At 35.1% G+C, this 72089-nt stretch overlaps 3 protein-coding genes across 5 annotated transcripts; 1 reads left to right on the forward strand and 2 right to left on the reverse strand.

The window, feature by feature from the left end:
- Window positions 1-4130: 4130 nt before the first annotated feature.
- On the reverse strand, window positions 4131-26962 carry LOC105206803 (protein phosphatase PP2A 55 kDa regulatory subunit). 2 transcript variants are annotated; one of them, XM_039458366.1, is made up of 9 exons: window positions 26518-26962; window positions 25056-25121; window positions 22818-22915; window positions 21603-21881; window positions 20756-20933; window positions 20295-20629; window positions 9622-9837; window positions 9363-9530; window positions 4131-5644 (listed from the first exon to the last, which is right to left on the reverse strand). In XM_039458366.1, the coding sequence occupies exons 1-8, from the start codon at window positions 26522-26524 to the stop codon at window positions 9378-9380; spliced, it is 1332 nt and encodes a 443-aa protein (XP_039314300.1). In that variant the 5' UTR covers window positions 26525-26962; the 3' UTR covers window positions 4131-5644; window positions 9363-9377. The 2 variants fall into 2 exon arrangements, with proteins under 2 accessions (XP_039314300.1, XP_039314299.1); XM_039458365.1 differs by having other exon boundaries at window positions 26095-26961.
- A 20914-nt stretch (window positions 26963-47876) lies between these two features.
- Window positions 47877-51336, forward strand: LOC105204903. Of its 2 annotated transcripts, none has more exons than XM_039458635.1 (5): window positions 47877-48103; window positions 48790-49588; window positions 49925-50037; window positions 50197-50377; window positions 50848-51336. In XM_039458635.1, exons 1-5 carry the CDS (start codon window positions 48086-48088, stop codon window positions 50940-50942), a joined length of 1206 nt encoding a protein of 401 aa, XP_039314569.1. In that variant the 5' UTR covers window positions 47877-48085; the 3' UTR covers window positions 50943-51336. The 2 variants fall into 2 exon arrangements, with proteins under 2 accessions (XP_039314569.1, XP_039314568.1); XM_039458634.1 differs by having other exon boundaries at window positions 47881-48103; window positions 49817-50037.
- Window positions 51337-52161: 825 nt separating this feature from the next.
- On the reverse strand, window positions 52162-54211 carry LOC105206835 (mucin-2-like). The gene is made up of 2 exons (XM_039458326.1): window positions 53333-54211; window positions 52162-52311 (listed from the first exon to the last, which is right to left on the reverse strand). The coding sequence occupies exons 1-2, from the start codon at window positions 54209-54211 to the stop codon at window positions 52162-52164; spliced, it is 1029 nt and encodes a 342-aa protein (XP_039314260.1).
- Between the last annotated feature and the right edge of the window lie 17878 nt (window positions 54212-72089).

The following is a 72089-nucleotide window of genomic DNA, read 5'->3' on the forward strand; positions in this document are numbered from 1 at the left end:
TATTGCAATGTAAAAGTGATATTGCTGTGATATCACTGCAATATTACGTGCTATGTGGGAAGTTACGAGTTAGTACGCGTATCAAGTGCTCGGTGTAAACTAAGTCATAGTCGAGTTTGTGAGGTTAGCTCGAGTTAGCTATTGAACTTTATATTTTTTTATATTGTATTGTGACAAAGGTTATAAAAATTACAATTTTCGATTGTCTAACGTCACATTAACCAACATTCATCAACTATTTATAAAAAAATAGTTGACTACTATGAATTGAATCTAGTAACTAGTACAAAAAAATGGGACGAGATGCATTTTTCTGTTCAAGATTTCTATTCGAGATTTTCATCCGAGTTGCTTGTGTCCACGATTCGAGTTTTAGAAATTTTTTCTTGGATCGAGAACTCGGACCGATTTTTAGTATCGTGTACACCCATGGAATTTGATTCTGTCCATGGAGAAATTTTCTAAATTGAGAAGTCGCTATCTTTCTACATACTTACAGTTTATGATTAATGTAACGAACAATAAAATCTAGTCGTTACATTAATCATAAACTGTGAGTATGTAAAAAGTAGTGACTTCTCAGTTTAGAAAGTTTCCCCATGGACAGAATGGGAGGGTCCCAGATGCGCACGGACCCAATCGGACACCACCAATCACGTAATCTAATCTAACCCAATCAACGGAAATACTCTAGGCATCGGCCGCTATAATTGGTGGTGTCCAATTGGATCTGTGCGCATCTGGGACCCTCCCGACAGAATCAAATTTCGTGGGCGTACAGTCGTGAGCTAAAAGGTTGCAACACATTTTCTTCGATGGTTTTTGGAATGTAGACTTGTTCATCGAACGGCGAACGTAATTGGATATTACCTATGGATCCAACTAATTACGTTCGCCAATCGATGAGCAAGTCTACATTCCAAAAACCGTCGAAGAAAATGTGTTGCAACCTTTTAGCTTACGGCTGTACAGTCGTGTTCATTATAGTTGCAACACTTTTTCTTCGATGGTTTTTGGAATGTAACCTTTCTCATCGAGCGCCGTAATTGGTTAGATCCACAAGTAAGAACCAATCACGTTCTCAACTCTCGTTATAGTTGCGCGTTCAGAAACGCATCGAAAGAAAAGTGTCGCAACTATAACGCAGGCGACTGTACAGTCATGCTCATTATAGTTGCGACACTTTTCTTTGATGGTTTTTGGAATGTAGCCTTGCTCATCGAGCGGCGAAAGTAATTGATTGAATCTACAAGTAAGAACCAATCATGTTCTCAGCTCTTGTTATAGTTGCGTGTTCAGAGACGCATCGAGAAAAAGTGTCGCAACTATAATGAACACGACTGTACACCCATGGAATTTGATTCTGTCCATGGAGAAATTTTCCAAACTAAGAAATCCCTATCTTTTTACATACTTACAGTTCATGATTAACGTAACGACCAATAAGCTGTAGTCGTTACATTAATCATAAACTGCGAGAATGTAGAAAGATAGCGACTTCTTAGTTTGGAAAATTTCCCTATGGACAGAATCAAATTCCATGGGTGTACAATCTAAAAATAAAAACAAAGCATTTTATACACTTACAATTTACAATATTAAATCATAATAAGTTAAAGAAAAAAAGGAGCCTATGTATCATGTGATGACAGATAACTTCCTTGTTGCGCCTTCAAACAGCAATGTTACCATGGGAAGGTTCCGATAGCGTACACCCAAGGACTTTGATTCTGTCCATGGGGAAATTTTCCAAACTGAGAAGTCGCTATCTTTCTACATACTTACAGTTCATGATTAACGTAACGACCAATAAGCTCTAGTTGTTTTATTAATCATGAACTGCGAGTATGTAGAAAGTGGTGATTTCTCAGTTTGGAAAATTTCCCCATGGACAGAATCAAAGTCCTTGGGTGTACACCCATGGAATTTGATTCTGTCCATGGGAAAATTTTCTAAACTGAGAAGTCACTATTTTCTATATAATCGCAGTTTATGGTTAACGTAATGACTAGAGCTTATTGGTCGTTACGTTAATCATAAACTGTAAGTATGTAGAAAGATAGCGACTTCTTAGTTTGGAAAATTTCCCCATGGACAGAATCAAATTCCGTGGGTGTATATCCCGATAGCCCACCAACCAATCATCTTGACTTATCTAACCAAACCTACGGAAAATCTCTAGGCATCTGCCATTGTGAGTGGTTCGTGTGCTATCGGGACCCGCTGTGTTACCATATATACTTCCTCAATTCTGGGGATTTATAAAATCAAAATTTTTATTGACTCAAACTTCTATGTCATATAAATATTTTCTATTTTGCACAGATATCTATACTAAACTAGATCGCTAACCTGTGGCATTAGCATATGACAGTATTAAGGCAGGAAGGATATCCGGTTTCAGCCATGTTATCTACAACAAAATGGCCGCTATAATGCCGCTCTTTCTTGGCATTATGGCATGATATCAAAAAAACACACTCGATAATCACAATATGCTCAATGGTGCTCAGCGATCAAACGGCTCAGTTGTCAAACCTGTCAAACTAAAGTCCTATATAAAAAGAGAAGCGACATTGATGTCCGAAGCTCTGATTGGTAATCTGATTGATACTTGATTGGCTAAGCGAGCAGCCATATTATGACTACGATGTTGCTTCTCTCTTTAGGCCTGTTCGTGTTGCTGCCCTTTTTGAATTAAATTCTTTGTCGTCTCTCTCTTTCTTACATCAAATATGTATTTATCTCATCTCGAGTGCAAAAATTTTTGGGGATTTCAAGCAACTCGAACAAACCTTTTATATAGGACTCTAATGCTCAATGCACACAGCACGCGTCAACGCGTGGCGAGGTAGCCAATCATTTTTTCGCTTTTATGGAAAGAAATAAAAAAGCAAAAGAATGATTGGCTATCCGCCACGCGTAGACGCCATTTTCTTGTTGGGTTAGAGGGAGTGTCTCGGTTGCGCACAGACCCGATTGGACACCACCAATCATAGCGTTGGTTGGGTTAGATAAGTCAAGATGATTGGTGGTGTCCGATCGGGTCTGTGCGCAACTGGGCCTCATCCGAGTTAGATGGCTGAAACCGGATATCCTGCCGAACACAGCTATTCAGTCGAAGGTAGCGATCTAGTTGTTAGATGGATATCTGTGCGATTTTGTTATATATGCTTTCTCATGAATTCAGCTACTTGAGATCAGGGGGTCGATCATGAAACTTTTTCCCTAAGGCGGAAACGTGAAAAGTGAAAAATTTCTTCATTAACTTCAAGGGTAAAAATGTTCACTTTTCACGTTTCAGCCCTAGGGAAAAAGTTTCATTATTGACCCCCAGTGATGAGAGATGGAAAGATATTCCCCATAAAGGGGATTTTTGTACGCATGCGTGAGATGACGTAGTTAGTAAGTTTCAGTGACGGATTTTGGTGCAACATGAGGTGCCTCTGCACCCCAGACCGCTCACTACGATGTTTATGAGTTTTCTCCTATTGAATCCTGCACATCTTGAAGCCTGGAGTACGGGCTTCAGGGCGTCTTATTCTTTTTTTGAGTGAGAATCGGAAGATTATCGCTTTTAAAGAGACCTAGCGAAGAGATTTTCCTCCTCCGTAAAAAAAAATTGTCGCGATATATTTATATTATGTATTGTATTTATACACATTATTTTTTCTAAGCAGCATTCTATTTAAATAACAAAATTTAATAGAAACTTTTCCCCTACAATTTTCTTAACATTTCTTTCTTTAACCAATATAAGGGCTCTTGTAGTACCACTAAAACTATGCGTTGATGAGGCTATGTAGCATTGCTCGAATGTGCGTGCGCGAGAAAGATCTTTCCATCTCCCATCACTGCTTGAGATTCGTTTTTCATCAACTTTTTGAATATGGTTTTAATGCTACATGGAAATTTATGGCATGTTGCATCACGGTAAAAATGGCTATAATATGATTAAATATGGAAAATCTGTAATGTTTGAACGGTTATATATTAGGAACTGTAATTTGAATTAATATTTTTCAGACATGTGTATTAATATTTAAATTACTTGAGATAAAAATTTTAAAATATTCTTAAATGTGTTGTGGGGTCTATCTTATAAAAAAGATTGTAGAAAAAACCGTGAATGAGTTTCAACACGAATATTGTTTTATGATTTGGATATTTATCAAAGTTACATTATGTTGGTGTACATTATTCAGCAAATATTTTATTTATATAAACTCTGCAAGCCCAGCTTACCATCGTCACAAATGCACTTTTAGGTTTATTTTAGCCATGTACGAAATTGCCGCTTATATCTGTAGAAGTATAAGAGTGTATCAATATGTTAAGAAAGATTAGAAAATCTGTATTTCATATCTATGCGATTTCCGCATATCTCTCGATCAGGGCATACGGTATTTAAAAAAAATGATAATTGATATTTTATTATACACTGTTTTAAATCGGCGCCACTTATTGCTTGTATTTAGTGCAGCAACATTTGGTTTTTTTCAGATATATATATATATATATATATATATATATATATATATATATATAATATAATATACAGAAAGATACCAACTTATTGTATTTTCTATCATCATTTTGACTCGTATTGGCGACTGAGAGAAACAATTAGTTGGCGACAATAATAAACTAATAAGAAAATAGGCCTATGCGCACGCGCGCTTAACAAAGTTACCAAATTTGTAAATAGTAGACAAATAATGTAGACACACAGGTTATTTCCAAATATCTAACTCTTCATAGTGGTCAATTGTCATTATTTATTCGTAAATTTCATTTACTTACTCTGTATTCTTCTGTCGAGGTCAGCAATACTCTGATCGATCATTAATTTTAAAGTGATTTGTAGGAAGAAAATTTGCTCTGACAATTATCGCGTATTTCCTTTAGTTCATAATTTAAATGCCACAATAAGTAAAATTACGTTATTATAATAATTACATATTGATCTCATTGGCACGATTGATCCCTTTCGCATTTTGGTTTTTTCTTTTTCATGCTAATTAGGCATATTAATTAAGAAAAACTTAAAGTTTGTAGCACGTATTTATATGAATTGTACATAAATCGCAAGACGAACGGCTCATGATCCGTATCGTAATCCCAGCTCTACTCTGCCGCCTGTTTCATCAACGCATTTAATCAAACACTCTGATAGTCTGTAGCGAAGTCACATATAGACTACACTGCGCAATGGCACAATTTTTATAATACAAGCAAATGATTACTAACCATATTTATAAGTCGTAACTGCCAACACGAGTCTGCGAATTGAATCACATATTCTGCCGAATGCGTACGTCTCTTTCTACAAGTTTGCGAATATATTTGAGTTAGCAAATTCATTGATATCTTGGAAAGTTATGTGTTTCATGTTTGCACATCTCTTTTTTTCAAACATATGCACACGACAAAGTATGAGGTGCACAATTCTGGTATGTCTATGTATATATAGCATGTATGAATATGAGCTGCGTGGACGGCGCTACGTACACCACTCCTCGGTCAGTCAACTACTGACAAACTAGTAGTTGACTATCGTCACTATTATTCGGACACCCGTGGTTTCACTGGGAATTTTCAGTTCAACGTGCTTAACTCACGTCAATATATACCGTTGTATAATCTATGAACAAGAGACAATTAATTTGTTACCAGTGTCATGAACAATTGTACAAGCATGGAAATTTTTATGATAACAATATAATAAAAAAAATAACACCAGAATGGGCTTAGCCATTGCGATTTTTTGGACGCTAAATATGAATCTAGAATCTTTCAAAGTGCTTCATCACGTCACAATTTTGAAAAATAAACAGTTGCAAAAATGATTTTCACATATTTTATTATATTAAGACTATTAGATGACCGAGAATTTCTACGTTGACGGTGGCAGTAGTATTGTGGAAAAAAATTAGAATAGGCATGAAACGTGACTAGTGATTCGGTCTCGTCGAAACGAAAAAATTTCGTCTCGATTTGATATTGAAATTTTCGGTCTCGTCTTGATATCGACTTAATTTCGACAATCTCATCTTGGTCTTAGTCTCAATAATTATAATAAGTGTTTATTTTTTCAATTGTATAGTCTATGCGATCAAATCGATGAAGCGATTACCGGCTGCTTCTTTTTCTATTAAACTTATGTTAATTTAACACAAGATGTATATATTAGAAAGTAACAAATATTATGCAAAAAATTAACCTAAAAAATATAACACTGACACTATTTGGAAACTCATAAATTATGTTATATTAATGTTAAGAAATGTTAAATATCAATTTGTTGTAACAAGTTCTTGTTACAACAAATGTTATTATATTAAATTAACAAATTTTTAAAAATCTAACACAAATGTTATACCCGGACCGGTTTTAACATAAAATATCAAATGTATAAAATGTTTTCTGCTGTGTAGTATTGTATTAAATTATATTTAAAAAAATGAAAAATTAATAAAAATTTGTAAATGTAGAAATATGTTACAGAAACAAGTTATATCTTACATATCAAAATCGAGTTTCGGTAAGACTCGGTATCAATGAGATTTTCGACACAAAAAAATCTTGTTTCGGCTTGAATTCGGACTTTAAATCTCATCCAAAATACTAAACGTGACATGTTGATGATAAAAGGAAGATGTTAAAAAGAAGCCATTTTTCGTCTTGCCACTTAAATTATTTATTGAAAACTGTTTGTGGGATTTATTAAAAGCAGAAAATAATAATTATCTATCTACTACATCCAGGAAAAGCTATGAAAAATTGGGATTTATTATTGATTGCTGAATTAGTCATATGAGTGTTTTTAAGCTTCAAACTATTAAAATAAAATTAAATTACATATTTACATACCAAAAAAGATGAATAGTAAATGTAGACAATATGAATTTTTGATTCTCATATATACAAGGTGTCCGAAAAGGTCTTATCCCTTAAATATTTGAAGCGTTTACATACTATTTTTCAATTTATGAAGTCTTGAAATGTATAACCAGCTTTAGCATTACCTAAAAGTACCACGCGGAGATTGTCCGGTCATATTTACATCTCTTTTGTGTGTGCGTATGTATCACATCAGACACAAAGATAGAGATACAAAGGCTTTGTTTACACCGAATACTTGATACGCGTAATATTTAGTAACTTTCTGTTCAATTATCTTAATTTCAGTAATAAATTTAATGAATAGTATATTAAGCTGGTACAATATGAATCAAGATAATTAATTAAATATAGATATCACGTATACATTTACACATATTGTCGAAATTAAAACAATTTAATAGAAAGTTACTTGTTAGTATGCGTGTCAAGTGTTCGGTGTAAACTAGGTCAAAGATTCCACGGTTCGTCACTCCAGTAGTATGAATCATCTCTGTGTGTACGTGCATGTGAGTGTGCACACACATTCTCTTTCTTTATATTTTTTAATTCTTCGTTTGTTTTTTGTTTCATCTATTTCTTTTCATCTTCGTCTCTTTTTTTATAGCGAATTCGGTTGGACGCACTGTACGCACTGGTGCACATTAAAACCATCGTAAAGATACATATTTAATATAAATATATAAACAGATTAAATTGTGAAAACCCTTAATCGATATTTTATTATACTATTTAGTAAAATACAAATTTCATCATTTAAGATTTTTATTTTCTATTTTTAAACAAAGTTAGATCAGTGTACAGCGGCTTTAATTTGCACCAGTGCGTACTAGTGTAGTCCAACCGAATTCGTTATTACTCTCTTATTTTCTACAGCACTGTACAGCAGATATCAGTACTGTACATTTCAAGCCTCAACACTTGGAAAATATTTACTGAAGAAACAGTATTCACACTTTAAATATTTTGGGTTTTCTTAAATGAAGTGTGAATAATGTTCCAGGAATTTTCTAATATTATGTATATTACGTGAATCAAAAAACGCATATTCTCTACATTTACTACTCATTTATTTTAGCATGTAAATACATAATTAATTTTATTTTAATAGTATAAAGCTTAAGCTTTAAACACATATTGAAAATTCTCCTAGATTTTCGATCGCGTACTATGTGAAGACGGAATCAGAAAAAAGATTCGAGTTAGGTGGAAAAAAAATTTGAAGTCTCCTTTATCGACTGCTAAGATTAACCAACTTCATTGCTTAACTAAAATAAAATGGCACAAAAGTAAAGTTTTTTCGGGAACGTCTCCCACTTATGTGTTTAAGGGTTAAAAAATATTCATATGACTATTTCAGCAATCAATAATAAATCTCGATTTTTCATAACTTCTCCTGGATTTGATGAACAAATAATTATTATTTTTAGTTTTTAGAAGATCCCTCAAACAGTGGGATTTTCTAAATTCTTCCAATAAATAATTTAGATGTCGCATCAAGGCGAAAAATGGCTTATTTTTAACATTCTTCTTTTGTCTTGTATGTCACTTCGTTTGTGTTTCACTGTGAAAATGTGACTTTTCTCGGATTTACCAACTTCATAGAAATGGGCCGCAAATAAAATTATCTTTGAATTTTATTTGTAAAAATATATTTTTCATTTTTTTCAACAGTTCGTGTATTTTCCTGCCTAAATAGGCTTCACTTCATGTACTTTTTACAACTATTTACTGATTATCAGGAAAAAGATAGTTGAGGCCCATTTTTACAAGTGTGTTAAAACGATCCCATTATTTCGTTTTATTCACAAGTGGCACGCAACAAATTTTTACGTGTGATTTCTCGCTTATAATATCACGATTTCAATATGGCCGCGGCAACTACTCAAGAACCTCAAAATTGCGATTTTAACTATATTTTTTAAGCATAATGTTTTTTAGACCATTGAATATGGATTTAATGTCAAATTTGACATATTTAAAATGGATTCAATATAAAGTATGTTAAATTAAGAAAAAAAGTTCAAATTTTTGTAAAAATTTATGTCGCTCATGATATTAAATAAATGTCAAATTCGTGTTTAAATTTAAGACAAAAAATCATATATAAATTTTTTTAATTTTTCATTAATCATATTTATTTTTTATTAATTACCATAGCCGACATAAAAAAATTCTGTTAAATGGTTGAAAATCCTAACAAAATACTTAAGTTCAATTATAATAAAATATTTCCGGTACATCACATATAATTATAATAAAAATGTAATAATGTAAAAATACCCTTTTTTGCCACTTCGGTCTCAAAATTGTAACATGAAGCAATTTGGAAACAAAATTCGTACACAGCATCCAAAAATTATTAATTTTATTCTGGTATTAAGTTTTTTTTTAATTGTGTATGTAATCTGCTTTGACTAATTTCTAATTAATATTTAATTAAAATTTCATTCACATACTTGCATACAGATATGCTAGAGCTTGTCTTGGAATAGGAAGAGATTGTTCGTAGCAGCAACAGCCACCACATTTTCAGATGGGTGCCATGCAGTGTGAAGTATTTTCTTATTAAAATCTAGACAATCGACGCTAATCTCATCCTTCTTGCGTTTTCCACCGGTGCATACCTATGTAATCACATGCAAACATAAGTATTTGAACTTCGAGCTGATGTACAATGAATAAAATTCTTATGAATAAAACATAAATGTAGCTAACCTTTCTTGGCTTCAGAAGTGTTTTTGGTTTGGCAATGTCGCGTGCTGCTTCTAAAGTAAGATCGCGTTTAGTTGTACGATCAAATACTCTGAAGAAATTGTTGTAAGAGCCCGTCATAATAGCAGAGTCATTACCACTCCAACAACATTCAAATTTGTCAAAGATACAGTCATTTTCATACAATGAACATAATTTTGATCTCAAATATTCATGCACCTGTTGTAATAAAAAGTTATATCAACAATTATAAGAGCATACATATATTTTTTGTAATAAAGTAGGAACCGTTTATCGAATAACAAAAAAGCTTGTTACACAGACAACAGTGTTTTACAAATATTAACAGTATATTAACATATTAATAGTTCCGTCTTTAAGAATATATATAGAGTGTCGTATTTTTATCAATCTAGTATATATAAATTTTTCTCAGAAATTATTGCTGATACAAAAATGCGTCAGATAGAAATGGACGGTTTTGAGCAGAACATATTTTGTTCATGTTTTATTTTAAATGAAAGCACCAATAAGATATAAAAGTTACCATTTTGAAAAATAAAATTATGATTTTCTACATTTATATAATTTCCCTGCATGAATTATTTTGCATATAAAATATAAAAGTAAAATTTTCGAAAAATTAATAAATTTTCGAGATATTTTATACTTTATTCTGATATGTTTTGTCATAAACTACAAAATAAACTTGATAGATGACTATTAATTTTTTAAAAATTTGTATCTTAATAATTTTATGTGCAGAGTAATAAGATGAATCAATTAGTCAAAAATTGAATAAAAAAGAAAACATGGTTATTTTTCAAAAAAATATACCGATTGAATATCGCAAGTTGAACATTTTTTTAAAGCGTGTTTTTTACACCAACTGATTTATCTCATTATTCTGTGCATAAAAGTATTAAGATACAAATTATCAAAAAATTAATGGTTTGTTTTGTATTTTATGAATACAGTATAAAATATTTCGTAAACAATAAACATTTCCCTTTACAAACGACTTCCGACTGATCTTGGTACTATTTTTGATCTTCAAAAAGATCAAGATTACTGACTTTTCTCGTCGTTCGTTGTTTAGTAAAAAGTTATGAACAAAACATTTTTTTATAAGTAGAACGTAATTTTTGGACAAAAAGACATATTTAACAATATAAAGTGAACTTCATTTCGGGTAGAGAGCAAAAAATCCATGTGGAATAGTACAATTGCAGACCTCATTTCGCTCCGTAAGCAGATGGAGGTGTGGGGGTGAACTTCGCTTCACGTTGAAAGTCGAAAACCCATGTGGAACAGTACAATTGTAGACCTCATTTCGCTCTGTAAGCAGGGGGAGTTTTGCAATTTTACCAAAACAACTGATACAATTTATTTATTAATAATACAACATTAGTTAATGGATATTATACCCTATAGCGCTGAAATATATACTCTGAGTCCAAAAATTACATTCAACTTATAAAAAATGTGTATAACTTTTTTAATAAATAATGAGCGACAGGAAAGGTTCAATAACATTGATTTTCTCTTGAAGATCAAGGTCGAAATCAAAATTAATTGGAAGTCATTTGAGGATTGAGTGTATAAAGGGAAATATTTACCAAAAAATATAATTTTATACATATAAATAAATAATTTCATTAAAAAAAATAACGATGACCTTCATATTTTTGATGCCTCCACCTAAAAAAAAAGAAAAAAAAACCGTAATAAAAATATGTCACCCTCAAAACCGTTCCATTTTCATCTAAAATATTTTTTTGTGTCATCAATAATTCATAAAAAATTTATTGAATTGATGAAAATAAAATACTCTGAATATATATCAAGGTTAAACAGATTGATATTGTTTCTAAATAATTAAGTTAAAGTTAACAGCTGAAAATTAATTTAGTTATATTAAAAATTACTTGAATGAAAAATTAACCTAGTTAAAAGTTCGAAAAATTAAATTTAGGTTGCGTTTATTTTGGACGCTTATGCGTGGAAGCGCTCACTGATGCTGTTCGCTTTGCTTAGCCAATTATAATCATTCCATTCTTCAAAGGAATACTTGTGATTGGTCAGATTTACAACTGATGTTATTAAACCCGATTAAAAGTGTAAATGTAGTAATTATGACTTGTAACTTCTTTATTGGTATTTGTCCTCAACTGTAGTGAATAGAGATGATACAACCATTCCTCATATATAGATTTAATCCTACAAGTATTTTGAGTAAGAAATATAAAATTGAATATAGGGAAATGCAGACTATCGATTGCGCCAGCAATCTTGCAAACAATTTTTGACGGACAAATCACGTTCGAACACACGCGGTCTCAACGAGTCAATGGGTGCATCCAGATGTGCAACCGCTCACTGAGAACGTAAATAGCAATTAAAAATCATTAGTTGGATCCAAAGGTAAAAACCAATCGTCTTTAATTTCTACTTACGCTCTCAGTGAGCGGTCGTGCAACTGGATGCGTTCAGCAGAAGAAGCAGCTTTGCCACTGTTGTAAAATTCTTAGATGCGACTGGTTCTTATCCTTGGTTCCTGCTGGATCTAAATGCACAAACTAATCATATTAAAGAATTTTACAACAGTTGCAAAGCTGCTTTTTCTGCTGAACGCAGCCATTGGCTGCATTTAGCAGACTCAACCTGTTGATGTACAGTAAGGTATATGAATGAGTTCCTTTTTCAGTATGGAAACTTTAGCAATTTAATTAATCATGTGTTGTCATTGTGCTTAGTGAGTTCGTCTAGCTAAGATTGCTGTGACTTTTGCACTAGAGCTACATCAAAAAAGATACTTATTCATGCACCTCACTAAATTCTTCTAGATTATTCAATCAGACCTTTAAATCTAGAAGAATACAACAGTGGTTGCGTTCAGCAGAAGAAGCAGCTTTGCAACTGTTATAAAATTCTTGGATGCGATTGGTTCTTGCCCTTAGTTCTTGCCAGATCTAAATGCACAAACCAATCATATTGAAGAATTTTACAACAGTTGCAAAGCTGCTTTTTCTGCTGAACGCAGCCAATAACAGCGAGCACTCACTCAACTGATGAGTCTGCTAAACATGCTCATTGTGACGTCATAAACTCGTGCTCATAAATGCTTATTTCATCGAGATAGGAGAGAGAACGTAAACGCTTACAGCATGAAAGTGTCCAAAGCGATACGTGGCGAATGCTGTGTTGCTATCCGTGTAAGAATCTAACCAACAAATTTCTAGTTACAATTTACAATAAACTGCGTTGCATAACTGCAATTTCGGCTAAGTTGAAGATGCGTGTGATAATGAGACACAAACCCCAAAAAAGTTACAATAAACATATGTACACAATTAGGTAATTTTTATTATGCATATGATTATTTTAGCTATGCTTTTGTTTGAATAGGCTTTAACGAATATAAAAATAATTACAAATGTATAAATAATGTAAAAATAAAATAATAAATATAAAAGTAATTATAATTAATTACATATTATTACTTATAACAATCAATATAACACTATTAATTTCTTTGATACACATAACTATCAAAACATAACTATATGAATCATTTTTGTTATTTTTATAACGCTCGCAAATGCCAAAGGAAATATGACTTCATTAGTAGATGTATAAGCACTTAGCCGCCAAAAGAAATGGTGAAAAATAGCGTTTACAGCGAGTGAGTGTCCAAACCAAATGCACTCTTAGTTAAATTAATTAAAATTAAGGTTAATCTTGATAAGCATTATTAAATTAGAATGTCGTAATTTTTAAAAATTAGACTATTTTAAATAATAAAACAATTACAAATTGGATTAAATAAATATATAATATTGTATCTGTTTTTATTAATTAAATTAAATTTATATAATATTTAAAATATATTCAAATAAGGCAAGACGAGCTTAAGAGCCGTGCTGGGTGTTGTGCGCCAAAAACAAATACCAAATTAAATAAGTAAATGTTTTTAAGTTTTGTACTGAGGAAGACCGTTGATTAAAGGTTGAAACGTTTACTTATTTAATTTGGCATTTGTTTTTGTTTTTTGCGCACAACACCCAGCACAACTCTTAAGCTCGTCTTGCCTAACTTGAATTGTTATTCATAGGAACCTCGAACTTTGAATTTGTTTTTAATTTTTGTTTAAATATTATTATATAGAAATATATTTTTTTAATAATTTTTTCTTTTACATAAAGTGTAAAATTGTGGCAAAAACGTATTTTTTCGGTTATTTTGTTGCCTTTATTTTCAGAAACTATTTTTAGATATGGTTTCCATGCAGAATTTTAAGACACACAATTTTTATTTAAAACATTTTCTCGGATTTACATTTGTTTTTGTAAAATTAGGTAAAAACTATTTTTTGATAGTAGTTTATCATTAAAAAAAAAATTGAACAAGGGTGGAAGAGCTTTTTAATATGGTGTAGATAAAAAACTATTCTAATTCTAATCAAAATCCCACTGTTATCAAAAAGTTTTAACTTTCTTTTCGTATCTATTGCGCTCAGACAATATTGAAAATTTGGCTATCTCAATTTCCCAAATTTCTAAACCTATTCCTATATTCAACTTAAAAATTTTTCTGAGATTAATGACCATATAGCATCGTGGAGCATACAATTCAATTCGGATTTTGAAGACCACAAAATAGCCGAAATTTTCCATCACTCTTTTTAACTTAGGGAAAAAAGTTAAGAAGTTTTTGTGTTTTAAAAGTAACTGATATTAAAAATATTTATTTGAAATTAACTAGGAAAAACTCCCAACTAGGAAAAACTTATGCAATTTTGGTAATATGTGAGGGATATTCTGACATGTAATAAGTTTATTTTACTGTTCAAGTTCACACTGAATTAGTAAAATCAATCTTTGAAGATTATAGCCTATTTTTAATTTTTGTTTAATTATTTACCAACAAAAAGAGATAGAACAAAAGTTTAGAAAGAAAATTTATTTCTATTAATAAGATTGATTAGAAAACTTAACATTGTTTAAAAAATTATAAAAAAATGTAAACAAAAGAGGAACAATATATCCACAATATTCTGATATTTTCATGACATTTTTATTATATAATTAATGTAAGTTTCATAATCTTATTTACAATTAATTGAAATTGCTTTTGATATTCTATATAAAATACATTATAAAAAGCTGGAACATAGCTCAATTTGGAGTGAGAAGCCATTATTACAGTCTTCTGTACATGTTACAATAAGTTTATTCTTCATTTATACTTCGATATCTTAAATTGTTCATGTATATAAAATGTTAATACAGTGAACATAATTCATATGCTTATGACAACATTCAATATCATAAATAATATTCATACTCGTAAATCATTGGAAACTGAAATTATATGATATATTAAAAAATGTGCTTATTGGAACTTAAAAAAGAACATTATTTTCGGTAGATGTTAAATTAGAGTTTACTGAATGGTACTTGTCATATTCTATAAATATTCTTATTACATAGTATATTATTGTAATAAAAATAGATAATAGCCAGTCAATGGTGGCACTAATGGCTTCCTACTTAAAGTGAAATACATTCCGGATTTTCTATATTTTATCTACAATATCAAAAACAATTAACTTCAACTAATTCTAGATAAACAAATAAAAATTAACTCTTTGCGTCACTTTTTTTTAGTGAATATAATTTTGTGAAATTTGATATTTGATGGTTTTTGGGGTCGCTGATTACGAATCCAATGTCAAAAATTCAAAATTCAAAATGGTGGATCTAATACGAGGGACAAAATTATCAAAAGCAATCAAATTTGCATGAACTTGTTATTCGAGTGTTTTTGATGTCTCTGATTAAAAATCCAACGTCTAAAATACAAAATTTGAAATCCTAGATGTAATATTGCAGATCACTGTGACGTAATTTTTAAAGTTTCAAGCAAATTTGGTTAATTAAAAAAAATTCCGTCCGCTATATTGATATCAGATTTGTAATCAGGCGTGTGTAAAGTTAGCACCTTAACTTTAGTTCTCGAGAGTTCTGATTAGTTCCCGATTCATTTCGAAAAAACTAAGAGTTCCCTATAGTTTATATTAAGAGTTCTGCTCACTAACAATTTCAAAATTAAATTAAAAAAAAAATGGGGTGCTAACTTTTTTTCAAAATTAAAGACCTAATAGTTCTGAGGGACTTAATAGCTTTATTTTACGAATGTCTAGAGTTCTTGATATATAAAAATAATTTTTGATAGATCCAAAAAAATTAATTTTTGAAAAAAAAGAAAAAATGTTTAGATATAATAGTTTTGTGATATTTCGATTATTATTTTACTTATTTTGAAGAGTTCTTGATGATTAAAAAAAATCTAGATCGAAAAATAAAAAAGTTCTTGCTAATAACAAAGTTTTAAAAACCGACACAAAATTATATGTATCTTATGTAAACATCCTATCGCGTTGCGTCATAAGACTTTTTATTAGAACTCGTCGAGAACTGTTAAGAACTCTAATCAGAACTACCCGGAACTCTCAAAAAATTTCCATCCTGGAACTTAGAAAATTTTCGACCACCGTTCAAATGTCAGATATCTTGCAAAGCGTTGATCCAAGTGCGTTGAATCATAAGATTTTTCGTCACAGATAACAAGATAGGAAAGATACACATAGATTCACTTCCTCAATCAAATTCAGTATTTTAGAACTTGATTTAATTGATGATACGATAGAGATAAAATAAAAAAAAAGATAATATAGACAATTCACTCAATCAATAAAAAAATTCATTATATCAAATCACTTAATTCGAGCGAATTAAATAATGAACCAAAAAAAGGCGGAAACCTCCATATTTCAATGCTTGTCCTGTTGTTCAATCATATGAAACAATAACCGTATCTCTTAAGGAATGGTAGTCTATGTAATTGGAATAGTGCGAATGAATGATAAATACCTATCGGTCTTATGCATTTAATGCACTTGTGCAATTAATTATGCCTGCGCGAAAATAGTGACGCTACATGTAACTATGTATGTTATAAAATCATGAAAACACAATCATTATAAGAAAAATATGTAATAAAATAGTAAAGTAAAATATATAGTTATGTAACGCAAATGATGTAGTGTGTAAGAAACACACTTGCAATTGCATATGATACTATTATATGTACATAACATTATACAAGGTGTATAAAAAAAGTGTGGAAACCCTTAAATATTTCCATTGCCTTGCATTTTACAAAAAAATATTTCAAACAAAAATTGTAGAGTTTCAAAAGATCTATTTACTGATCTTATCAGTTTGACCTTGGATGGCGTCACATCAAAGGCGTCATATCGCCAAGGTCACATTAACTTTTTTAAATGGAGACCCTATTTTTGATTCCACAATCTAATAACTGGTGTCAAGACCTTTCCAAAACCCTACAAGAAAGTTTATTTTTGTTGAGTACTTTCCGAGTTGTGAGACTTGAAAATTAAGTGTACTCTAACTTGTAAGCGTCATAGCTCGGAAAGTCCTCAACGACAATAAACTTATTTATAGTGTTTTGGAAAGCTCTCAAAGTCGACTACAAGAAAATGCAATAAAAAATATAGAATGTTAGAAAAGTACCGATACCCTTTAATTAGGGAACTACCGATACCCTAACATTATATTTTTTATTGCATTTTTTTATAGTCAATTTTGAAAGTTTTCTAAAACACAATAAATGAGTTTATTTTTGTTAAGTGCTTTCCGAGTTGTGACGCTTGAAAGTTACAGTACACTGTAGCTTTCAAGCCTTACAACTCGGAAAGTACTTAACAGAAATAAACTTTCTTGTAGGGCTTTGGAAAAGTCTTGACAACAGCTATTAGATTCTGGAAGCAAAAATAAGGTGCTCCATTTAAAAAAGTTAATGTGATTTCGATGTGACCTTGGCGACGTCATCCCTGATCTTATCAAACTGAAAAGATCAGTAAATAGATCTTTTGAAACCCTACAACTTTTGTCTGAAACATTTTCTTGTAAAATGCAAGGGAATGGAAATATTTAGGGGTTTCCACACTTTTTATACATTCTGTATATTCAATACATATTTACTTAAGTCGTACAAAATATTGCTTCTACTTTTTATTTTAAGTCTACTTAATATTTTTTAGAGCAGGTTCCTTATTTCATGAAGATAAAAATTTCTTAAACTTCGAACAGTTCTGGGGGTCGATTGTGTATCTTTGTCGACTTTTCTCACTTCTCGTATTTTCATCTCACATGAAAAAATACGCGCGATTGGCTATGAGCATAGTGAAAATGCATATCCTTATGCTCACGTGAGTGAAAATCACAAATGCGAGTGCGAGCAATGGTAGAATACTTCACATAACCTTTAAAAAACGGTGCATCGCCTCCGAGTTAAATAATCTCCAATAATCTCAAAGTCCCTGCTGTTGACGATTGACGACGCGTGTCTCGAGAAAGATACCAATTTAAAAAAAACGGTGCGTAAATATTGCATAATTTATTTATAATATATACTTATATTATTTATATCTTATTATTTATTTATTGTTATTTATTATTTATATACTTATATAATTATTAATTTATTTATATACTTTATACAATTTTACAATGTATTATCTAGAATATTGAAAGGATCCTGAGTATTTCTCAATCTCCTTCTTAATAAATTTAAATTTCTTTTTCTAATTCTTTTTCTAATTCGCATTTTTCTCTTGCTCGATAAAAAATAAAAGGTACTCCATTCTGAAACGATACAAGACTCCGCAAACTCGACCAAATTCGACACAGTTTGATTGAACTCGACATCAAAATACTTGCCGAGCAATGTCACGTGAGAAATGTCGCATTTCCACTATGGTGAAAAGTAGCCAATCGAGTGAGAGCTCACTTTTACTATTTTCACTAGGTTTTGGAATACGCAATCGACCCCCTGATTAGAGTTCTAGCCAATTCTTGACGAGTTCTAACAAAAAGACTTATGACGCAATCGGATCAACGGTTTGCAAGATATCCGACATTTGAACGGTAATAAAAAATTTTTTAAGTTTCGAGCGAAAATTTTTTGAGAATTCCGAATAGTTCTAATTAAAATTCTGGATAGTTTTCGACGAGTTCTAACGAAAAGTCTTATGACTCAACGCAATCAGATGGCTACATAACAAGATACATATAATTTTGTGTCGGTCTTTTGAACTTTGTTATTAGTCAGAACTTTTTTATTTTTCGATCTAGATTTTTTAAATCATCGAGAACTCTTCAAAACAAGTAAAATAATAATTGAAATATCACAGAACTATTACACCTAATATTTTTTTTCAAAATTTTTTAATTTTTTTTTTAATCTATCACAAATTATTTTTATATCTCAGGAACTCTAGACATTCGTAAAATGAAGCTATCAAGCCCTTCAAAACTATTCGGTCTTTAATTTCAAAAAGAAGTTAGCACCCCATTTTTTTAATTTAATTTTGAAATCGTTATTGAGCAGAACTCTTAATCTTTTTGAAATGAATCAGAAACTCTAATCAGAACTCTCGAAAACTAAAATTGAGGTGCTAACTTCACATACGCTGTAATCAGCGACCTTGAAAACCCCTAAATAGCAAATTTCAAGCGAATCCAGTTGATTTTGATAAATTTGTCCGCCATATTGGATCCTTCATCTTTAATTTTTGACATCAGATTCGTAATCACTTCAAAAACCCCCAGATAGAGGTTTTGAGGTATAGATTATAGGGCAATATTTTATACAAACAAATTTAATCTGCAAAAACAACAATTTTTCGGTATATATTTATTAACAACAAATTATTTATTTAAAATATTATTCTAAAACTTATTTTATTATTTAGAGGAAACCTTTAGCAATCTAGCAATACCAAATATGCTAAAGAAATATGAGAAACAATTAATTTGTTGATAAAATAACCTTGAACGGTAGCTCCCAGGGCTACACTGTGACGCAAAGGGTCAAGTGAAAGACGGATTAATGTATTATACCGTATTATAAAGAAGTCATGAAAATATTGAAAATATATTGCTCCTGCTTTTTATAGATCTTTTATCAGTTTTTAAATAATTGATAAGTTTCCTAATAAATCGATAAATCTTATTAAAGGAATTAAATTTTCCCTCTAAAATTTTGTTCTATCTCTTCTTGATAACAAATAATAAAATAAAAATTAAAAAATGAGATAAGATTCAAAGGTTGATCTTATTCTTTCGGAGTAAACTTTTGCAGCATAAAAAAATAATTTATTACATGTTAAGACATCTTCTACGTAATACAAAAATTTCACAATTTTTTGAATTTCTGAGTTAGGGGTATTTCTTTATAAGTTAAAAGTTATTAACTTTTTAACTTATAAGAAGAGTTTCTACTTAACCCTGATATATGTGTGTGTTTGTACATTACACCAATTTGATTATACATAATTAATAATGGCCAATGGATAATGTCTACTTATGTTGGGAAATTTGAATAATGAAAGTAAAAATATACAAATTATTCTATTATACATGACCGGTCATTGTGCGTGCGTGCGTGCGTGCGTGCGTGCGTGTGTGTGTGTGTGTGTGTGTGTGTGTGTGTGTGTGTGTATATATATATATATATATATATATATATATATCGGGATACGTGTATACACGTCGTTGTTATAACTATCACAAAATATACAAACTTACGGGATAACATTCAATTGGTTTTGTCTCCATTTGCAAGTCCCACACTTTCACACTGAGGTAGTCTCTACTGATCATGTATCTTCCGGAATTACTGAGCTTTACATCGCTTATGCTTGAAATAATTTCTGAGAAAAAACTCCTATTAGTTGGATCTTCAGGCTCCTCAAAAAGCTTACTGTGCTGATCGCAGAGAGCAGCAGATCTCATATCGCAAAGTCTAATAGTTCCTTTGCTACTACTGTACACCAAAACGTTGCATTCTGCAGGATGAAACTCTGCCGCAGTTATAACTTCCGTTAACTCTTCCATATTAGTTGGCTTAATGTCTACTATATCTGTATACTATGGTTAGGAAAATAATATATCTGAAAACCCATCAACTTAATATTCCTATAAATATAAAAAATTATCCATTGTAAAACAATACTGATGCATGTGTGATTATAGAGAAAAAAGGATACTAAAACTCTGGTCAGTTATCTCAAGGTGCCAAAGATTAATTCTAAGATCATCAGCACTGAGGTATGTCTCTTGATCACTGTTAACACTTATACTGTTTATGTGATAGGTGTGCGCATTGGCAAATATTCTCCTTGGTGATGCCTCTACCATTAACTCCATTGGTTTTATGGTTGGCACCTGTACAAAGTTTTAGACTTTGATTAATATTTTAAGGATCTATTTAAAAAATAAATAATTAAATTCAAAACAAAAATAATTAAATAAAAACAATAAGTTTAAAGTTCAATGAAAATATCAAACATAAATATGAAATGGCCTATATCGATTACAGTGCTGAATAATAATTTTTACGATTTCTGGCTTATACGAACTGCGCGCTGCATATTCGTCGAGCTTGAAACAGTTATTACATGATGCCGGAATATGTAATATTATTAAATTGACGAGCAATTTAATAGTTTATAAAACAGTTATTAGTTTCTTTACAGTTTTTCAAGGAGGAATTTTATAGATGCTTCTAAGCATTAAAACTATTCATATTTCATATTTATGTTTAAATAACTTCATAAAAATTTGATAATTACTACATATTTATATTTTCCGTGTTTGTTTGATTTTTGTCTGAACAAAATTGTTCATAGTTGTCGCTACTGATAAAAAATAGTACCATATTCCAGATTTAAAAAAAATAAATATGATTAATTTTTATAAGAAGCTCTTCAATTATAATTGTACTACTTCTCTCATAATAAATACAAGAAAAAGTTATTTTTATTGTTGCGCGTTTGTGTGTAATGTTATACAATAAAATCAGAATAAAGTATATAGATCTAGGAAATCCGTTACCCTCAAAGCAGTAATGCAGGCAGGATCACGTATCGTACCATTCTCTTCTTTTGTATTATACCCCTCCACTCTTTTATCTCTTTCACTAACTTTCCACAACTTGATTGTTTTATCGTTTGTGGAGAGTAAAAAGTGGGCAGGATTTTTCCTTTTTAGCCATCTAATTTTATTAATTTTTTCTTCTATCTCTAGTGATTTTAGATAATCAAACTCAGGCTCATGGCTCTGAAAAGTGCTGTACACATTGTATTCGCCTCTTCGTGGTATACTGTTTTTACTCTGTGTAAAAAAAATTATTGTAATCTTCATAATATATCATTTTAATAATAGCTTAACATTAATAAATTGAGTTGTAACAACCCAAGTATCACGCTTGAAACTTTGCACCATTTAATCTTGTAATGCCCATCTAAGAAATTTTACTTGATGTCATCGTATAAGTTCAAACATACTTCTAATAGATTTAACAGAGAGCTGTTTAACTCGATAGAAGATCAGACAAACATCAAATTATTAAATATGACATAGTTTATGATAATAACAAATGAGTTTATGATAATGACATATTTATGATAATAATATATGATAATAACAAATCTCGAACATCATTTCACATATATCAAGAATGATAATATAAAATCACATAAATGTTAATTATAATATTTTTTCTAAATATCAAACACCATTAATGGAGTGTATTATAATGGACTTTACGAGGGATGTCCATAAATTAAGGTCTCCAACGACGCCGCGTCGCAACGAACAGCGCTAGGCGAAATCTGACAATACAGTCGTGTTCCTTGCTTTCCCCTTTACAAAATGCCGCTTGGTAGAGCTCGTTCGGACGCTCAGTACGGCTGCTATGTCAAAACTGAGCGTCCGAGCAAACTTTACCAAGCGGCATTTTGTGAAGGAAGAACTAAGGAACACGACCGTATTGTCGGATTTCACCTAGCGCTGTTCGTTGCGACGCGGCGTTAGAGATCTTAATTTACGGACACTCTTCGTATTATATGTGCATCATCAAATGTTACACATAGGATGCATTAATTTGTCACAAAGTAGATTGTACAAAATATGATACACATACAGGCAAAATCATTAAGTGTGATAATTGAATTATTTGGATAATTTATATATTTGGGTATTTTGAATAACAAATGTTTATTCGCAATTTATCCATCTTTTAAATCGTATAATCATAACTACACTTACAATGGGGTCTCTCTGAAAAATAACAACGCGTCCACCCTTATCTCCTGTTGCAAGGAGATCACCATCGTGATTAAATTCAACGCATGAGATTATATCAGCTGCAATAAAAAAAATCTGTATTTACAAATAATTTTATATAGTATGATAAAACTGTTGACGTAAACATAATTAATACACAATATGTAACAAAGAACTAATGATAAATTTATGAAGTCCCCAATCTTTTCATATAATATAAGAATTTAACGAAAATTTACAATTAAGTTTATCATTAATATAGGTACACACAATTTTTTCAAATTTTTTGATTGTATAGTTTTCTTTAAACTAAAAATGTAATTTTTAAAAATATAGTCTTTTGAAAAGTTATTTGATTGCAAATAAAATATAAGAATTTTGAAAAATTATATTTATAAAAAAGAATGGAATTTAAATTATATTTTGGAATTAAAAAAATAAAGTTTTACCATGTTACTTTCATATCAGAGTATAAAACGTTAATAAATTATAAAATTCTCTTTAAATATTTCATAATAATGAAAATGTGGCAGTGAGGTTAATTACAACATTTAAATTATTATTATTATACATGATTCTTTTTCCACATCAAAATTAAAAAAAAAAAAAAAATTTTAAACATTGTTTTTACTTAAATTTTGTTCATTATTTATTATTTTGAAGAGAGCAATGCTAAAAACTTGTTCATTGAGAAATATATAGGAAAAAAATGAGTGAAAAAATGTAACTTCATTTAATTGTAAATTAAATTCTAAATGTAACTCCATTTTTATAAGTTAGAAAATCTTAAAAAAAATAATAGTGTGTACTAGGAGGGATAAATTTTAGATCTTGATATACACATAAGCAAAGTCGTGATTCGCGATTAGTTGTTTATTTTGGTACATGTAAACTGATAAGATAAAAGGTACTTCATTCTCTTCAAAATACAAATGTGAATAATTTGAATCAAATTAAATCACATGAATTTGATTCGTTTTCGACTTTAAAAGATTCAAATTCGAATATTTTGTTTGAGCATTTTGAATTATTGATGATTTAATTTGAAATACATCGTCTATTTTGATTATTTCGTTTATATCTCTTGTGTGACAAATTTTGTATTAACCAATTCTTATGCCTAATTGTCAATTTCCAAAACTTTTTTTATCGTTTCTAAATTTTATGGGTTATTAAAAAATTGTGTTTCTGTTTTGTTGCCATATTTCATGTATCATAATTTTATGGAATTTAAAATAAAATTGAAAATGTTCCATTATACATACATGTTTAATATATATATTTTCTTAATGGGGGGGGGGGGGGGCATTAAAGTACTGTCACTTCAATAGTACACAGAGAAAAAAATCTTAAAACAAAAAAATTTTACTTAGCACAAAAAATTCTTTGCTCAGTGGGTTCTTAGTAAATAACTTCTTTATTTGCAATCAAGTTACAAATGTCTTAATTAAAATATTTATATAAACGAAGTAAAATAATTTTTAATCAAGTAATTTTTTCTTGCAGTTTTAGAAAATATTTACTGTTAGACTATTTTTATATTCAAAATAATCAGATTTTTTAATCTAAGAAATCAATTTAATTATATTTAATAATATTATCAGCTTATTTGTAAAATCATTATTTAAATGTAAAAAATATAAAATTATATATTTAAGGTAATATGCCCATTTACTTAAAAATAAATATTTTTAGTTAAATAGGACAAACATTTGTGTCAAAATATATGGTTAAAAAAAAATATTTTTTTCATTAAAACATTTTTTTCAGTGTAATACTGTAATTTCTATAATACAGGGTGATTATTAATGAATGTCTTCATTTTTTACCATAAGTGCATGATTTACCAACGGATACGTATTTCTAACATATTATTTTAGAAATTACAAATGCGTGCTCCTATAGTAAAAAGTAGGGACATTAATTAATAATCCCTGTATGTATTCTACCCTCATTTATAGTATTCTCAGACTTATTGTCCATTATAAATTTTTACTTAGCATATTCTTTTTTAAATTATTTTTTAAAATTTCTACAATAAATTATTTTGTCCATTAGAAAAACTGTAATGTCATTGAAGTTATTATGCTCAAATTATCACATTATAGAAATCCAGGAAAATTTGATTCGAATGTGCTATCAAAAATGATTCAATCTCATAATCTCTGCTTGATTTACACATCTCTACTTTGGAGCTATGCAAACCAAGTCAAAACTTACCTTCCGTAACGTCATCTTCTAAGGTCCCTTTTACTTGTGAGAAACACCACTGTATGTCACCATTGCCTGTAATACAATATTGTATAATTTTAAAACAATATCTCTTTTGTTCATTTATCTCTTCTTATACATATATACTGACTTAGCAAATATAATACAAAATTATTTTGAAATAACCTCACATTTTATATCTTAATCAGAGAAATCAGTGCATTTTTTCACTTCTTTTGTTCAACAACTTTCAAATTGTTATAGATAAATGGAGAGATAATGGAATGTTACATGCTACACATAATTTTCACCTTTTACTTTATTAAGACTTGTTTAAAAAAAGTTTCAAATTGAATGTTTGCATGGGAAATAGGCTGTGGAATATGTGTAATATAAAAAAATTCAACTATAATTTAAATAGACAAGTCAAATAGAGAAAACAAAATGTAATTTGTTGGTACTGTTTCAAAATAGTAATTTATATAACACAAATAACTTGAATAATTTTCCTTCATGTATATGAAATCATCAGTCCAATGCCAAAATTAGAAATTTCAATGTAGTAATAGAAAAAAGTGGCATACATAATTCCTCATGTCGCAAAGTCATAGATGAAATAAAAAAAATTGACATGTACAAAATACATGACTTGAAGCAAAGAGAGACAGAAAAGGCGAGAAAAAAAAAAAGATTATATTAATCAGAATGAAAGGAGCAAATCAAAATATTTGTCAGCTTGTAGTATTATTGCTGTGATACCTGCGACGTCGAACAGAAAAGAATATATGCAGAAGCGCTTTCCAATTTACGCATACTACAAATAACATAATAAGTAAAGAAATCATTTGTTGACATAATAGTTCGTCTTCTTGAAGTTATTTGGGAAAGTAAACGAGATTGAACAAATGGAAAGGAGACAGAACGAATGGAAAAAGGATTACAGGTGAAGATGGCCGGCACAAAATCCTCTTAAAGATCGTGCGAGAATTAATACGAGAACGGAGAGTGTGAAATAGACGACGGGGAAAAAAGATAAAATTGAGCCTACTTGAAGTTTCGGCGTAATCCATCGTGTTTTTAGGCCGCCGCTGCCGCCGTCGCTACCACCACCACCGTCACCAACACCGCCACCACCGCCGCCGTCGTCGTTGCCGCCGCCGGCGACGGGCACATAGGTATCGGCCTCCCCACGCGCACGAGGAGAATCTGGAGTGCGGATGCGAAGGACGCACAATTACGCGAGGAGCGAGAAGAGGATGCGATTCGGTGATACTCGCGTCCCTAATCTGGGTCAAGATTTACCTCGCCGCGGCGAAGCGAGGAGGCAAGGAGGCGAGGAAGCGAGCTGCCCAGCAAAAGCGGAAGCAGAAGCAGCAACGCGTCGTAGCAACGTCGCACGCGTTGTTGGCGGTACGGACACGTATGCACCAGTTTATTAAGAACGGAGCACGGTAGCTGGAGCACTACTTACCGGCCATTTCGACACGACATACGCGCAAGCAGAGTGCGTTGACGCGATTGCGAGTTCACTCCCGGTGTGGGGCCTAACGACGAGCGTACACTCTTTCGGACAGGATACGTCCGTCCGTCCGTCCGTCTGTCCGCGCGCGCGCACGACACCACGCCGGCGACGAGAGGATCGTTCGCTACGCGAGAAACACGCGAAATTTGGGCCGTGCGCCACCGATCCTCTGTCACATATTTACGGTCAACCACTGTGCAATAAAGCGCTCTCGACGTAACGCGGCTGCTCTCAATGGCGGAAGTTCACAAACGCATAACCGCACAACACAACTATGGCGTGACGTCACTGTACAGCCCGGTTTCGCCATGGTTTAAAGAATTAAAGAATATGAAAGTTGCGTTCAGAAACATCGCACGAGTGTATATACTCAGATATACCGTTTGTTTTCTGTTCCTGAACTCTCTAAATAAGTGTACACTTAAAATGAAATAGATAGATATTTCAAAGTTAGCGAAAGCAAGAAAGAACGTTCCAGTGCAGTCTAGTGCAGGAATAGAAAACACGCCTATAGAGTCCTATATAAAGAGAGAAGCGACATTGATGTCCAAAGCTCTGATTGGTAATCTGATTGATACTTGATTGGCTAAGCGAGCAGCCATATTGTGACCACAGCTGTTTGTAGAATGATACGAATGGTGTTTGATGACGTTAGAGCGGTCCCAAAATGGCGGTGGAGGACTCAATTGGATACTGAAGGTTGTGGTGGGAGTTCAATGTCGCTTCTCTCTTTATATCATGGTGGAAGGATAACATGGTGTGTGCAGTTCGCGCGTGTCTCTCTCTAAAAATTTGCCCTCTTCGTCTATCGGTGGGTTATAGTTAATAAGACAGCCAACTGTGAAAAGCAAAATTATTTAGCGTCAGCCTGTTGGTATGCTGAGTCATCTATCCTTGTTTCATGCACTTATTCAAGTATCTGCTTCTCTTTCTATCGGGAACAGTTATGCACGTGAAGTGTTACACTAATTTTTAAACCGAAGATTCGGTTCATTCGGTTAGTTTCCTCCATTTCCTTTTCATCGTAAGAACACGTGTGAAAGAAATAGGAAACAGCATAAGAGTATGCAAGAAATTGACAAGCTTTTAATATGTTGTAATACAGATAAAAATGTGGGACACGTATTTTTATATGTATAACAACGGGCCCATATGATTGTCAAGAGGATAAAACACACTCTTGAAATAAATTGATTTTTTAATTTCTGAGTTAAAAAATCTTAATACTTAAGTAATACCATCGAAATGGTAAAAAATATAAAAAAAAGTTTTAAATAAAAGTTTTATATATTTTTATGTATTTTATAACACTTTGTTTAGATTTTTTTTAATGTTATTTTTCTCGAAATTTTCCTTCTCTTCTAAATTTCTGAAAAATTTAAAATTTACTTTATATCAAAACTTATAGCATATTTAACAACAAATTCAAACATGTATGGTGAAGTTATAGTTCGAAGACACATTTTTCAGAAATAAACTAAAAATATCTATATTGCTATACACGCGCCCCATCCATATCTGCTTTATGGCGTCTATTGTTAATATATATTTATTTTTTTAATAACTACAAAATTTTTCGTATTATTATATTTTTATATGTTTTTTAGGTTTAATTTTATTGTTTTTTATTTTTTTATTTATTTATTTATTTACTTATTTAATTTTTACCTATTTACTTTTTATTGCTAAAAATCTATACAATAATGAGGACGCTCAGAATTTAACTGAACAAAAATAACTGTATTTGCTTGTCTTATTATTAAGTTTTTCCAATTTAATATTTAATTTTGATATAACAACAAACTTGTTCAATTGTAAAATATTAAAAAATATCACTTACATGCAAATCACACCTTCCTTCTGACGTATGTAAATCGAGCCATGAAAATATACATACAAGGATAGAAAGAGAAACTAACATGTGTGAAACAAAGAAGGTAGATCCAGCATACCAACAGGATGACACTAAATAATTTTACTTTTCACAGTTGGCTGTCTTATTAACTATAACCCTTGCAGAGCAAAAGTGGGCGTGGTTTAGCCGAACTGCACACACCATGCTATCCCTTCCACCATGCTTTATACTCTACTCAGATATCATTTTGGGCCAGTTTCACAACTTAGTTTAACCGGAGTTTAAACTTTTAAACTTGGTTTACGGTAAATATTGTGTTCCACAACTGTCTTAAACCTCGGTTAACGTTGTTAAACTGCGGTTAAAGTTGAACGGCGAAATTCGGGCGTTTAAAGTAGATAACCGAGGTTTAATACTGCAGCGCCACTGCTTTCAATAATCTTTCGAGTATTGTACTTCATGGCTGATATCTCCACGAAATTGTAAAAAGGTTATGTTGCAAGATATGGCTCTGGAATATATGTTATCGTCATCTGACGATGAAGATTTTGTGCAAATAATAAATCGACGCCCGAGAATAATTAGAAGACGACCGTCATATTTTGAAGAATTTGATGACATTGATTTTTATGCTTGATTTCGCTTAACCAAGGAATCTGTTACTGCAGTCTTAAGAGAAATCAAAGAAAAAATTTCTCATAAAACAGAACAGTAAAAATAGTTTTGTAATATTATTAAATTAGTACTTATAGATTACATACTATGATTACGATGACCATATATGTGTTTTTCCAAAGAACAGTTTTTTTTTATTTCGAGTGGCTGTCTTTTAGATTTATTTATTTTTTTCAAAACTCAATTTTGTCTTTTATTCTAATCTGTTGTTCTTTATTTTATGAGAAATTTTTTTCTAATTAGTGTTCCAATGTTTAATGTACTTAATAAAGTGTAAATTTTTACAGTAACAATTGAATTTAATTGTTTAGTTTAAACTGATTTGAAAACATGTAAGAAGAAAACTTTAAAACTTTTAAATTTGTTCATTATTTTTTGCCTTGGTGTATAGAACCTGTAATATCTCATTCCCTACTTTTCGGTAACAACCAATCACACTACTTGTTCTAGAAGAAAGATAAGTCTGTTGAAGTTTCTTCGCATAGATTATAGGTTTACGTAACCTAGAGTTAAAATCTGGTTGTGAAACGCGATAGAAGTTTAACCGTGGCGTTAAACTTGACGGTAGTTCAACTAAACTCGGGTTAAACCCAAAGTTGTGAAACTGGGCCTTTATCCTTGTTTAACATTCGGTAACAACAAGGATAAAATGATGAATGCATTCGAATTGCCCATAAAGCGCGTAATCTTGGAGGGTGGGTTAAAGTCACTAGATTAATAAAATACTGCAATTCATAAAACATGAGGTTTGTTCGAGTTGCTTGAAATCCCCAAAAATTTTTGCACTCGAGATGAGATAAATATATATTCGATTGTAAGAAAGAGAGAGACGATAAAGAAATTAATTCAAAAAGGGCAGCAACACGAACAGGCCTATGTATAACGATTTGGAGCCAAAATGGCGTCAGAAAGTGTAAAGAGTGCACACTTTCATAATGGCTATGTTCCGTTTTTACTGGCAGTACTGAAAATTTATAGTTCACGTCACAGATACTATACATTTTCAGTACTGGCAGTTAATATCGGAATACAGCCAATGTGTGTATCTACACATTAAGTGCAATTATTTACCGTGAGACACCGTGAGATGCGTTAGATCTGTTGTGTTATTGTTATACTCTGAGAAATAAAACAATATTAAACGTTTAAAAACATGCCTAATTTTGAATAAATTAAAACCTTTAGACTTTATTGAAATGTTTTTAAACTTGTCAAAACATTTATTATAGCACGCATCCATTTTACCTTAAAAAGAAATATATTAATAACGCATATAGAATACGCATATATAACGCATATTGAACACATATAGTAGTAAAAGCGTTGCAATAAAATTATATGTGAATAAGAACCATTGTAAATAAAATTAATTTATATAATTTATGATTTTCTTTCTTATTTAAATACATTTATACACATATGCACGTTTTAAATGTGCCGCATGTTGGAGCCAAAATGACGGAATGATTGCGGTACTTTATAAATCTCGTGACTTTAGGGTGCATTTGTTTAGTCTCGGTCTACAATAAATGGCTTTGTTCACACCCAATACTTGATACCTTAAGCTCGTATCAGACTACGCATTTAAAATTGAAGATTAAAGATTGAGCTTTGGCCAAACAAAATAAAAGGAGTTAAAATTTTCTTGTTTTGATTGGTCAAATTTCAATTTTTAATCTTCAATCTCAATCTTCAATGCGTAGTCTGATAAGGGCTTTAGAACATATAATACTGGCCTAGTTTACACCGAGTACTTGATACGCGTACTAACTCGTAACTTTCTGTTAAATTATCTTACTTTCGACGATACGTGTATACAGTCGTGTTCATTATAGTTGCGACACTTTTTCTTCGATGGTTTTTGGAATGTAGCCTTGCTCATCGAGCGGCGAACGTAATTGGTTGGATCCACAAGTAAGAACCAATCATGTTCTCAGCTCTTGTTATAGTTGCTTGTTCAGAGACGCATCTAAGAAAAAGTGTTGCAACTATAATGAACATGACTGTACATGATACATATATTTAATTATCTCAATTCATATTGTACCAGCTTAGTATACTATTCTTTAAATTTATTGCCGAAATTAAGATAATTTAATAGAAAATTACTAGTTAGTACGTGTATCAAACACCCTGTGTAAACTAGGCCACTAGAAGGAGCATAGTCTCTTGAAAGTGTCGTCGAATAGATTGACAGAGATAGATATAGCGTTTTTTATTGGGAAAACCTGTGCGCACTGAGTGTGCACTCACCGCTGGCAATTGGACGTTTCGGTTCGCGCGATGACGGTGCCAACGGAAACGCCCAATTACCTGCAGCAAGTGCACATTCAGTGCGCACTAGTTTTCCCAATGAAAAACGGGGGTGCGCACGATTGGACACCGCATGATTGGACACCACCACTCACAGCGGCCAATGCCTAGAGTTTTTCCGTTGGTTTGGTTAGATAAGTCAAGATGATTGGTTGGTGTCCAATTGTGCTGTGTCCAAAAGAGTGTCACCCTGAAAAACGCTAATAGATGATGATACTAGTTTGTAATGCGCATGACCAGGGAAGCGCGGGCAAATGAATTATAGCACAAAACAGTATATGTATAAAGGTCAATAAAAAACTAATTTATGATAAAAAAAATATTGAAGTGAAAAATTATAATTTATATTAACTGAATAAAAACGCATTCAAATGTGAATAATAATTTGTATATTTATTTATTGGTTATCGAACAGTACAAGTTTCATATATTTGTGCCTGATATAATTATCTTTTTCGCAAAGTTGCTTATTCATATGATGGAATCGAATCTTTAAATATTGTTTAATAATTAATCTAATCATTTCTGTTCTGTGATTAAAAAAACAGATCTTGTAAATAATTAAACTTACATGTGATATGTAGACGCCTGATCTCGTTCCTTGCAAATGTAGCAATACATTATTGTCACAATTTCGTAGAATAGTGTTCAATTCTTCCAAAGGGGTTTTTTGATTACGCGTCCTAAATTCAATACAACTCAATACTTACAAAGCTCAATTGAAGGTTAGTTTAGATGCCTTGGATGGCGACCATGCACGCATTTGTATGGAGCATGCGCATTACAAGTTAGGATCATCATCTCTCCATCCTTGTCAATCTACTCTCGGACAATTAAATGCACGGAGCTGATAGGGCTATGCTCCTTCCAGTCACAGACATTTATTTAACAACTAGATCGCTACCTTCGACTGAATGGGTGCTTTCCAACAAGAGACACAGGCGACACTGTGTAACACAGTGTCTACATTGGTGCTTTCCAACTATGACACAGAGAGACACAAAGCGACACTGCAAAACACAGCTCAATCTTAAGTTTGGCCGTGTCAGACATCAATAGTGCCAACACATCGGGCAAATAAATTATTTTTTCAAGTGTGGTACTGGTACAGTGCGTTGCATTGATGCCTGGGGTATCATCGATTTTAAGGACCACGTTTCTTTCTTAGTTATTTTTACGTTCATGACCAAATGCTGGGGGTCTATCATGGCTGTGTTCCGTTTTTACTGGCAGTACTGAAAATTTATAGTTCACGTCACATATACTATACATTTTCAGTGCTGGCAGTTAATATCGGAACACAGCCCATGGCTGTGTTCCGTTTTTACTGGCAGTGCAGTAAATGTGACAGTACACTGTTACAACTGTTCCAATATTACTGCATTACTGTCAGCACTGCTATAGCATCGTATTTCGGAACAGCATTGCAGTAGCCATATTGCACTGTAGCTACCTCACCTTGGAAGCTGCAGTAGTCACAGTGGCAATATGGCTACCATTCATGACGTCATTGATGTTACTAGATGCTGTCGCAGTGCGCTGCGTACCAATAACGGAACGGATTTTTCACCACTGCCAGTACTGGCAGTTATATCGGAACACAGCCCATCCGTTTGTTTTCTGTTCCTGAACTCTCTAAATAAGTGTACACTTAAAATGAAATAGATAGATGTTTCAAAGTTAGCGAAAGCAAGAAGGAACGTTCCAGTGCAGTCTAGTGCAGGAATAGAAAACAAGCCTCATGTAACATTTCCCCTAGGGCGGAAACGTGAAAAGTGAAAAGTTTCACGTGAACTGCACGATCATGTAAGATTCCACGGAATCATGTAATTCACTCATGAGCGGAAATATGAACTTTTTCACGTGAACTTTTTCGCCATCAGCCGTGATGGCGAAAAGGTGAAAATTTAGGGAATTAATAAATTGTACGTATTTTGAAATAAGAATGAAAGTGTGGTAACAGTGTGGTAACAGTTTGAAGAGGTATTATTGAAGAGGTTAACCTTTTTGGTATTGCATTGCGTTGATAGGATAAAGTAATACATACATAAATAAAAATAATGCTTTTGTGATGTAATTAGGTTTGATATTTATATTTGACAAATTGATATTTTGATAATTATATAGAATGAGGTTTCATCAAATGCAAATTTAGATAAAAATATACTTTAAACGCGTTTTGATACATAATGATATAAGAAAGGTGCGCCTTGTGAAATAGAATATTAATCAATCATGTAAGTGTTTATAACTTATAAATTTGGAAAATACATGTGTGAGCCGTGAATTCAGTTTTGATCAAGGTCCGTATTCTAAATTATTCAATATTTTTTAATTAAACAAAGTTAAATTTAATGACTAATAAAATTAATTTACTTTAAAATTTGCACACATAAAAAACTAATTAAAATTAATTTTGAAAAACAATGCTTGAATTAAATTACAATGTAATTTTGAGTATTAGATTACTACATAATAAAATAGTTGTTACAATATATGGATCATTAAAAATAAATGTAATATATATTATATTTGTAAATTAAGTTTATGCAATATAACTAAGAAATATTGCTATTTATTTATGAATATTTTTTTTACAATTTTTTTTTATATAATAAAATTTTTACAGTAAAAGTTATATTGTAAAAGCAGGTAGAAACCTTTTTCACGATCGCTTGATAGTTGCAATGACAGAGTCTCTAATGGTGAATTTCGGAACGCAAACTAAACTTCCGCGCATTATTCATACATAATCGCTGTGTGTGAAAAGATTTACGTGAACTCTCTATGAGTGAAAAATGAAAAATGAAAAGTGAAAAGTGAAACGTGAAAAGTGAAACGTGAAAAGTTCCACGTGAAATTACATGATTGACCCCCTGCTGTCAACGATTAAGGGCCTAGCACATGAAATGCATAACATAGCATAAGCACAACATAAGACCGATGAACCAATGAGCATCCAGCATAAAGTCGCCATATCGATTTACATAAGATTCTTATTGGTCCAGAGGTCTTATGCTACGCTTATGCTCTGTTATGCATTTCATGTGCGAGGCCCTTTACCGCAGCATTCAGTCATGAACATAAAAATAATCAAGAAAAAAACGTGGTCCCTAAAATCGGTACCCCAGGCATCAATGCAACGCACTGTACATTTTAGTCATGTTCAGTTATGTTTTGTCGCCTTAACATACAAAATTAAAATTATAGTTTGAACTTTTCGTTTCTTTACATGCTACATTTTTAAATTAGCACAATGGACTTATATTTTTACTAAAAATGTCTCGTGTTTGAAAATAACGTACCAGACCCAGAATTTTTAGATGGTAATCAATATTCATTATTTTTATTTAAAGAATTGTATAAGCCTAAAAAACAATGCATTCGTTGATTATTCATTATTTATACGTATTTCATCGGATTAATTTGCAAGTTTATTTTTTTGTCGGCATTGTAAAGAAGTTATTCCTACGTTGGATAATGTAAAATTCCTTCTTTAACGAGTCTGGATTTTCTACGGATAGATTTCTGATTCAATTCGAATCTGTGTTTTTTACTAAGTCAGTCGTTTACGCACTCTAGTGACCGTGTTTGGTAACTTATCTGTTCCAATTAGACTACACAACTGTGTTACACTGTGTCTCTTTGTGTGACACTTTGTCACACTGTAGCACTCTTGTTGGAAAGCACCCAATAACTGTGTCCGGCAGGATATCCGGTTTCGGCCATCTAACTCAATAAGAAAATGGCGTCTACGCGTGGCGGATAGCCAATCATTCTTTTGCTTTTTTATTTCTTTCCATGAAAGCAAAAAATGATTGGCTACCTCGCCACGCATAACGCGTTGACGCGTGCTGTGTTCATTGAGCATTAGAGTCTTATATAAAGAGAGAAGCGACATCGAACCCCCACCACAACCTTCAGTATCCAATTGAGTCCTCCACCGCCATTTTGGGACCGCTCTAACGTCATCAAACACCATTCGTATCATTCACTGAACTCAATACATACAGGAAAGAGCTGTTCTATAGAAATCGTGTGTAAAAGGCCAATCAGAGAGAGAAGTTACCATTATGTTGGCTGTCTCTTTTCTTCTTAAGCTCTTAAAACTCGCCATTTTTGATAGTACAATCATATCTAAAAGTTAGTCAAACCTTCTAAAGCCTTTGAATCGTTCTCTGAATTCATCAGTCAGCATACTTTTGACGATGCTTGTACCGCTAAAAAAAAGGCCTACGACAGAAAGAGACAATTAACATAACGTAACTTTCTTCCTCTGACCGCTTTTCTCCAGCCACGGCTCTTTTCTATGGGTGCTTTCCAGCTACGACACAAATCGACACTGTGTAACACAGTGTCCATTAGTGTAAGAGAGAAAATTTTAGTTGTTTCACTCACACTAATGGACACTGTGTTACACAGTGTCGACTTGTGTCGTAGCTGGAAAGCACCCTATATGTATTGAGTTCAGTGGTATCATTCTGCAAACAGCTGTAGTCACAATATGGCTGCTTGCTTAGCCAATCAAGTATCAATCAGATTACCAATCAGAGCTTCGGACATCAATGTCGCTTCTCTCTTTATATAGGACTCTAGTTTGACAGGTTTGACAACTGAGCATGGTGGAAGTATTACATGGTGTGTGCAAAATCCGCAAACCACGCCCCTTTTTCGCTTCGGATACCGCTCAGACCCCAGGTGTACCAACTTCGAAAAATTAAATGTTTGATAATATCAGGTTACTACAACTGTTATGATTGCATCTTTGTCCCACTCTGCTATATGTTCGTTGTGTCTTTTTCTCTGAAAGAATTGCAGTTTGTACCGTTTGTAGTACGCGTGATTTCGAAAGACGTACGTAATTCGAGAGATTTTATCTGAAATTTAGTGAAGATGGTGCGTCGGTGCATTGTAAAATAAATAAGAAGCAATACTTAAAAAATGATGAAAGGAGAAAAAATAAAAAAATGAAAAAATTATTTCCGCAACAAAAACATAATTTTTGCAACAAAAAATAAACATAGACCAACTTTTGGTGACTTAGTCAACGATTTGCGAAAATTTTTAAAGAAAGACTGATCCTGCTTCCTTTAGAGTGTTATTATCTCAACAAGACTGCATCGACTTTCGTGGTAGATGAGCAACCTATACAAGTCAAACTTCCACAAAAATTAATCAAAGTTTGTAAAATATCAATTTTACATTTACTCGCGGCATTTTGTGCAGATCGAGTAAAACGATCGCGGCTTTTCAAGCGGAACGATCTTAAGAATTTTATACATTACTCGCGGCATTTTATGCGGATTGAGTAAAAAAATCGCGACTTTTCAAACGGAGCGATCTAGGAAAAGCACTATATATAGTGCAGTTCGCGGCCTTATGGCGGATCGAACTAATTTGGGAGATAATTAACTGAGAATTCTTTAAAATTAAATTTTTGTATTTGTTTTTTCTTTTTATATATTGAAAGAGACCTTCAAAGAGTCATTTTATTGCATTTTATGTAATTTTATTTGAAGCCTTTCCAGTTTAATTTATGTTAATATATGAACAAACTTCTTCAATTATTGTAAAATATTAAAAAATATTACTTACATGCAAATCACACTTTTCCTTCTGTTCGAGGCTCTCGTACGATATTCACGTATGCGATAAAAAAAGACCGAGAGAATACAACATGATGTGCGTGCAACGAAGACAACTATATTCAGTTGTAACAACTTTGTGGAGTTAAATAAGATTGGTACACCTGGGGTCTGAACGGTCAGAAAACAAGCGAGAGGGCAAAGAATTAGAGAGAGATGCTTGCAAACTGCACACACCATGGCTGTGTTCCGTTTTTACTGGCAGTACTGAAAATTTATAGTTCACGTCACATATACTATACATTTTCAGTACTGGCAGTTAATATCGGAACACAGCCCATGTTACTTCCACCATGCAACTGAGCCGTTTGACCGCTGAGCACCGTTGAGCATATTGTGATTATCGAGTGTGTTTTTTTGATATCATGCCATAATGCCAAGCAAGAGCGGCATTGGAGCGGCTATTTTGTTGTAGGTAACATGGCTGAAACCGGATATCCTTCCTGCCTCAATAATGTCATATGCTAATGCCACAGGTTAGCATCTAGGCTGTGTTCCGATATTAACTGCCAGTACTGAAAATGTATAGTATATGTGACGTGAACTATAAATTTTCAGTACTGCCAGTAAAAACGGAACACAGCCCTAGTTTAGTATAGATATCTGTGCAAAATCGAAAATATTTATATGATATTGAAGTTTGAGTCAATAAAAATTTTGATTTTATAAATCTCCAGAATTGAGGAAGTATATATGGTAACACGGCGGGTTCCGATAGCGCACATCCCGATAGCACACAAACCACTCACAATGGCAGATGCCTAAAGATTTTCCGTAGGTTGGGTTAGATAAGTCAAGATGATTGGTTGGTGGGCTATCGGGATGTGCGCTATCGGAACCCTTCCATGGTAACATTGCACTTTGAAGGTGCAACAAGGAAGTTATCTGTCATCACATGATACATAAGCTCCTTTTTTTCTTTAACTTATTATGATTTAATATTGTAAATTGTAAGTGTATAAAATGCTTTGCTTTTATTTTTAGATTGTACAATGCGTTGCATTGATGCCTGGGGTACCGATTTTAAGGACCACGTTTCGTTCTTAGTTATTTTTACGTTCATGACCAAATGCTGCCGTCAACGATCACCGAAGCATTCAGTCATAAACATAAAAATAATCAAAAAAGAAACGTGGTCCCCAAAATCGGTACCCCAGGCATCAATGCAACGCACTGTACACCCAAGGACTTTGATTCTGTCCATGGGGAAATTTTCCAATCTAAGAAGTCGCTATCTTTCTACATACTTACAGTTCATGATTAACGCAACAACCAATAAGCTCTAGTCATTACATTAATCATGAACTGCAAGTATGTAGAAAGTGGTGACTTTTCAGTTTGGAAAATTTCCCCATGGACAGAATCAAAGTCCTTGGGTGTACGCAGTAGAGTCCTATATAAAGAGAGAAGCGACATTGATGTCCGAAGTTCTGATTGGTAATCTGATTGATACTTGATTGGCTAAATGAGCAGCCATATTGTGACCACAGCTGTATGCAAATTGATACGAATGGTGTTTAATGACGTTAGAGCGGTCCCAAAATGGCGGTGGAGGACTCAATTGGATACTAAAGATTGTGGTGGGGGTTCAATGTCGCTTCTCTCTTTATATAGGACTCTAGTACGCAGCGTTTCTTACGCATGAAATTGAATTCGACGTAACGATAATAACGTAAAAAGCGTAAAGTAACTAGGCGGAAGCTGATGTTTCAGTAAAACGATATCATTTGTCGGCACAAGTTACGCTTACGCAAGTTACGCCCCATGTGACGGCACCCTAAACTAGGCCATATTTTATTACTTATGTTGGCCTTGTTTACCCCAGTTCTTAATACACGTACACCCAAGGACTTTGATTCTGTCCATGGGAAAATTTTCCAAACCGAGAAATTGCTATCTTTCTACATACTTACAATTCATGATTAACGTAACGACCAATAAGCTCTAGTCATTACATTAATCATGAACTGCAAGTATGTAGAAAGTGGTGACTTCTCAGTTTGGAAAATTTCCCCATGGACAGAATCAAAGTCCTTGGGTGTACTAACTAGTAATTTTCTATTAAATTATTTTAATTTCGGCAATATATTTAAAGAATAGTATATTAAGCTGGTACAATATGAATCGAGATAATTAAATATATGTATCGTGTATACACGCATCGTCGGAAGTAAGATAATTTAATAGAAAGTTACGAGTTAGTACGCGTATTAAGTGCTCGGTGTAAACTAGGCCATCGACCTTGTTTACACCGAGCACTTGATACGCGTACTAATTAGTAATTTTCTATTAAATTGTCTTGATTTCGGCAATAAATTAAAAAAATAGTATATTATGTTGGTACAATATGAATCAAAATAATTAAATATATGTATTATGTATAGACCTAGTTTACACCGAACACTTGACACGCATACTAACAAGTAACTTTCTATTAAATTGTTTTAATTTCGACAATACGTGTAAATGTATACGTGATATCTATATTTAAGGGTGACACTCTTTTGGACACAGCACGATTGGACACCAACCAATCATCTTGACTTATCTAACCAAACCAACGGAAAAACTCTCTAGGTATCGACCGCTGTGAGTGGTGGTGTCCAATCGTGCGGTGTCCAATCGTGCGCACCCCTATATTTAATTAATTATCTTGATTCATATTGTACCAGCTTAATATACTATTCATTAAATTTATTACCGAAATTAAGATAATTGAATAGAAAGTTACTAAATATTTCGCGTATCAAGTATTCGGTGTAAACAAAGCCATAGCTTTTAGTCAGTATCATAAGTTATAAGCCATAAAAATTGACCAATCACAAATGTGAAGAAAATATTCAACTGTGATTGATCAATTCTTATGACTTATGATACTGACTAATAGCTTATTGTAGAAAGTCTATTAAAGAAACTGATTGGTCCATTTCCTTATGCATGTGTTAACGGACAATCAACTTCCTTATGCATACGGTTGTGCAGTTATGCAAAAAGAGCCTTTTACATGAAATGCATAACAAAGCGTAAGCGTAGCATAAAGGTTGGTTTATGCAAGCCATAACTAGAGTCCTATATAAAGAGAGAAGCGACATTGATGTCCGAAGCTCTGATTGGTAATCTGATTAATACTTGATTGGCTAAGCGAGCAGCCATATTGTGACCACAGCTGTTTGCAGAATGATACGAATGGTGTTTGATAACAGGTCTGTTCGAGTTGCTTGAAATCCCCAAAAATTTTTGCACTCGAGATGAAATAAATATACCGTTTGTTTTCTGTTCCTGAACTCCCTGAATTAGTGTACACTTAAAATAAAATAGATATATATTTGAAAGTTAGTGAAAGCAAGAAAGAATGTTCCAGTGCAGTCTAGTGCAGGAATAGAAAACAAGCCTATATATTCGATCGTAAGAAAGAGAGAGACGACAAAGAAATTAATTCAAAAAGGGCAGCAACACGAACAGGCCTAACGTTAGAGCGGTCCCAAAATGGCGGTGGAGGACTCAATTGGATACTGAAGGTTGTGGTGGGGGTTTGATGTCGCTTCTCTCTTTATATAGGACTCTAGCCATAACCGCTAACTTATATCGTAATCTGTAAGAAATTGACCAATCATAGTTGATTATTCATGTATAAATTGATTATGATTGGTCAATTTCTTATAGATTCCGACATAAGTTAGTGGTTACGGTTTGCATAAACCAACCTTAAGGCCTCTGGATCAATGGGAATCTTATGTAAACCACAATGGCGATTTTATGCTGGATGCTCATTGGTCCATCGATCTTATGTTGTGCTTATGTAATGTTATGCATTTTATGTGCGAGGCCCTAATAGGCTTTCTATAATAAACTATTGGTTGGTATCATAAGTCATAAGCTATAAGAATTGATCAATCACAGTCAAATATTCTCTTCACATTTGACTGTGATTGGTCAAATTTTATGTTTTTATGGGTTATGATTTATGATAGCGACTAACAGCTTATTGTAGAAAGCCTATAAAGGCTTCGGCCTTAATAGGTTTTCTACAATAAGCTATTAAAGTTGGTTTATTTAGGCCGTAACCGTTAACTTATGCCGGAATCTGTAAGAAATTAAACAATATAGTCAATTATTCTTCTATAAATTGATTATGATTGGTAAATTTCTTACAGATTCCAACATAAGTTAGCGGTTAAGGCTATAACACACACCTTCCATAACCGTAACCATAGGACGTACCGTAAGAATTAACCAATCACAGTCGAGAACTCAGATTCTTATTTCTTAATTCTCGACTGGGATTGGATAATTCTTACGGTACATCTTATGGTTACGGTTATGGAAGGTGCGTGCTAAGCCTGTATCAGACTACGCATTGAAGTTTGAGATTGAAGATTAAAGATTGAAATTTGACCAATAAAAACCAGGAAATTTTAACTCCTTTTATTTTGATTGGCCAAAGCTCAATCTTTAATCTTCAATCTTCAATTTTCAATGCGTAGTCTGATACGGGCTTTGACCGGGTGACACTCTTTTGGACACAGCACGATTGGACACCAACCAATCATCTTGACTTATCTAACCAAACCAACGGAAAAACTCTAGGCATCGGCCGCTGTGAGTGATGGTGTCCAATCGTGCGCACCCCGCTTTGACCTACTGTTTGTTTTCTGTTCCTGAACTCCCTGAATTAGTGTGCACTTAAAGTGAAATAGATATATATTTGAAAGTTAGTAAAAACAAGAAGGAACGTTCCAGTGCAGTCTAGTGCAGGAATAGAAAACAAGCCTCTAGTTTACACCGAACACTTGACACGCATACTAACAAGTAACTTTCTATTAAATTGTCTTAATTTCGACAATACGTGTAAATGTATACGTGATATCTATATTTAATTAATTATCTTGATTCATATTGTATAGTCGTGAGCTAAAAGGTTACAACACATTTTCTTCGATTGTTTTTGAAATGTAGACTTGCTCATTAAACGGCGAACGTCATTGGTTCTTACCTGTGGATCCAACCAATTAAGCATCAAACCATCTACCATAAAAAAAATGTGTCGCTACCTTTTAGCTAACGACTATACCAGTTTAGTATACTATTCATTAAATTTATTATCGAAATTAAGATAATTAAATAGAAAGTTACTAAATATTACGTGTATCAAGTAGTCGGTGTAAACAAAGCCTTTATAGCCTTTACGGCTTGCATGAACCAACCTTTAAAGTTGGATTATAATAGCCGTAACCGTAAGAAATTGACCAATCATAGTCGATGTGTAAAAGAATAGTCGACTATGATTGGTGAATTTCTTACGGTAACGGCTATTATAAACCAACCCTTAGTCGGTATCATAAAGGTTGGTTTATGCAGGCCGTAACCGATAACTTATGCCGGAATCTGTAAGAAATTGACTAATCATAACCGATTTACAGAAGAATAATCGACTATGATTGTTTTTTTTTTACATTTTTCAGCATAAGTTAGCAATTACGTCCTGCATAAACCAATCTTAAGTCATAAGCCATAAAAATCGATCAATCTGTTGAATATTCTCTTTACATTTGTCTGTGAATGGTCAATTTTTATGACTTATGATTTATGATACCGATTATAGCTTATTGTAGAAAGCCTATAAGCCTTAAGCCGTAAGAAATTGACCAACCATGGTCGATTAGTCCCGGTCTACAATAGGTATAGTAAGTCTTAAGCCGTAAGAAATTGACCAATCATAGTTGAATATGAGGAAAATAATCGTTTATGATTGGTCAATTTCTTACGGCTTAAAGTTTATAACATTAATAATAGACTGGGACGTATTCTCCTCATATTTAACTATAATAGCGTTTTTGAGTGCAGTGAGTTTTAATCCAGATTTGTCGCCATTTGCCGGAATCGTCTAATTGAAACGAAGAATCGTCCGTTCTAATTGGACGATTTCGGCAGATGGCGACAAACTTGGATTAAAACCCATTGCAGTTGAAAACGCTATTTACAATTAATGTTGTAATCCTTAAGCCGTAAAAAATTTATCAATCATGATCGATTATTCTTCTCATATTCAACTATGATTGGCCAATTTCTTAAGGCTTAAGGCTTACTACATCTATTGTAGATCGAGATTGATTGGTCAATTTCTTAGGGCCTGAGCAGAATGGCTGACTTATAAACTTAAAACAAGTTTTATGACTTAAGTCTTTGACTTTAGTAACGTACAACAACTGTTTTGTGTCTTGTGTCTCAAGGGTATTGAATAGTGTTGAAGTGTCACCCGTTGCGAAGAATATTACATGTAAAACGTGAAATGTGTTTTATATATTGAAATATATTTCAATAAATGAATATAACCTAACTTCTATGCTTAAGAAAATTTATTTAATGTACTTAAAAATTAAGATTTATCAAATTCCTAATAGCACAAGACGTCCTCAAAATGATCTTAAATTCATCCTGAATGTCCCGGACAATAATGGGACAGACTTAGGACATTATACTAATAAGGAGTGGGCAAGAACTGTAAAATGCCAAATGAGATGAATCATAGCTTATTCGAAAAGGAGGAAGAAGTATATTAAAAGTGTAAAAGGATTAGCGTGAATGGGCTTTGCTTTTTAAGAAAATTACAATTAAAGTTTAACATTGGGACGTTTGTATGTATACTCAAGGACTTTGATTCTGTCCATGGGAAAATTTTCCAAACTAGGGGGCGATCATGTAACATTTTCCCTAGGGCGAAAACGTGAAAGAAAAAAGTTTCACGTGAACTGCACAATCCTATATGATTCCAGGGTATCATGTAACTCACTCATGAGCGGAAATATGAACTTTTTCACGTGAACTTTTTTGCCATCAGCCGTGATAACGAAAAGGTGAAAATTTAGTGAATTAATAAATTGTATGTATTTCGAAATTAGAATAAAAGTGTGGTAACAGTGTGGTAACAGTTTGAAGAGGTATTATTGAAGGGGTTAACTTTTATGGTATTGCATTGCGTTAACAGGATAAGCTAATATACATACGTAAATAAAAATAATGCTTTTGTGATATAATTAGGTTTGATATTTATATTTAACAAGTTGATATTTTGATAATTATATAAAATGAGGCTTCATCAAATGCAAATTTAGATAAAAATATACTTTAACGCGTTTTGATACACAATGCCCAGTAAACACAATTATAAAACAGTTATATTAGCTTAATAAAACAGAAAGTAATGGCAATATAACGTGTGCGTTACATGTAACTTGCATGTTAGTTTTAATTTCCCACTCATACAAAATTGCAGTTATATAACATCCATATAACGTGTTACTAAAACGTTATATTAATTGAACCAAACATTTATATAACAATTTTATAAATTTATTTTAATGTAATATAAATGTAGCATAAGTTGTTACTTTGTTATATAATTATTATATAATAATAAGGTAACTGTTGTATTTGAATTTATTAATGCCTTATTTCAGCTTATAACACATTGTTAAAAATACACACAACAATACAAAACAGCCTATAACATATTGTTAAAAATACACACAAAAATACAAAACATTGTTACATGTAATATATATTAGACATAGAAAAAAAATAATTATATTTATTAAAACAGAATACAATAATGTAAACATAATAAATGTTTAATTTACAAAAAAAATATCTCTTGTGTCCTTTTTCCTTTTTGTTAAAAAAGATTTAATTTGAATTATAATTTTAATTTATGTTTCAGAGTAAATAACAATACAAAATATTATTTACATGTAAAAATATAAAATTTTATGTGGAACAACGTTCCACACACACGTCACATTGGAAAAAGAATCAGAACGAGTATTCGTCTCCAAATTAAACAAGCAACGATTTTCCTTAAAACACTACTTTGTATTCCTTTGCATCTTATTTACATAAGATTTTATATATAACATTGTTGTTGTCATCTATTGGATCTCTGTCCTTATGTCTTTTCATAATACCGTTAAGTCTGTTCAGACATTTGTAGCCTATAGTAAACTGATTTTTGTCTATTGTCGATGATACCGATTTAGAAACATTTTTTATGTACGGAACAACAATGATTTTTTTTTGTTGTTTCTTCTCAGACAGGCATCTCGCCTTCTTTAATTTTAAAGAACAATTTCTTCAGTCTCTTTTGCATCTTGTCAAAGATTAAATCAATAAGATACCCATTAGTCAAAAATATGTCAATTATAAATTCTAAATTTTTTTGATAGAATGAAGGATGAGATAATAATATAGCTCTATCAATTAAACTGTATATACACCCAAGGACTTTGATTCTGTCCATGGGGAAATTTTCCAAACTAAGAAGTCACTACTTTCTACATACTTGCAGTTCATCCGTTTGTTTTCTGTTCCTGAATTCCCTGAATTAGTGTGCACTTAAAATGAAATAGATATATATTTGAAAGTTAGTGAAAGCAAGAAGAAACGTTCCAGTGTAGTCTAGTGCAGGAATAGAAAACAAACGGCATGATTGATGAAACGACTAAAGGCGCAAGTTCACGCAGCGAATAAAAGCTGGCGTTTTACCCCCTCTCCATCAATTTGGCGAATCCAGCGAATAAACGCTCAAAGTTCGACACAGTCCAACTTTTAGCAAAACGACGCTGAAATTTAAATATTACATTTCAAATTAATTACCTTCCAAATGTAAATATACAAGAAAAAAATTACTGAAAGGTTAAATCAATCGACATCATCTGAAAATACAAACAAAATTAATATATATTATATACATATAGTAAGCATACTTTTAGGCTAGGTTGCTTTTTGTTTTTTATTTATGTTAGATAGCTTTATTTGTTACATTGTGTTAATAACTGTGTTTTTTATATTGTAGGAAATTCTGTTATACTTCTGTTGTACACCCAAGGACTTTAATTCTGTCCATGGGGAAATTTTCCAAACTGAAAAGTCGCTATCTTCCTACATATTTACAGTTCATGATTAACGTAACGACCAATAAGCTCTAGTCGTTTCATTAATCATGAATTGCGAGTATGTAGAAAGTGGTGACTTCTCAGTTTGGAAAATTTCCCCATGGACAGAATCAAAGTCCTTGGGTGTACCCTCATATACTTGTGGTGTGTGCAAAACACTTGTTTGTATCATACAAGAAAGTGAAGAAATATATCGGCACTTTTGTATGGAGGGATATAATGAATGTTACATAAATAAAAATTCATATTATTTTTATCCTAAAAGCGGTAAATACATTAATAACAATTTTGGCCCAATGCAAAAAAGAAATTGTGCTCATTACGATTTACAAAAATCGGAGCTACCCAAAACTTTTTTTTAATCTATTTTTTTTTCTTTTTTTAACAAATACATTGCAGCAATTGCAGCAGCTATACGTCGTCTTCTAATTTCAGCTATAACCGCCACTGTGTGTTTATAATATTTTACATACTCGATATATTGATTATAATATTCCAACTCCATTTTTGCGGTTATGTCAGATTATGTACTTAGCAATTGCCGCTTTTAACGCTGCTTTGCATTGCGGTGGAGTTGGGTGGAGTAAGGGTAAAACGCCAGCTTTTATTCGCTACATGAAAAAGATAGAAGCGATAGCGTTTAGCTTTTTAACGCTGCTTTGCGTTGCGATTGAGTGGGAATAAAACGCCAGCTTTTACTCGCTGCGTGAAATTGCACCTTAAAACTTACCCAGGGAGAAATGATAGGTCAAATCGACGTCAATTTGACGTCGATGGCGTCTAAAACATTTCCAAGTCGAGACATCGACGTCAATTTGACGTCGATGTTTTCCAACAATTTGACGTCGATTGCATCGCAACATTTACAATCTTTGATAGGTTTAGTTAAATAATACCGATAAAAAAATTTAAGTTTAATAAAATTTAAAAATTGAATAAAAAATTAAATTAATTAAAAATTGCATTAAAAGAGATTAAAGTAAGTTAAGTTAAAAGTTAATTTTTAAAAGTATTATTTGTATTGTTTTAAATAAGAATGTAATTTTTTTAAATTAGATTTTTAAAATTATTTTAAATAACCAAACAATAAGAAAACATATATGAACATATTTTATACATAATTATATATATTTTTTACATAATAATTTTTTACCGGTAATTGAAATTTAAAAATTAATTATGTATAAAACAGAAAATTAAATTATTATTATTATATTTAATTGTATATATAGAGAAACTTATTTACATGATAACACGTTTAAATTATTTAGATTGGGTGCATAAACATTGTAAGAAAAAAAGGGCGCTGCAGAAACTATAGGAGTGTATATATATATATATATATAGTGTGTGTGTGTGTGTGTGTGTGTGTGTGTGTGTGTGTGTGTAAATATATATATATATATATATATATATATATATATATATATATAGAGGAGGAGATACGCTTGTTCACAATGATTATAATTTGCATTTAAATCCGCGATCTTTTATTGAAAGTTGGTTTATAATAGTCGTTACCATAAAAAATTGGCCAATCATAGTCAATTAATCTTTTATAAATCAACTATGATTGGCCAATTTCTTACGGTTACGATTATTCTAAACCAACCTTAAGCGGCGCTAAAAGGATACATCCATGATCATTCGTTACATGCGTATCCTCTGTACTAGAGTCCTATATAAAGAGAGAAGCGACATTGATGTCCGAAGCTCTGATTGGTAATCTGATTGATACTTGATTGGCTAAGCGAGCAGCCATATTGTGAACACAGCTGTTGCAGAATGATACGAATGGTGTTTGATGACGTTAGAGCGGTCCCAAAATGGCGGTGGAGGACTCAATTGGATACTGAAGGTTGTGGTGGGGGTTCGATGTCGCTTCTCTCTTTATATAGGACTCTACTCTGTACTACAGTGTGACTCCTGCAACTGCCTGCAACGTCCTGACCACGTGTAGTGTATCGAATTGCTTTCTATTTCTTTTTACGATCATCATCTGACATTGTGTATTACTGTGATAACTGCTGAGTCATATTGAGTCGTGCTTCAATAAAAGATAAAATAATTAATCATCAAAAATGAGTGAAAGTCCACCGGTAAGTATTCCCATAATGTGATTTTTCTTTTATTTATCTTGCTTGCTATTTCTGTGTTCTTGAGAAGTCTACTTCATAAATAAGTTGAATATGAACTATAATTTTTATTTATAATGTGTTACTAAATGATTGTTTAATTAAAAATGTATGCTTTATGTGCTCTCATAATACTCTCATTGTACAGGTTAAATGTTATTATTTTACTAAACGTTCAAAAATTATTCTTTCAAATATTTGGTTAAACAATGACATTTATTTATTTTTTTGTTTTATAAGCGTTGTGAAAATCTTTGTTAGAAATATAGGTTATATGATGCGTTGATGTGAGTATGATTAAACTCGCTCTTGAGCCTCAAGTGTAAAAACGCTGAATCTCATAATTTGTTATTTAATTCTTTCTATCTTTCTTACAAAATTAAATCACTCTAATCTTTTTCCAGTTCTATTGTTTAATTAAATCTATAGTACTTTCAGTTCCATTTTATAACATCTAACCTGTACTTGTACAATGACATTATAATCATTAATAATTACACTGCTATAATATTACGTTTTTTGCTTTTGTCATTATATTTGTTTAAAATTTTCATTCTGTTAAGATTTATATATTATTGTGAATGCAACGTGCACAACATGTATTAATATTATTATTTTTATTTACTATGTTGTTTTTCATGTGCATATAGAAGTATCGTAGAAATGCGAGGAATAAAGTTATTAAGAAATTAGTTCGCCAACATAGAATTCAATTAAAACGCAACGATTTAAGAAAACGAATAACCGCAATTTACAAGGCAGAATCTTCATTCGATGAAGAAAATAATGAAGAAATTAATGTACTGCCTATTCCAGAGATTAATAATAAAAGCATTCTTTTAGAAACAAGTAGTTCTGAATTATCAACAAGATCTGATACATCTAATTATTGTCTCCTTGAAAATACTCGTGAAAATTTACTTAAAAAACTCGTTAGTGAAAGGAAGAAGGCTGTGAAAAAGGCTGAGGAGAAAAATGTTAAATTACTCACTGCACATTCACAACTACAATCATCATCGCAAGAGCAATTTAAATCCAATTATGTGAAGAATCCATGTGCATCTGAAAATATAAAATCTCCAAAAAAGAATGTGCTCCAAGAATTATATGATAATGCTAAGATAAAGGCCAAAGAAAAAATAAAAAAACCTGAAAGTTCCATGTCTTTTGCAGGAACCTCAAAAACTTCATCATGTACTTCAGAAAATCAGTCAACATCACTTTCTTTTGAAGAACACATATCTATTGCAAGTCCCTCGAAAGTATCTGATATTTCAAGAAAATCTGATGATTTAGAATTTGAAGAATACAATCAGATAAATCCTCCGTTTCATTCACCGATGAAAGATACTTCACTATTTACAAAAGAAGAGAGCAGTCCATTTTCCTCTAGGAAAAAGAAGTTAGATCCACCTGTTCATAATTTAACAAAGGATCTTAATGCATCAGGTATGTTTAATATTTTTTTCCACTTAAACATGCATACACATATACAGAGCGATTCAGAATAATTGTTAGTTCTTGAAACATTATTCCTGAACATATTACAAGACGTTTCTTCCTTTTGTAAACAATTTTTTGTTTGACTTATACACAATTACACACCCCCTCTCCCCCCCCCACACACACACAAGTTGTAATATAATTTATATCATTTACATATTTTCTTATTTTTAGATTCTGATAAACGTTTAAAAATAGTAGAAAAAATATTATATGACATTAACAGCAAAATTGACGTACTTATGATGAACCTAGCAAACTTAAATAAAAGTCTGCTTCCAGAACAGGCTGTCATCAATAGACCTCCAAATCTACCCCCTCTGCCTTTAAATGATATTAAAAGACTTGAAGAGTTTGAGAAATTTATATCTAAAGATGTAAATCTTTCAGCAGCGGTAAATATTTTATTAAGCTTATATAACTTGATACATTTTTATTTTTATGATTCTTTTAGAACATTATTTGCTATATTTTTTATATATTCTTATAGTTATATGAAATATATTTTTTAATATATATTATATAAATACTGATGATTTTTTTCTTTCTTGCAGTGCTATTACTTCAAGACTTTAGTTTTGGAAAATGAAGAGAAAACTGCTGTATCAAAACTTATGACAAAATTGATGACCAATTCCTTGGCCATACATTTCAATTTTGATGGTCAGAATCCTCAAAATACTCTGAAAATTAAAAGATCATTTAAACAGTTGAAACTATGGGAATTAGTTCAAGGTATTTGTCTTCATTTAAATATTTTATTTCTTGAAGTTTTCGGTTTATTGTGTATTGGACAGTGTAAAGTATTTTAATATTTATTTTTCTAAAATAAATTCAACTTAATAACTTATAAAATTAATTTAATTACGTTGAAAGTTGATGAACAAAAAATTAAATTAATGTTATGTTAAAAAATTAAATTATCTTAAGTTAAATTAACAATTATTTTTGAGAAGTATTATCTATATTATATAAGAATGTCATAATTTCTACAAATTAAATTACTATAAATAAAAAAATTACAATATAGATCATCAAATAAATTTAATATTTTATTTATAAATTAATTTTACATAAAATTGCAAAATATTGTTTTTTTTATATGAGTACACACACACACACACACACACCCAACCTAACCTTGATATTAAATAATTCAGAGATTTACAGAATACTTGTTTTTCTTCATTGTATTTTTGTTCTAGGAGTGATACTAATAAAATTTCCGAACAGTGATTTATCAGAAACTTTAACTACAGTCAGGAATTGGCTACGAAATGCTGCTTGGCGTAAGCAATAAGAAGCGCTGTCATTTAGTCACTTTTTGTTACTTTTTTTTTACATGTCACTAAAATATCACTGTTATCCAAAAAGAGTTACTATTATCACCTTTTTTGTGCAATTTGTGACATATTATATTATTGGTAGTTTGTATTTTGTTTCATGTGCAATTTGTGACATATATTATTGGTAGTTTGTATTTTGTTTCATGTGCAATTTGCAAAGGATTATATTATTGGTAGTTTGTTAGATTTTATAACGCTATAGCAACTTGTCATACAAGTTAAATTTTATTATTTGTTAAATTAAGTAATAAAATTTTAGTTATTTTTATTATTTAAAAAAAAAGTTTTTCAAATAACTGTATTGAAATTCAATGAAACATATGGCGCCACGAATACTTTAATATACAATATAATTGCATTTTATTAATAGGGCATTTAACATTTATAATTTTATTTATATTATATTTTTTAATAAAATATATTTTTAATGAAAATTTTAACTTCTGGTATAATTTTTTCCATCCTTCCAGTCCATTAAACGATTCCTGGAAAATGATAATGGAATCGACGTCAAATTGACGTCAATTTGACGTCGAAATTATTCCGACGTCAAATTGACATCAATTTGACGTCGATTATTTCGACGTCAAATTGACATCAATTTGACGTCGATTTCATTTTGATGTTGATTCGATATATAGGTTATTTCTCGTTGACTAGTACCGAAAGAATGTTAATATTACATTTATTAAATGTTTTATACACATTGATATTGACATCCAAATGGCATCGAAATTTGAACATTTTAACGTCGATGTTGACGTCAAATTTGATCTCATTTCGACCGTCAAAATGACGTCAATTCGACGTCGATCCGACCTATCATTTCTCCCTGGGTAACTTGGTCGTTACGTTAATCATAAAGACCTAGTTTACACCGAACACTTGACACGCATACTAACAAGTAACTTTCTATTAAATTGTCTTAATTTCAACAATACGTGTAAATGTATACGTGATATCTATATTTAATTAATTTGTAACGCTGGTGGTTTTCGTGCGGTTCGGGTAGGTGTCAGGATACGGTTGCGGATGAGCTCGCCGGATTGGTCGGGTTCGGTATAATAATCGCACTCGGTATTCAGCTGACAAACATATGAGATCTTTATTTAGCTGCAATATTTACACATAGCCTTATGGCTTATTGAGTCTAGCGCCTCGTGGCGAGTGGACCTAGCCTAAGCGGGGACGCGATTGGCTTGCGGTAGTCGCGGCGGCCAATCGCCGTTGAGCTGTCGGAATCGCTAGCTTGGGTGACGGTGCATGGACGACGACGCGCTTGCTCAATGAAAACGTTAAGCGAGAGCCGGGATTACATTTACACTAAAAGAATCAAATTGTGATGTCCGTAATAACACGGGTGAAATGGTAAAGCGACACGTAATAAATCTACTTACAAAAGATACATAATAAGAACTTAACTAAACGCGGTGTTTTTAAACGGACACGGTGTCCGGGGTGGTCGGGGAGTCGCGGAACGCGAGATTGGAGCGTCGGCGACGATTCCGCGTCTCGCCCGAGCCGCCTCGTGCAAAAAGAGGCGAAGTTCTCGTCAGGACGCGGATGCCCTGACGAGGCTTTAGGTTACGAGAGACTCTTCCCTGAGGGAGAGGACGGATGGGATTGGCTAGGGATACCCAGCCTGCGGACTCGACGAGGATGCTCGTCGTGGGCGGTGATTCGCCGAGGATACTCGGCTACGGAGCACGGCGAGGATGCTCGCCGTGATTGGCTGTGTACGGTGTTCGGTAGGACAGGATTAGCCGAGGATACTCGGCTACGGCGAGGATGCTCGCCGTGATTGGTGGTGTACGGTATTCGGTATGACAGGATTAGCCGAGGATACTCGGCTAGCCGGAACGACGAGGATGCTCGTCGAGGGGAGTCAGGATGAGGCGAGTATTCTCGTCCTCTTGGGAGTCGGAGTGCGGTCGAGGATACTCGACCTGTCGGATTCGGCGGACTGGGAAGATCTCTCTCGGCGTTCCCACTGCCGGCTTATATATCCGAACGCACGGTTGGGCGGACTAATCCGTGCGTTCGGTCGGCTGGCCCGGAGTGGGAGCGTTGTCGAACGCCACGGGCGGCGCGCGTGCTGCCGCGTGATCGCGACGGCAGGTTAGCTCGGTGCGCGCACGTGGCGTTCTGCCGGTGTATTGCTCGGGTGGACGGAGCGGAGTGGTCGTGCGCGCGAGGTGGAGGGGCGTTTTGTTACATCACCCCCCCCCCCTTTGTGAGTGGCGAACTTTGGCCACTACGCCGGGAATTCCCGCACGTAGTGGCACTGGCCATTACGACCGAAACGAAGCGTGAAGCGGCGGTTGGCGAGACGGATCTTGTATACTCGCGAAATCGTGGCCGCGTAGTATGGCACGTGCACTGTTAGGTCGTCGGTGACTCGCACCGGTATTGGCGGTCGGTCCGGGCGTGCACCGCTCTTGGTGGTGGCTGCGGTCTCCGGTGCTTTAGAGGCCTTGGCGTCTGCTGGCGAGACCGGTGTCGGAGCGGTGGGTTCGCTGGCGGCGGTCTGCTGGGTGGTGGTTCCCGCGATGGCTGGCCCCGGTGTTGCGAAGATCTCTTCCGGCGGCGTGGAGATTGCGTTCTGGTGAGGCTGGTCGGCTCCCTCTGCGCAGTTTAGAGGTGTGGTGACGGTGGCAGCCCCGTTGTCGTCCTCTAGGTCCGACAACGGGTCCCCGAACAGCGCCGTTAGCTGGCGACGCGTTCGCTCCTGCCGTGTCTCCTTATCCAGTTGTTTGGCCCGTCGTGGCATCGGTGGTGGTTCGGCCAGTAGCGCAGCCAGTTTCCGTGCGTTGGTCGCCGTCGAGCGTTGTATCCGTACGCCAACCACTGGGTGCCTAGTTGCTCGGCTCGTCGAGGGTGCGGGAGTGCGCTTAGCAGGTTTGGCCCTTTGTACCAGGTCTGGCGGCGGGGCGCGGATGGCAGTGACCGATCTTGTACGCCTTGGGGCGGTTGGTGATGCCCCCTGAAGGACGGGCAAGCTTCGCCGACCGTCGGAGCGGCGTTGCGTGCGGAGAGGCCTTGGCGGGATGCTGCGCACGGAGTTTTCCGAGGTCCCCGTGGTTGTCGGACTTGGTCGTCGGTGTGGCGGCGACGGGAACAGGTTCGGTGGGGCTGGCGTGGTGTGCATCATCCTCTGCCAGATGATTTCGAACTCGGCGTCGTTGGCCGGTGTGGTGAGGATTGCGTCCAGGTCGGATTCCATGGTGGATTCGGATCTTTCTGCTGCTTCCTGGTTGCGGTGGTCCTCCTTATATATCGTTCTGAATTGGGGGAAGTAGCTCCTTCCCTTCCGGCAGTCACGCCGTCCGGGCGTGATCGGCACGAGCCCCGTTGCTGGCCAGTCTGTCGTCTGTTCCTGCAGCATCATCGTCGGCGTCGTCTGCTCCGGATTTGTCGGTCCCGCCGTCGTCTGTCATGGCGTCCATCTCCGTGTCGTCTGCGGTCGCGTCGTCTGCTTCCGCGTCGTCTGCTTCCTCATGGTCCGTCTCCGCGTGGTCTGTTCCTCGGGTCTGTTCGTGCCGATGACCCGGTTTAAGGTCCTGCACATGTATGTGACGATGCCATTTACCGCGCTTGTCCCGCAGATCGACGACGACTGGCGAGTGGATCTTTCGGACCTCCAGCGGTCCGATGTACTTGGGGGCTAATTTCGAGTTAAAGGCCTTGCCCTTGTTCGAGAGGGGATGGTCCCTCTTCCAGACGATGTCTCCTATGGCGGGTTTCCATGCCCGTCTCCTCAAATTGTAATACCCTTCTTGACGGTTGAAAGCTCGGGCGAGGTTTGTTCGGACCACCTCGTATGCTTCCTGGAGTCGTCGCTGGTTGGTGGCTGGAGCGGCTGTCGGTGTGGGTCTCCCGTCAGTGTCCCGTGGTGGCGTCTCAAGCTCTCGCCCGTGGTTTAGGTAAGCGGGCGTGTAGCCGGTGGCGTCGTGGACGGCGGTGTTGTACGCGAACTGCAGTGCCGTGATGTGCTGATCCCAGCGGCGGTGATCCCGGCCCACGAATTGCGCGATCATGGTTTTGACCGTCTTGTTGGTCCTCTCGACGGGATTGCAGTGAGGGGCGTGTACTGGAGCAGTCCGGTGGCGGATGCCCAGGTCGCGCAGCCGTTCGCGCACGTGCCCTGCCACGAACTGTGTCCCGTTGTCGGAGATTAGGATCTCGGGGCAACCGTGGCGGTAGACGACGCGGTCCGTGATGTTCTGGGCGATGGCGGTGGCGGTCGCTCGCCGCAGCGGCACCAGCTCTACCCATTTGGTGAAGCGGTCTTGCAAGACCAGCAGCCAAGCGGCTCCGTTGGTGGACCGTGGGAGGGGTCCCACTAGATCCGTGGTGACCTGTTCCCAAGGCGCCTCCACGTGGGTTGCGTGCATCAGTCCGGCCGGTCGGACCTGGGCACTCTTGTGCGCCTGGCAACTGGCGCACGCCCGTACGTGACGCGCGATGTCAGAGAACATTCCTGGCCAGTAGTAACGCTCCGCGGCTCGGGCAATGGTTTTGGCGATGCCAAGGTGACCGGCGGCAGGGTGGTCGTGTACCCGTGCCAGCACGGTCCCTCTTTCGTCGCGAGGTATGCATCGCTTCCATTGTGTCTCGGCCGGTTCGTCCTTGAAATTGGTCGAATGGAGTATACGGCGGTACAGTCGATTGTTTCGGATTGTGTAGTCCGCGAAATCCCCCGGTCGCTCCCGTACGCGGAGGAGCTGGCGGCGGTACCACGGGCATACGGGGTGCGCCTGGTTGCTGCACACGGCCGGCAACCTAGAGAGCGCGTCGGCGACTCGGTTGAGTTTTCCCGCGCGGTACCGGACGTCGAACGTGTACTGTTGGAACTCGAGGGCCCATCGGCCGAGTCGGCCGGTGGGGGAATCCAGGCGGCGCAGCCACTGGAGGGCCTGGTGGTCGGTGATGACCGTAAACTCGTACCCTTCCAGGTAACCACGCATGTGCCTGATGCCCCATACCACGGCCAGGCACTCGAGCTCGGTGGCACTGTAATTCTTCTCCGCGCCGTTGAGCGACCGGCTGGCGTACGCGATGACGCGCTCCCCTCGTCGAAGTGCTGCGAGAGGACGGCGCCAAGACCGTACGTGCTGGCGTCCGTCTGAAGGACGAACCGGCGCGAGAAATCTGGACACGCGAGGGTGGGTGCGGAGGTGAGCGCGCGCTTGAGCTCGCAAAAAGCGGCCTCCTCGTCGGGTCCCCACGTCCATCGGGCGTTCTTTCGCGTGAGGCGGGTGAGTGGCGCGGCGGTCTCGGAAAAGCTAGGTGTGAAACGGCGGTACCATGACGCGAGCCCCACGAATTGTCGGACTTGTCGCACGTTTGTCGGGGTTGGCCACTGTGCGACGGCGCGAACCTTATCGGGATCGGTGCGGATTCCTTGGCCATCCACTATGTGGCCCAGGTATTTAAGTTCGTTGAGACAGAACTGGCATTTTTCCGGATTTAACCGGAGCTTGGCTTGGCGTAGTCGCCGAAAAACCTCCCGCAGGTGCTGTAGATGGTCGGAGAACGTTGCGCTGGTCACGATGATGTCGTCTAGGTAGACGAACACGTGAGGTTCTAATTCGGGGCCCAGGATCCGGTCGAGCAAACGTTGGAACGTCGCCGGAGCCGAATGCAGTCCGAAAGGCATGACGGTGAACTGCATTAGGCCCCGGCCCGGAACGGTGAAGGCGGTGATTGGCCGGCTATCGGGCGTGAGTGGAATCTGCCAATATCCTTGCTGTAGGTCGAGCGTAGTAAGGTATCGGCCCCGCGCAGCTTGTCCAGTGTGGCGGGGATTTGCGGTAGGGGGTATGCATCCCGCTCGGTAACTTCGTTTACCTTCCGGAAGTCAATACAGAAACGGTGTTTCCCGTCCTTTTTCCGTACTATCACCACCGGGGAGCTCCATGCGCTGGTTGATGGCTCGATAACACCGGCTTCTTCCATTTTGCGGACCTCCTCATCGATGATGCTTTGCATCGCCGGGTTGCGCGGTCGGTACCGTTGTTTGATCGGTACGCTTGTTTTTAGCCGGATGTGGTGGCTGGCCTGGTCGGTCGGCCCTCGCACCTCCTCGAACTTGGCTAACTCCCTGGCCAGGAAGGCTTGGAGCTCCCGCTCCTCTTGTGCGGTTCGTCTGACTATGCCCGGGGTCACTGAGTACGCCGCGGGCGGCGTTTTGCGGAGCTGGAGAGGTGGCGGGGGTATAGTGATCTGTAGTCGGGCCCATAGGTCGGTTCCTATAAGCATCGGGCTGTCTAAGGACGGAAGGATCTGGAACGTGTGTTCGAGTTGACGGCCGGCGATTCGGAGGCGGAGTTTGACGCGGCCGGGCGTGGTGGTAGTGGTGCCGTCGGCTAGGTGGATTGTCTCCTCCTGTTCCTGCGGCCATATCCGCATCTCCTTGGCGTACCCGGCGACCTGTCGATTGATGATGGATACTTCGGCCCCGGTGTCTAGCAAAGCGGAAACCCGGTGTCGTCCCAGGCGGACCGGTACATGGGGTCGTGGTGTGTACTTTATGCGGACTTGGGCCGAGGAGTGGTTGTATCCCCGGCCGTTTCGGCGTTTCCCGCCCGAGGATGACAGTCCTTCGTGAGAACGCCGTCCTTCCCGCACTGCGAGCAAAATTTGCGTGCGGGTTTCCTGCATCCGAAACGGCTGTGCCCGCGCTGTTTACAGCGCCAGCAGGCGGTCGCGCGGTCGTAGGGCGGGGTGTCGGCGGAAGTGGCGGTGTTGACCTTTTTCCCCTCGGCACGGATCTCATTCTCCCGGGCCCTGGAGATGTCTTCAAATTCGGCAGCTTGGTCGGCCAGGTCGGCGAGGTCCGTAGCGTCGCTCATGCGTACGTATAATTTGTACTCTGCCCGCAGGTTTTCGTACAGGCGGTCTACCTTTTCCGCCTGGGTAAAACCCCCGGCGCGCCGCATCATCGTAAGCAGGGCGGTCGCGTACTTGGCGTAAGCCTCGTTGGGTTGTTGTCGGCGTTCTTGTATTTCGCGCATCAGCTTAGCTTGGTACCGTCGCGGTAGGTAATGCCGTCGTAGGGCGCTGGTAAAGTCGGTCCACGTTTCCCAGGATTCTCGCTCGTTCCGATACCATGCCAGAGCATCCCCCTTTAATAATTCTGGGAGTCCGGCCTTCATCTGGTTGTCGGTGTATTGGTATTCTTCCTGTAGTTCGGTTACGCGCTCTAGGAATGACAGAGGGTCGCGACCGTCGAAGTGGCAACCCCATTTGCGTATTTGATTCATAGTCTTACTATGCGAGTGGGACTCGTTTCCGGTGACCGGTGGGGACGGGCTTGCGGTTTCCGGCGCAGGTGCGCCGGCGGACTGGTTCGGATTGGTCATCGTAAGGAAGTGACGGGTTCCGCGGTATCGTAACTCGTCAAGTGTACCGGTTGCCTCTATTTGATACGTTTGAGCTAACAACTCGAGCTGGTCTCGCGGTAGCTGTTCGGTCCACTCGGCGAGAGGCATTTATCTCCGGGTGCGATTATCTGTTTCAAAACGGTCCCTGTTCGGGCGCCATGTAACGCTGGTGGTTTTCGTGCGGTTCGGGTAGGTGTCAGGATACGGTTGCGGATGAGCTCGCCGGATGGGTCGGGTTCGGTATAATAATCGCACTCGGTATTCAGCTGACAAACATATGAGATCTTTATTTAGCTGCAATATTTACACATAGCCTTATGGCTTATTGAGTCTAGCGCCTCGTGGCGAGTGGACCTAGCCTAAGCGGGGACGCGATTGGCTTGCGGTAGTCGCGGCGGCCAATCGCCGTTGAGCTGTCGGAATCGCTAGCTTGGGTGACGGTGCATGGACGACGACGCGCTTGCTCAATGAAAACGTTAAGCGAGAGCCGGGATTACATTTACACTAAAAGAATCAAATTGTGATGTCCGTAATAACACGGGTGAAATGGTAAAGCGACACGTAATAAATCTACTTACAAAAGATACATAATAAGAACTTAACTAAACGCGGTGTTTTTAAACGGACACGGTGTCCGGGGTGGTCGGGGAGTCGCGGAACGCGGGATTGGAGCGTCGGCGACGATTCCGCGTCTCGCCCGAGCCGCCTCGTGCAAAAAGAGGCGAAGTTCTCGTCAGGACGCGGATGCCCTGACGAGGCTTTAGGTTACGAGAGACTCTTCCCTGAGGGAGAGGACGGATGGGATTGGCTAGGGATACCCAGCCTGCGGACTCGACGAGGATGCTCGTCGTGGGCGGTGATTCGCCGAGGATACTCGGCTACGGAGCACGGCGAGTATGCTCGCCGTGATTGGCTGTGTACGGTGTTCGGTAGGACAGGATTAGCCGAGGATACTCGGCTACGGCGAGGATGCTCGCCGTGATTGGTGGTGTACGGTATTCGGTATGACAGGATTAGCCGAGGATACTCGGCTAGCCGGAACGACGAGGATGCTCGTCGAGGGGAGTCAGGATGAGGCGAGTATTCTCGTCCTCTTGGGAGTCGGAGTGCGGTCGAGGATACTCGACCTGTCGGATTCGGCGGACTGGGAAGATCTCTCTCGGCGTTCCCACTGCCGGCTTATATATCCGAACGCACGGTTGGGCGGACCAATCCGTGCGTTCGGTCGGCTGGCCCGGAGTGGGAGCGTTGTCGAACGCCACGGGCGGCGCGCGTGCTGCCGCGTGATCGCGACGGCAGGTTAGCTCGGTGCGCGCACGTGGCGTTCTGCCGGTGTATTGCTCGGGTGGACGGAGCGGAGTGGCCGTGCGCGCGAGGTGGAGGGGCGTTTTGTTACAAATTATCTTGATTCATATTGTACCAGCTTAATATACTATTCATTCAATTTATTATCGAAATTATGATAATTGAATAGAAAGTTACTAAATATTACGCGTATTCGGTGTAAACAAAGCCATAGTGTAAGTATGTAGAAAGATAGCGACTTTTTAGTTTGGAAAATTTCCCCATGGACAGAATCAAAGTCCTTGGGTGTACAGTCGTGTTCATTATAGTTAAGACACTTTTTCTTCGATGGTTTTTGGAATGTAGCCTTGCTCTTCAAGCGGCAAACGTAATTGGTTAGATCCACAAGTAAGAACCAATCACGTTCTCAGCTCTCGTTATAGTTGCGCGTTCAAAAACGCATCTAAGAAAAAGTGTCGCAACTATAATGAACACGACTGTACACCCAAGGACTTTGATTCTGTCCATGGGGAAATTTTCCAAACTAAGAAGTCACTACTTTCTACATACTTGCAGTTCATGATTAATGAAACGACTAAAGCTTATTGGTCGTTACGTTAATCATGAAGTGTAAGTATGTAGAAAGATAGCGACTTCTCAGTTTGGAAAATTTCCCCATGGACAGAATCAAAGTCCTTGGGTGTACATTGTACTGATTTTGTGGTGTATAAGGTGTCCTAAAAGAAAAGATAAATATTTGCCAGAGTATGTTGGTGTTTGGTACCAATTTAATATTAAAGTTTCATTGTGTACAGTCGTGTTCATTATAGTTGCGACACTTTTTCTTAGATGCGTCTCTGAACACGCAACTATAACAAGAGCTGAAAACATGATTGGTTCTTACTTGTGGATCCAACCAATTATATTTGCCGCTTGATGAGCAAGGCTACATTCCAAAAACCATCGAAGAAAAAGTGTCGCAATTATAATGAACAGTCGTGTTCATTATAGTTGCGACACTTTTTCTTCGATGGTTTTTGGAATGTAGCCTTGCTCATCGAGCGGCAAACGTAATTGGTTGGATCCACAAGTAAGAACCAATCATGTTCTCTGCTTTTGTTATAGTTGCGTGTTCAGAGACGCATCTAAGAAAAAGTGTCGCAACTATAATGAACACGACTGTACCTCCATTGCAACCGTCACATTTTCTTTGTCAGCTTTTGTAAAAATAATATCTGGGTTGTCTACAATATTTCAAGGTGAAGCTATGTAGATATGAGGGTTGTTTATCATTCGGGTCCACTGATTTTTTTGTCTAAGAACTGATTTAATTTAATTGGCACTACGATGCTTCTAATCTTAGATTTTATTAGCGTTTTCGATTGGGAAAAAGTTAGTGCGCACCAGTGCGCACTCAGTTCACGCCAACACTGGACAAGTTCCATGAGTTGCACTGAACAGTGCAAATGCAAAAGAACACGCGCAAGTTTTCAGTGCAAGTTTTACTTGAGTTAATTATAATAGATCACGCAAAAAAGAAAAAAGTAACCTTGAAAAAGTAATCTCGTGCTCAGTAAGTAATGATTTTTACTATATGTAATTAAACAGTATATAATCATTAAAAAAATGCTATTATATTACATCAAGTAATTAATTATATTTTAAAAAAGGTATAAAATCGATGTACTTGTATAAAAGATATAACACTTACGGTGTTATTATCCATTTTTTTTTCACACATGCTACATAATTTACAGTTTTTGGAATCATTCTTCTAGTTTGGAAGATTGCAATTATTTCTTCTTCCTCGCTTAAACTAGAAGAAGATTCCAAAAATGTCTCCAAAATATTAAAAAGATCCAAATCCGGATTGCTCATTTTTTCAAATTTGAAACTTTGTTCATTATTGCTTACAATAATGCACTGATGCTTGCATGCATCCAGTGCACTGAACTGGCACGGTCAAAATATCTCGTGCCACTTAAGGTGCAATTTCACGCAGCGAGTAAAAGCTGGCGTTTTACCCCCACTCAATCGCAACGCAAAGCAGCGTTAAAAAGCTAAACGCTATCGCCTCTATTCTTTTCATGTAGCGAATAAAAGCTGGCGTTTTACCCTTACTCCACCCAACTCCACCGCAACGCAAAGCAGCGTTAAAAGCGGCAATTGCTAAGTACATAATCTGACATAACCGCAAAAATGGAGTTGGAATATTATAATCAATATATCGAGTATGTAAAATATTATAAATATAACCGCACAGTGGTGGTTATTGTTGAAATTAGAAGACGACGTATAACTGTTGCAATTGCTGCAATGTATTTGTTAAAAAAAGAAAAAGAAATAGATATAAAAAAAAGTTTTGGGTAGCTCCGATTTTTGTAAATCGTAATGAGCACAGTTTCTTTTTTGCATCGGGCCGAAATTGTTACTAATGTATTTACCGCTTTTAAGATAAAAATAATATGAAATTTTATCTATGTAACATTCATCCCTCCATACAAGAGTGCCGATATATTTCTTTACTTTCTTGTATGGTACAAACAATTGTTTTGCACACACCACAAGTATATGAGGGCGGTATAACAGAAGTATAACAGAATTTCCTACAATATAAAAAACACAGTTATTAACACAATATAACAAATAAAGCTATCTAACATAAATAAAAAACAAAAAGCAACCTAGCCTAAAAGTATGCTTACTATATGTATATAATATATATTAATTTTGTTTGTATTTTCAGATGATGTCGATTGATTTAACCTTTCAGTCATAATTTTTTTCCTATATATTCACTTTTGGAAGGTAATTAATTTGGAATGTAATATTTAAATTTCAGCGTCGTTTTGCTAAAAGTTGGACTGTGTCGAACTTTGAGCGTTTATCCTCTTAATTTGCCAAATTGATGAAAATTAATTGGTGGAGAAGGGGTAAACGCCAGCGTTTAGTCGCTAAAAGTTGAACTGTGTCGAACTTTGAGCGTTTATTTGCTGGATTCGCCAAATTGATGGAGAGGGGGTAAAACGCCAGCTTTTATTCGCTGCGTGAACTTGCGCCTTTAGTGCGCACTGAGTGCGTACTATGCGAGTGTCGTGCGTTCAAACGAACACGTGACACTAGCCAAGTGCGCATTGGCACTGCCAATTGAACACGCGCCTAACACTGAGTGCAGCCAGTGCATCCCAATCGAAAACGCTGTATGATGTTATTAGCATTTATCATATTGCTCTCTATGTCTTTGATGAATTCATATACTGCTGTTTTTTTTGTTGCTATTGTTAGGCAAACAAAAGCCTTCTTCTAATTGTAACAAACGGCATACCTCAGGTGGAATAGTTTTGTTAGATAAGTTGATAAACCACTTATATTATATCTGGGGCTTAATCATGAAACTTTTTCTCTAGGGCGGAAACGTGAAAAGTGAAAATCTTTACCATTGAAGTTAATGGAGAAATTTTTCACTTTTCACGTTTCCGCCTTAGGAAAAAAGTTTCATGATCGACCCCCTGGGAGGGTTCCGATAGAGTTCAAAAATTCTCGGTAAAATAAAATCGGAGAAGGTAACAAAGAATATTCCCGTATTATACCGTTAGTACGAGAATTTATGAGAATTTATGAGAAGATTCATTATCAATGTTTATTTGTTGTTTATTCACTTAAAACAACATGTAAATTTAATAATTAAATGAAAAAGCATAAAAGTGTTATAAATTAAAATTAATTGCATAATTTTATTTATTTTTAAATTTAATTTTATTTATTTAATTTATTTTTAGTATACTTAGCTAAAGCTTTATAAATGACAAAGTGTTAATCTTTGGTATCTTTTAACTATCAGTAATTAATAGCTATTCTTTCTCTAACATAAAATCTTAGTAAGAATAGACTGTTTTAGTTTTCAACTTCAGAACTGTCAGATAAATCTTCAAAGTTATACTCTTCTTCATTTTCAGCATATTCGGCTTCTAACTCTTCTGCCTGAAGACCAATTCCTTATCATCCCACGGAGTAATAAACATAATTCTTTTTTGTTTTTCTCTTTGAAAATTTTTTTTTGATAATTCCAATTTCAAATTAAATGAGATGTATGTCAATTTTCCAGCTTTTTCAGTCGTCAAACGATTTCTTTTAATGGTGTGCACATTTCCATATCTACTAAAGCTCCTTTCTGTTGCAGCACTAGTTGCTGGCATACTGAGAAAATCAACTGCAATTGAACACAATTTTGGCTCAGAATTGTTGGTTTTCTACCAAGTAATAGCTGGTAATGTTTTTATGGTTTTGTTAACAAAAGATTTACCAAAAAGTTCCTCTTTATGTATATAATTAGCTAAGTCAGTCATTACTTGCGTTACAGCCTCACTATCTTCTCCATACAAATAACTTGCTCGATCATGAATTACTTGCATTCCTAAACTCTTTTGTGTTCGAGTTAAATATTCGCCATTGTACTTTGGATCTAAGATATTGGCAGCAAAGTGAAATGGCTGTATCGACAATTCACTTCTATTTAATACTTTCTTTTTAAGATCTGCGCATTTGTCAATCGATAATGGGGAGTCATCCAATAATTTATCATAACAAGTCTGTATTTCATTCCAAGCTCTTGGAACTGAGCTAACTGTACAACAATTTGCTTCCAAAATAGTAATCCATTTAACGATTGGAGCTAGAATTTCATAAAGACTTAGAAGGCCACACCAGAAACTCTCGTTTAAAATGTCCTTTTTAACTTTGTCTTTCAAAAACACATCCTCTGAAATCGCTAACATTTTTAAAACTACTTTGTTGTAAAGCAAACTCTCAGAGCAAAAGATTATTGATCCCCATCTAGTTTTTTTAGGTAATTTTAATGATATAACTTTCTGTTTTCTTTCTTTTTGGATTTCAATAAATTTTGCTTTGGTCAAATGAGATAAATTGATCTCTTTTACAATTTCATTTGCTGAAGACTGAACATCTTTAAATGTCTCATAATGGATTATATCTTTGCCAATAAGTTCAAACAATGTGCTGCGCAGCTGTATACATAAATATGCGGGTATTTGCACTGCACAATTTTTCGAGCTTTGACCATATTGGATGCACCATCAGTAACAACTACTAGAACTTTTTCTATACTAATTTCTTCAATTATTTTGAAAATAATCTCTGCCATATATTCTCCAGTATGTGATTTCCCTTTCATATCCATAGTTTTGTATAACAAGGTTTTCGGAGTTGTTACTACAAAATTGACAATCGATTCATTACTATAAAAAAATAATAACTGTTGAAACATATTTGTTATTTCTTAAATTGCTAATTATTTCTTGAGATTAGTTTGATTTAATTATAAAGAATATTTTTCTTCAAATTTTATGTTCAATTCTAGTTTAATAATTATTAAAGTCACAATTACCGTCTATTACTCCACCATCACATTGGACACCAACAGCATTTGATTTTGCAATAGTATCGTTCACTTCCAACTGAATTTTTTCATATTCTTTGTTTAGAAAAGTAGTACTAATCTTATAAGTTGATGGGGGTTTCCAGGCAGGTCGCAGTTTTTGAAAAAACTCTATCCAATATCGATTGTTAACTATCGAAAGCACACAATCTGATGAATAAATTGCTCTTGATAATTTTTCATCCAGTATTTCCTATATAAATCAAATCAATTGTATCTATATATTGCAATAATTAAATAAAATCTCAAATTATAAAGTTAGTAAAGTCTAATATAAAAATTAGTACAATAAAGCTCATCGAATATACATACTTGCTCATTTGGAGTTAAGCAATCAAAGTATTTTTGGAATGAAAACAGTGTTGGTGTAGTACTGTTTTTCTTTTTCTGTAGAGCAGAGCTCGGCAAGAAATGCACATTTCGCCCGACTTTCAGTTGACTCCGCCTAGCGCTCGTCCCTTACCGCTACGTCTCGCGCGCAGCCTACGAGCCGCGCGAGGCTCAGGACCGTGTCACCTCGCGACTCGCGACCGTATCGTGTCATCGGTCACCGGATCTCGAATACATATTTTTAATAGCTTTCCACATCACCCAGGGGGTACTATTATCGACGCGTTTTTTTTTTAAGTGGTTTCCCCGTTAGGCCTAATCCACTGATGACTGAGACGACCTTCTAATAGCTTGAATTAATTTAAAAGAAGCAGAATTTTAAATATTAAGTGAAATGAAAAATACTCACATTCAGATTCACGACTTTCGGGCTTTTTTACAAGCGACAGCAGGAACGTCGATCTGCATATTGCACGTAGCAAGACGCATAAGACGCGGTAAAGAATTGTCACTTAAAGAAGAACGTTTTTCATTTTTAATAAACTTCATTTTTGAAAAAGAAGTCTCACATAAATATGTGGATCCGAACATAGAATAAATTCGGAGTCCGAAATCTCGAAGCTTGGGGTAGGTTGATTTTGATAAAACGTTATAAAATTCTGCACCGGTTTCTTTAACCGTTTTCAGAGAAATATCATTTTGTAGGTCACATAATTCGTCCCGTAAATTAATCTGCTGTTCTGCGATTGGCGCTGTAAGAGGATTCTCGAAAAGAATTAATTCTGTTCGAAGTTTTTCGAAGCAGGTGAAACGCGTATCGAATTCTTCTATAACAGAATCTACGAAATGAATATTTTCTTTAAAATTACAGCTACTGCCGTGTTCTTCGAGAAGAATCTGGCAAGAAGGAAAATAATGAAAAATGTTGTTATTTAAATCAGATTTAAATAACTGTAATTTGCTTCGGAAAGAATCAACATGACTAACTAATTGGGAAATATTTTGTGTTGGTTTTTGCAGCTTTAAATTGAGAAGCCTAAGTTGATTAGTCATGTCAGTAATGAAGGCAAGTTCGGAAAGAAATGTTATATTTTCTAAAAGAGATATATATTCCTGAAATTTTGGATTATATTTTTCTTGAATGAAAAGGAGGATCTCTTTTCTTATTGCAAAAAATATTTCCAAACATTTTGCAGCACTAAGCCAACGTACTGGACAATGAAGTGGGACATCTGTGTGGATAGCATTATGTTCATGGAGAAATGATTGAAATTTCCGATGACTAAGGAAGTTCTGTCCACCTTTAATTATATTTATGATTTTAGTTACAGTCTCCATAGTTGTTGACAGTTTAATAACTTTGCCACTTAGTGCTTCCTGATGAATTATGCAGTGAATAATAGGGATGTTAATGTTTCGCTGCTTTAATTGACCGGCGAATCCTATCTTCGAACCTGTCATAGCTTTTGCGCCATCGGTTGTAACCGAAGAACATTTACTGAAGTCTATGTCAAATTTTTTAAGCGAGTCATCAACTGCTAAAAAAATATCAAGACCAGTTGTTGTGTCATGTAACGAAACAAAATCTAACAGCTCCTCGACATATGAGAAATCGTCTTGCACGATTCGAATAAAAATACTCAGTTGGCTCATATGTCGAATATCGGTGCTCTCATCCAAGCATAAAGAGAAATACGTACAGGACTTTAAAAGATTTTTTTATTTCTCTTTTATAGAATTACTAATATCAGTAATTCTCGAAGTAATAGTTTTCGCACTAAGGGGAATACTCAATGCTTCGTTAAGAGTCAAAGAATTACCGAAAGCTTTCACTGCTTCGATGATACAGTTTTTCACGAAAGTACCTTCAGTAAAGGGTTTTGAATTTTGTGCTATAAGCAAAGAAATAGCATAAGAGGCTAATAGGGATTTTTGAGAAGAAGAATTCGAAGAAGATATTGCACCTTCTTGATAAACTAATTTTAATCCTTCGATAACACTTAACTTTTCTGAATGTGAGTAATTCGAGTAATTGACTGCATGACGATTTCTGAAATGCCTCTATTGCAAATTTTTTTACTACCGAAGGTTCAAAACCGCAAAGTAAACAAACCGTTCGATTGGAAATGTAACCGAAGAAATAATTAACTTCCCAAGACTGATCAAATTCTTGAACATACCTTTTGTGATCCATCCTTAAGATCGATTTGTTAAAAGAAGAACAAAACCTGTTTTTTAATCGCAAACGTCCGCAACTTCTATCCGCCGATGTACTACGACCGAGAGAGCTGAAATGATTTTTAGCACGCATATACGTTAAAAACAATTGACGATCGCCCACGCGACGGTTGCTGCTGCGCCTGCCGCGGATTGTTTTCAACGTATATGCGTGCGAAAAATCTTTTAAATTTTAAGCTAACAATCCAAAATTTCAGGAATATATATCTCTTTTAGAAAATATAACATTCCTTTCCGAACTTGCCTTCATTACTGACATGACTAATCAACTTAGGCTTCTCAATTTAAAGCTGCAAAAACCAACACAAAATATTTCCCAATTAGTTAGTCATGTTGATTCTTTCCGAAGCAAATTACAGTTATTTAAATCTGATTTAAATAACAACATTTTTCATTATTTTCCTTCTTGCCAGATTCTTCTCGAAGAACACGGCAGTAGCTGTAATTTTAAAGAAAATATTCATTTCGTAGATTCTGTTATAGAAGAATTCGATACGCGTTTCACCTGCTTCGAAAAACTTCGAACAGAATTAATTCTTTTCGAGAATCCTCTTACAGCGCCAATCGCAGAACAGCAGATTAATTTACGGGACGAATTATGTGACCTACAAAATGATATTTCTCTGAAAACGGTTAAAGAAACCGGTGCAGAATTTTATAACGTTTTATCAAAATCAACCTACCCCAAGCTTCGAGATTTCGGACTCCGAATTTATTCTATGTTCGGATCCACATATTTATGTGAGACTTCTTTTTCAAAAATGAAGTTTATTAAAAATGAAAAACGTTCTTCTTTAAGCGACAATTCTTTACCGCGTCTTATGCGTCTTGCTACGTGCAATATGCAGATCGACGTTCCTGCTGTCGCTTGTAAAAAAGCCCGAAAGTCGTGAATCTGAATGTGAGTATTTTTCATTTCACTTAATATTTAAAATTCTGCTTCTTTTAAATTAATTCAAGCTATTAGAAGGTCGTCTCAGTCATCAGTGGATTAGGCCTAACGGCGAAACCACTTAAAAAAAAAAACGCGTCGATAATAGTACCCCCTGGGTGATGTGGAAAGCTATTAAAAATATGTATTCAAGGTCCGGTGACCGGTGACACGATACGGTCGCGAGTCGCGAGGTGACACGGTCCTGAGCCTCGCGCGGCTCGTAGGCTGCGCGCGGGACGTAGCGGTAAGGGACGAGCGCTAGGCGGAGTCAACTGAAAGTCGGGCGAAATGTGCATTTCTTGCCGAGCTCTGCTGTAGAGTATTTTCAACGCAAGAGTTTTCAGTTGCAGACGGTAAAGCATTAGCTGCAGTGACTGTTTCAGTTGTAAACAATGATTCATTGTTATGAACCGTAACAAGTTCATCTTCCTCTGTGTCATCTTAAAATAAAAGAATAAAATTTTATGAAATTTTAACTCTAAAAGAATGCTGTGTTATAAAAATATTTAAATTTATCTTTATTGATAAAATTGATTATGATAGTTATACGAATACATTTTATATACTTTCTGTTTAAGTAATATTAGATTTCAAGGATTTAGAAGTTATATCGAATTTATGTTCATAAATTTTTACATAATTTTTTGTAAAATTTTTTGTAAAATTTCCAAAAAATTTTGTAAAGATGTTACAATTTGAAATAAATTCTAGGGATAATTTTCAGGTAAATAATTTTCATGTGATATTTATAGGAATACCAAAGAAAAATCACAGAATATATATATGCAACTAAAATTGCTGCACTTTTATTGTTTCAAATATAATTTCTTTTTATTAAAAGAAACCCATACAGCACAGAGAGATTGCAGGAACATTGCAGAATAATTGCATTGAAACATTGTAATATTGCATTTTGATTGCGAAACATTGCTGCAACATTGCTGGAAGATTGCAGCAACATTAAGATGTCCGTTTTTTTGAAATTTTACATTGAAACATCCCATTTTTCCAAAATATTTACATAAATATTATTACATCACATAATTCCAATAAACAAAACAATATTTGTGTAATATTTTAAAAAACATTTTTTGCAAAAAAAATCTCGGGAATATTTTTTCGGAAATTTCCAAGCGGTCACCCATCCAAGTCGTGACTCCGGTGAACGTTGCTTGACCTCCGTGATCGCTGCGAACTGATTCCTCATGATAACCTGTAAACAATTTATGTTGATATGTGTATATAACTGGTAGATCAGGTCAATATACGTTATCAAAAAAATGAAATATGTATAATTAAAGCACAATTTATATAAACAAATATAAAATTATAGTTTTTTTTTACTACTTTTGCAAATGCAGAATAGCATCTGGAATAACTTTTCTGTCATTTGTTTAAATAAGATGCAATTAGAAAATATATATCAATATAATACAATAATTAAATTAAATATAAAAAAATTTTTATTAAAAAAACAATTAAAAAATATTGTTTGTTCATTGGGCTGTAAATCGAGGTTTCTTCATATATGGACCTATTTCATCTATTAATATAAATATTTGTTTCTTAACAATATTATGATGCAGACAGCACCACGGGATGCTTTTTTCTAGACGTCTTAGAGTCAACATTTGAAGGATGTCTGCAGACGACTATGCAAAGTCGATTTGCAGTTAACTTTAAAAGCCTGACTTGGATGAGTCAATTTACAATCGATATATAAATATCAGTATAAACGGTTGTACTCTTCGGGAATGTAGAGATTTAGCGGAAAATTTAGTAACGTTGTTTGACCTTAGTTTGCTAAATGCGGATGAATATTATGGATGAGTTAAATTAATATATTATTATACGCGAATATTTTGCTTTGGCTCTTTATTGCCACTACTTTCTTAAAAAATTATAATATTGCAATGTTTCCGGAAAATTACTGGCATATGCCGTGCGATGTTGCAGGCATATTGTTAATTTATGTTTCTGCAATGTCTCCGTAATATTGCATTGCAATTTGCAACATTGTAACGTTGCTGCAATGTTGCTGGAATTTTCTGTGCTCTATGGGAAGTGGTTTATTTATACATGTCTTAAATTTGAATTTAGAGTCCACCATTATACTCACTAAACCCTTTACGAGCATATCGATTGTTTATATTAAATATATTAATAGAATATTTAGAAATATTAACAAATAGGCCTTGCAACAGTTATAACCTTACGTTTAAATTTTCATCAGTCCGCATACTCATTATTGAATATTAATAGTTTTACAAATTTAGCAAAAAATTAAATTGTAAAATATCATTAAAAATATATTTAAAAAATTTATTTTTCTTTAAATTATCTCTAAATTATAGAAATCTGATAATACTGCGTATACTCTTAACTTAACCTAACCTAACCTAATCTGAAAAGAAAGAAAATAAGTAATAAAATATATATACAAATTACTATTTGAATTGTCATTAGCTCTGGATAAATCTTGATTTGTTTGCTTTCCATCGTTAAATTTTTCCTTTCTTAACAACTCTTTTATTGTTCGTGAACTCTTTTATTGTTCGTTTAAGCATTTTTTTTCCAAATGCGTTCTTTGGCGCGTGGCGTTATTTACATAACATTCTCCACAATAATTGCACTTGTAAGACACTTTATTGTCTTTTTCTATTACTTGAAAAAATTTTCACACAATGCTTTTTGGTTTCGGCATTTTGAAAAACGCTACAAACTAATGACTAGTGTTGCCCTTGAAGCGTCGTTTTACAACTACGTCAACATGATTAATGCTACCAACGTAAGAAAAATTTGCAGAATTTAGGGACTTAGTGGAGTATGTAGTAATATTCCCATTCCCACCACGATATCAAATACTATCAACCACCAAACTTATGATTATTAATCTAACATTCACTATACGTCTAAATAAAAACAATTTGAAAACGGAAAATTATTTTTATTTTATAGAAATTATAAACTTTTATAAATTCTCATAAATTCTCGGAAAAATAATACGAAAACTTACTGTAATTTAACGGTATTTTCTCATCCTTTCTGACGTAATATACCACCTTTAGAACTCTAGGTTCCGATAGTGCACATCCCGATAGCCTACCAACCAATCATCTTGACTTATCTAACCCAACCTACGGAAAATCTCTAGGCATCTGCCATTGTGAGTGGTTTGTGTGCTATCGGGATGTGCGCTATCGGGATCCGCTGCTTATTCTACCCTATAGGACTTATGCTCTTATTTATGAAGTTTTTTGAATCAAGACTAATTTTCAAATTAGATACCATATTGCTATCGTCACATCTAACATTTATGTCATTCGAGATTTTTTCTAACTTCACATAACAGATATCTATACTAAACTAGATCGCTACCTTCGGCTGAATAGCTGTGCCCGGCAGGATATCCGGATTCGGCCATCTTACCCAACAAGAAAATGGCGTCTACGCGTAGGTTGGGTTAGTGCGTATG

Source organism: Solenopsis invicta, chromosome 16, assembly GCF_016802725.1.
Source record: "Solenopsis invicta isolate M01_SB chromosome 16, UNIL_Sinv_3.0, whole genome shotgun sequence".
NCBI classification, from domain to species: Eukaryota; Metazoa; Arthropoda; class Insecta; order Hymenoptera; family Formicidae; genus Solenopsis; species Solenopsis invicta.

Bases quoted from the DNA above. Each gene is read 5' to 3' on its own strand.
- LOC105206803 (XM_039458365.1), bottom strand. From the start codon at position 26,116: ATGGATTACGCCGAAACTTCAA. The intron at 25,122-26,094 runs GTAGGCTCAATT...ATTGTATTACAG, and splicing joins GGATTACGCCGAAACTTCAA to GCAATGGTGACATACAGTGG. The intron at 9,531-9,621 runs GTTAGCTACATT...GTGATTACATAG, and splicing joins CACTTCTGAAGCCAAGAAAG to GTATGCACCGGTGGAAAACG.
- LOC105204903 (XM_039458634.1), top strand. The intron at 49,589-49,816 runs GTATGTTTAATA...TCTTATTTTTAG, and splicing joins AAAGGATCTTAATGCATCAG to ATTCTGATAAACGTTTAAAA. The intron at 50,378-50,847 runs GTATTTGTCTTC...TTTTTGTTCTAG, and splicing joins ACTATGGGAATTAGTTCAAG to GAGTGATACTAATAAAATTT.
- LOC105206835 (XM_039458326.1), bottom strand. From the start codon at position 54,211: ATGGAATCCGACCTGGACGCAATCCTCACCACACCGGCCAACGACGCC. The intron at 52,312-53,332 runs GTATACAAGATC...TGATTCTTTTAG, and splicing joins ACGCGGCCACGATTTCGCGA to TGTAAATGTAATCCCGGCTC.